Consider the following 72,089-nt stretch of genomic DNA (forward strand, 5'->3'; position numbering starts at 1 on the left):
GTCGATTAGCGGAGGCCTTTCAGCGCGCGTCTCAACATCGTCTTTATTTTTTGTACTTGTGAACACCGGCTGTATAGTTTTTCCAATTTTGTTGCTCGAATCCCCTAGTTGCCTTCTTACAGTGTCGGCTGCTTTGTGATCTTTGAACAGCATTACGACTCTGGTACTGTCAAAACAGCAGTATTTGTCTCTGAGGTCAGAAACTGAAATGGTATTCAAAAATATGTACAGGGTACTGTAGCTTGGGGAAAAGATATTTCAAACGTGCGCTTTCGCTATTTTTGGTGTTGAAAATATTACCTCTGGCATTACTTGTTAAATTTTCATTGAGAATAATAAGAATGTGCGCTCTAATGGGGATAGCGCCAGTAATTTGCTTGCTATTTGATATTGAATGAAATTTCAAGAATCGCCTCAATTGAGTTATGTGCGTGACCGCCAAGTAAATGATTACCCAGATTAGACGTAATTCTCACCTTACGTCTGAACAGCGTCGTCTCGTGGCATAAAACACACTCCGTGACTCAAGCGAATATTTAGCCTCCATCTTCAACAAAGCGTCATTTAAAAATATTATCGTTGAAACAGTTCACACGAGGGATGCTGAGCGCAGATTTTTTAATTATCAAGAGAGCGGCTCTACTAATCATTACGAGTGCTCTCTGCGTTTTATCCACCAAAGGTAAGCTTTGAAATGATCATTTGAAATAATTAATAACACACAAGGTTGATTCATACTTGTTGTACACGATTAAACAGTTATGAAATGCGTAGTTATGTATTAATGCAGGATCAGAAAAAACTAGTCTTTGATTGGTTCGGTTTAATTTTTGGCGTAAACGATCAACAGATACAAATATGAATGATGAAAAAGTTGATGTAAAACGAAGAATTTATCGTAGCTTTTTCAGAGCGATAAATACTAACTCAAAAAAAAAATTTGATTTTCATCTGTCTCAATACTTTTGTGTTTGATTTTTGAAAACATTAAGCCAAATTTATTTATTTCCTTGCTTTAGAAATGAATTTCCCTCAGAACTAAAATCATATCCCTGAATTCGATCACAACCGGAAAAGCGGCAGATAACATCATTATCAAACAAAGACGTTAGTATTCAAAATTGGCGTCGAGTTGGTTTAAGAGATTTGGGTTAATTTTTCTTCAAAGTTTCAAACGAATCTAAGCAACAACCATTGTTAGTAGCATTTCATCAAGTTAAGAAAGTAAAATCGATATCTTGAAAGTAAGATATGGGAGTTGTCTCACGCGCGTTACGTGCATGGATTTCGGACTCCCGCGTTTGAAATGGCCGTGTGATTACGTTTCATTCAGTTATAATTATTCTGATAACGATGGCTTTTTCATAATGGCAAAATATGATTTTTCGTCTCGTCACGAGCATGGGACAAAGAAAAAGTTCTGAACATTCGTGAGGAATTCGGTTTCTCTGCTGCGATGCTCTAACACTGAGCCACAGAGACTATCAGTCATGTCAACAGCGTCGTGTACGACAACGACATGATAACCAGGTGTATTTGTACCCTGTATTTTATATATTATGACAACTCGCTCAATCTCTTCAAAACAATGTAGTCGCTACTGTTGACATAAAAAAACTGTTCAGAGCCTGCAGTATGCATGCAGGACGCATGAGACTCATGAGACTCACCGTCTCTGTGGCTCAGTGGTAGAGCATCAGAGCGTGAAATCCGAAGGTCTAAGGTTCGAATCCTTATGGGAACTAAGAATTTTTTTTTCCCACGCGCGTAACAAGACGAGAAGCATCCTTCTCCTGATACAGAACTTAGTTTTTAACATCTGGAGCCTTCTCCAGACCGAAAATAACGTGAATTAAGCTTTATCCATTGTAATAACAGGTGTAAAATTTACAACTGAACCTCCAAATCCATTCTTTGCTCTGGAGGGAGACGATAGTACCCTTGAATGGAGTTATGCATTTGGAAATGAATCCTTTCGTCAGGTGATGTTTGCAAATGTCAAAACACCCAGAATAGTGGATCGAATTATCTTCTGGTGACGACACACCCTGGATAATAGACTCTTACAAAGGTCGCTTTCAAGCATCAATCTTACATTGTTCCGATTTTTTCCCTTTTTCTTAAATGTATCGTCATTGAAGAGGCACTCTTTTTACCAGCCAGTTCTTGTATCAGATAATTTGCTTCTCTCGGTGGGCCCTAGGACCCCCCTGCTTACAGTAAATAATGAAAAGAAAATCTGTTTGAAGGATGGAACCAACCATTGGAAGAAAAAGTACTAGACAGAGACAAATGGAATTCAATAACCTGGTCTCTATTAAAGGACAGAAAAAATATGGTTGACACATATTTTTCCGAAAGTTTTTGTCGAGTTTTTTCCTATTCTTTTCAGTAATTCATTCAGAGTTGTGATTACTTAATTGGTTCCAGGCCCCCAGATTTCACATAGAATTTCCTGTCCCCTCAAAAAAGGCCTTTTAAGTGTTTACTTTTGATCGTACCTGATTGCACCTACGATCAATTGAGCGCAAAGCGAATGGGTCAGTAAGATAATTTTGTTTGTTTGCCAAATAAAAGAAACCAACCCCTTGACATGGGAAGTATTTTGTTTCTCTAAATTTATGGATAGTGCTAATCTTAAGGAAACTTAACATGCTGGCAATTAGCTAAATTATTGTGGATTGACTAGGAACATGTTAAGAAAAACACACACATCTCTTTTTTTTTTCTTTCACTTTGTTATAGTCTCGACAGAAACATTTTACCTTGCAGACAGACAAATCGCGACGGATGTCTCCGTTCAGTTATTTGTGTCTGTAAATTAGGCTATAATTGGTGGATTTACAAAATTTGCATCTCATTGCAACTAAATTTATCCAAAACGATTGACTGACTACGCTTTTCAAAGCAGACCGGCGAAAGAACAGTGGGACAGTGCGACACTGAAATGGTTGTTAGAATAGCTTTTTTACTTTTTCTTTCTGCGCCACTTACACATCAAGGTTAGTTGTCTAAACTATGCGAATACAATGTAGTTTAATTCATCCTGCGATGTAATCAGTGATGTTGATCCATCCGTATTGCAGTGATATCCATGATTCCTACATTTTAGGTCTTACAGCATATTAAAGGCGCTTTCAATCAAAATATCGTAAATATTGAATTTGTACATCATTTTGATCGGTATTCACGTTTCAGAACAGCGTGCCTAGATAGTTTTTCCTTGATTTATGACAAGAACTTCCGGGAGCTGTATTAGCTTATGTAAGACCCGAAATTAAGTGAGTCTGTTTGATGTGAAGACTTGTGAGATAGGTTCTGTTTGCAGTTCTGTTTTAATCAATTTGCTGTTCATAATTTGAAAGACCATAACTTGCTCTTAAACACTGAGTTAAGCGAAATCGATCAGTTAGTGCGTCCCACAACAGGGAGTCGTCTTAACTGGAGCTTTTGACTTAATTGCATCCATGAATACAACAAACCAATGGTTTGTATTGTTTGTGAAATATGTTGAATCTTCGGATCGTAAGCACAACATGGCATCAACATAGACGATTCTTAACAGGTTAAATGTTATATATTTTATATTTGGTGTAAAGCGAACTTGTTGTTCACGATTGAATGACTGCAAGGAATTTTAATTCAGTACACGTCATGCCTAGAGAGGGATTGAATAATTTATGTCTATCCTTTTGATCTGGTAAACAATTTTCGTTAAAATTATGTTTACACCAGTTTCCTCCTTTTCAAGCTTACCTGGTGTAGATATGGCTTTGATCAACAATCGAAAGTCTTTTTTATTGTTGGGCATGACAATAGGACACTTAAGGTATCTTCAGTCCTAAAGAAAAATGACGTAGACACCACAGTGAGGTACACTATTGTTACAGCAGTTCATTTGTTGTATTTACTTCATGATGTGTGAATGTTTATTTAAAATTACCCTGAAAGCCTTGATCAATGTATAGCGTAAGGCTAATTCTGCCAATTAAACTAGAAACTGTTGGAGGGGATCAAATTTGACGTTTATTTGAAGAGCATTTCCGTACTAGCGGACAAAACTAGAATTATTCCGACAAAACAAAGGTCAAATTTTGTCATGATGAATTTTTGTTTCGTCGGTTGCATTTGCATTAAAAATTTTAAAACCGTCACATTCCGTCAGCGCCAGATCTGTTCATAGGATCGGCCAACATAGTTGCCGAAGGATTTCACCTTTAATTTCCGTAAGTCATTGTAAAACTTTAGAATACCCGAGCGTCGCAGCAGAAGACAATTACTGCCTTTCTAGTAAACTGATTACGGTTCAATAGCTCTTATCGGAGTTGAGCACGCTACCCAAACAATCCAGCGGTATTCTTGTGAGTAAACATCAAAGCGAGGCTATCGGGTCAACATCGATCAGATTTGTGTGAGAAAGTGAGGAAAACTTATAGAGTGTTCCACAAATCTTCCACAAGTGGCCTTTTTTCCGCTGAGGAGAAAGTGCAGTTGATAAGTGGTAATTGCCCACGGCATATTACTAAAGAAAGACTCAAAGAATGGTTGTCATTCCGCAAAGGGACGGCTAAAGATGGTAGTGCACGGTCTGAAGCAACGAAGGCTGAGTTATCTCAAAGGTACACAGATTGCAATATTTTTTGTCCCTTATAATTATTGCCATTGCTTGAAGGGAATATCGAAGCATAAGTTCTATATAGATTTGTTTTACCTGCCGCAGGGTCATCAGTTATATAAAAAATGGTTGGGAGAATAATTTTACGGAGAAGTGGCAACACTTGGCGGCAAGTAAACCACTGGAGCAAACGGCGACCGTCAATTGTGATTTCCCTGGATCTGCACAATGGGTTTTGCTGGTTGACGCGAAGGACGATGTCCCTTCATTTAATATTCAGAATATCGTGTCTTACTTTATTGAAAGAAAAGATAAAGACAATGAATCCAACTATTGTATTTTTTTGTTCAGTTCGCGCTCCTTAGTTTGCCATTTCTCAAGTAAACATGAGATTTCGTCATTCTTTAACTGAAGTTGATGTTCCCAGTTTTCATCTACAATTTGAAATAAACCTTCACTTTCGAGATGTTCAGTTTCCATACCATCTGAAACAGATTTAAAATCGGTGTTTTCAATGTTTATCGGTTCGGGGGCTGAATGCTGCTGCGATTTCTCTATTTTTGTTTTCTTTGTGTTCAACGTTGCTCGATCAGCGGGCTCTTTCCTCTTTGGTTTTTCAACAGTAAATATAAACTTTGTCGGTACGGAATCTGGCTTCAAGCGAATTCTTTGTCCTCCCATTGGTTTTATGAAGCAATTAGCTTAAAAATGCTGACTACAGACATAAGAGTTTTTGTTTACCGGAGTGTTCTCTAGACGCAGTTTCACGAGCCATTGTGCCAGCAAATTCTTGTTTGACAGCGGCAGCGAATGCCATGATAAGTCCTTGCATTCCGCTTTGGAACTTCGGTTTTGACACCCAAAAGCTATGCAATGTTTCACCATGGATAAAGAAACTAAAAACTCGAGAAAATATTAGGTAAATACCAAGCTACTACTAATTTCCCTCTCTGCTTCCTTATACTTTAGAGCGAGCTAGACCCGATAGCCTCGTTTTGGCGTAAGCTCATCTGGAGACCGCTGATTTCGCGTGCTCAACTCCGATAAGAGCTATTACACGCTTGTCTTTGCTTCAACGACAAATGATTGACATGTTTATCGCGGTTTCGTATAATTAGTCGATTTTGCTAAATTATCACGTGGGAAAAACTTTGTCGGCGGTGCGTCTCAGGTTTTGACGGCTACGGCCAGAATTAGTAGAGTCGCGACAAACCATCCGCACTTTTAAAATGTTGGTGATGACAGAAAATATGTCTAAATAAACAATTTTGTCGCTAGTGCGGAAAGGCCCTAATGAAATTGAAAGGCGGAAAGACAATTGCAAATGCAAAAGTAATCAAGCGTAAAGGAAAGGCTGCAAAAGGGCATTGATTTATGTAAATAACCCGTGTGTCCGTTGATGACTCTGTTGCGTGATTTTAACTCATTGTTTTTTGATCAAATATGAGGAAAAAGAAACGAGAAGGCAACTAATTGGAAAGGCTAGCAGCGATGACTAAACCAAACGGCAAAAATTTAACTTCTTGCAGTCTGCTTTCACAGTTTGTTAACGATAGACGGCAAAATTTTCCTATAGTTTCGATTAAAAAATTTAAGGTTGAATGAGCAAAATTGTAGCCCGTTTTTGCCACTATTCGCTGCTATTGACGCAATTTATTAAAAAATTTCAAGTCCCTAAATGCTCTCCTTTTGCACCGTTTTTTAAAAAAATTTCCCCTCTAACTGCTACGCATTTCCTGTAAGTTAATTGCAACAATTTGTTGCTTCGTCAAGATAAAAAATTTTGTCTGAGAATTTTGATGTTCTCATTAGCTGTTTGCCAGATAGTGTGGGGATATTATAGGGAGAAGTTTCATGCTCATAGCTTCTGAGATAAAATATTTAAATAAATACACGTTACTCGATCGTTAAACATGTAATACGTGCTGATATTCATTTTTGTGATTGCGAAGTATTCCCAGAGCCCCGAAGAGGCGAGAAAAAATACAAGCAATACATTAGGTCGTTCAGTGCGGCCATTTCATTGCTCCGTAATTTTGCCCTCCTCTACAGCGTAAGACCGTGGCATATTTTGCGCGTTCTCATGACCTTATTTGGCAAAATGACATAGTAGTGGATTAGAAAAGACGCGTATCACCTATTCTAATACGAATATGCTTAGCAGATTTTTATTGCTTTTCATATAAGTGTATTTAAGGGAGGAAAAGATGCTGTTCATCAGTCAATTATAAATTGAAAGATACCGACAGAAGTCAACAGAAACACGACATTTGCCTTTCATTTTACAGCGAATCAGCATTCAAAGCGCCGGCTCTTTCTTCTTTTCAATCCTTCCGGCTGCCGATCACCACGAGGAAGAAATAACGAAGAGACGTTTTAAATGTTTGATTTTATTTTACTGTGCTATCCCTCGCAGGCTTTCGTTCTCTCGAAAGGACAATTGCTTTAGTAAATGCTAGTTTGACCTAGGAAGATAATTTAGCATCATTAACTGAGTTGATAACGTAAATGACCACCGTGAAGAGTTTCGAAGCCTAGCGTTAGCCCTTCGTCTTCCGCTCCGACGAAGAGCTAACCCTTGAAACTTCAGCTTCAAACCTCGTTACGTTGACCAATTACGTTATCAAGTCAGTTGATCATAATTATAATAAATAAGTCTGTTATACTCTCCCACCGAAGGAGCACCACAGTTTCCTTAGAAACTTACCCCCTTGTCCTAAGAAGAGTTTTATTTGAATTTCAGATGAGCCCGAAGTTGCAATTGATGGTAACCAAGAGCAGTTTATAGCTGAAGGCGAGAGCTTCACGTTGATCTGTCGGTATAACGCTTCACCGCCTGTGTCTGAGGTGCAGTGGATAAAAGATGGAAATGTGATTACCATAAATGCCACTGTGACCAATGGATCAAGAGTTACTAACATCTTTTATAGCGAAAGTCTATCACAGCTTTCAATCACCTCAGCTTCCTCACAGGATTCTGGAGTTTACATCTGCAATGTTACAAATAATGTAACTGATACAACAGATTCGACGTCGATTGTTATTCAAGGTATGTATACGATGTTCATTACTTCCTATACAACATATCTGTGGCATTATTTCTCTCAGTGTTCCTGGTTAAATTTTTTTGTTCGTTTAAAATCTTATTCTGTGGAAGGAAAAGCCAACCCAGCAGTTCTATGTAAACACAATTACACGAATTTATTTTTGCCACAAAAAAATTCTCTCGTCAAAATGAGCATCAAATTTGTTTGATCAGTCAAACAAAATTTGCCTTGATTTACGCGTTCAAAAAATAATTTAATTCCTTATCTCAATTTCTAGACGACAACCATTCCTTCCTCATATACTAATAAAAAATAAAAAAACAAATTTTAAAAAAATAACAAAAAAAAATGTCAATCATAGGAAAGTTTAACTTACTACACTTTAGAAAGCCTCGAAAGAAGACGTAAGAGAAAAACTGTACAATACCTTGGAATACCAAATAACTGACTAAAGTATTTCTGTTCTCTCACAGAGAAGCCCTCCACCAAATTGCAGCCAGAAACTGTTACCGTCAAGGAGGGAGAAAATGACACGTTATTTTGTAACTCTTCTGGAAGCTCTCTAACAATAACGTGGAAGTTCAACGGAATTGATGTAACCACCTCAGGGGATTCAAGGATCAGTTTATCAGATGGCAATCGACATTTGATTATAACGAACGTGAGCAGGGTAAACAAGGGGGAATACAAATGTGTGGCGAGCAACAAGGTTGGAAACGATACATCTAATACTGCCTTTGTACTGGTTGAATGTAAGTACAGAGCAAACGTACCAGGCCGTTTTAACTTATTGGCAGTCTTGAAGTTTCTTTTTTCTTGCTTGGCTTGGCTTGAGTTGATAGCAAAAAGATTGCATTCTTAAGTTGACATTATTATACTATTAAATAACCAAGCATTCACCAAAGTGGAGGTGGCAAGTGGCGGATATTCAGAGGCTTAATAGCCAATCAGGGCGGGTCTTCAACGCTACTATTACACTGATGTAGATTATTGATATTAACAATTTTGTTTTGTTTTTTGTTTATTCAATTCCTTTTAACGTTTGCTGTTTTTTTACAGTTATCAAACGGAGTAACTTTCATTCAAATCAGTGTTGCAGTGTTGTAGTATTTCAGCAAAAATTACCAAACGGCAATTTTTGCTGTATTTTGTGAAATACGTATGGTTTTGCAGTGACTCAGTTTTTCAATTTTTTATCTTCACATTACTAGTTGGACCTGAAATCTCCGAACCTCCGACTAATCGCACAAAAGAGGAAAAACAAACGGTTGATTTCAGTTGCGTAGTCGCAGGATACCCTACACCTGATGTCGTTTGGACAAAAAATGGACTGGAATTGAATGTGACAGGAGATATGCGACTTAGTGTATCTTCCAATGATGGGGACCACCAATTGAACATATCAAATGTTCAACAATCGGATGCAGGGCAGTACAGATGTGTAGCCAATAACAGTTTGGATACCGCGACTTCATCTTCAGCGACCCTAACAGTACAATGTGAGTGCCAAAGTAGTGTATATTTGCATATTTGCAACGTTCTAGTATTGATCACTTTTTTTATTTGAGTTTCCTCCAGCGTTGACCACAAATTCTATAGATCATTATTATTGACAAAACCTCTCTCTTCGGTTGATGTTCTTCTCGTACTGAAAATGGCAAAAGACCAAGTTGAATTAATGCGAAGAGCCAATGATGCTAAAAGTTCCTCAATGGATCAAATACATGTGTCAGACACTGCAGGGAGCTGCGTCCAAATTGTTCTCGACATCTCAGCTTCTCCCTCTCAAATCTTCGATTTGTGGTTTTTGATTAAAGGGTCCTGGGTAAGTTCTCGCTTTACAATAATTGTTCTCCCTTAACTTTAATATGATGTTATCAATGAAGAGCGGTTTCTATGTCGTATCACTGAATTTTAGTTGCACCAGAAGTCACAATCGATGGAGATCAAAAACGGTATTTAGCCAACGGCACTGATTTACTGCTGACATGCCAATTCAACGCCTTGCCTACTGTTTCTGAGGTGCAGTGGGTAAAAGATGGGATTGTTATTGCATCAACCCTTATTACGCCTTTGAATGGGTCACGTGTCACTATTTCACATCATAATGAAAGCCAAACTCAGTTGTCGATCATCGCAGTTTCCTTGGAAGATGCTGGAAATTACACCTGCAATGTCACAAATAATGTTGGTAGTTCCTCCTCAAATTGGACGTCGATTGTCATTCAAGGTATGTTGCGATGTAAATGGACTTAGACTTGAAACAATTTGGTTTGTCAATATATTTCTTGGCCGAAAGTGACCAAAAGCAGAAGTTCGATGTGAAGTCGAGGAACTGTTTTATACCAGGCTCAAATTTTTTAAAAGCTTGTGGCCAAAATTTGACTCGTGAATTGACACACTGAAAGACCATTATGTGCGTGTTCCTCTGAGACCTTACGGTCCCTCCAGAGTCTCAACAGGGTGTTGGCTTTTACGGCTAATGGTTAAAATTTTGGTCAATTTACGGCTAAACTTCATTTTCTATCCACAGTGATCACCAGAAATTTTTCAAAACCTAATCTTTTTCCGACTAACAATTAAAATTTGATAATTTTTACGTCTAAGGGCTAATGCTATCGGCCGTTAACGGTTAATCCATTGGGACCCTCTACTTCTCACATGTGTTGCAAGTAACATGTTTGGCCGAAAAATTTTATTCTCATGTAAATAAGAAAAAAAAAGCTCACTCAACATCATTGGGAGAAAAAACAAAAACAGTTGTGCATGTTTAGACGCCAACGTTCGTTCAGTCAGAGGAGGTATGGGAATTAAGTCATAAAACGCAGTAACCGGCCTAAGTGGAGACCTGCAAGAGAAAATTTGTAACATAGTAATCTGCTTTAAAGCTGACAAGAAGATTTTACGTTTACGTATGAGCTCTTTTCATTTTACAGTGACACCATCTATAGAGCAGGACCCAACAGCCATTACGGTCAAAGAGAGAGAAAACTTGACTCTATTTTGCAACGCTTTTGGGAGCTCTTTGAGGATATCATGGGAAAAAAATGGATCTGGTATAAATCCCAGTGAAGATTCGAGAATCCTTTTGTCAAGAGACAACGTACAGCTGACAATAGTTAATGTGAGCAGGAAAGACAACGGAGCCTATCAGTGTGTGGCAAGCAACGAGATTGGAGTTGCTACCTCCAATGCTGCCATAGTAAATGTTCAATGTGAGTACAAGTGTGGTTTACGAGCTGTTGCGAAATGTCAATTTACTGAAAAGATATGTTTGGCCTGAGAAGCGTGTATAATATAACCTTCAAGGGTAGTTGACCTGTTTTGAAAATCTTTCTTAACTATCACTCTATTGTTGCACAGCAGAGTTCTTCCAGATCGAACAAGCAGCTGATCTTCATGAGGATCATTTACTCTCATTTTGCATGATGCCTAGTTTCCCAGAAGTTGAGGTGCTGTACATGCATTTCAGGGTTATGGATTCGAGTCTTCTTTACGCCCAATTTTTTTGCAACCGCCGGCTTAATCTTAGTAAATGGCAAAGGGTGTTACTTTATCGGAAGGAAATAATCCTTGAAAAGCAGAATTGTAAACTATTTGTTGTTTTGTTTGTTGAGAACAACTCAATTACTGTTGTTGATGATTGCAGACTTGTTTATATAGGCGTTGATATTTTGAGTGTTGAAGTAAAAAAGTTGATTTCTTTTGGTCGCTTAGCTTTTACTCAAATCACAGCTGTTTGGTTATTAAAGGACACAGTCCTTCATTTGAAGCAGCAAGTGGTGCAATATTTTGTGAAATACGTTTGATACTGCTTCGAATGCAATTCTAATGTGTGTTTATTCATTTTTTATGTTTTTTTTTTAATATATCAGTTGGGCCTGAAATCTCCGAACCTCCAATTGATACCACGAAAATAGAAGGACAAACTGTTGTATTAAGTTGCTTGGTGGCTGGACACCCTACGCCTGCTGTTGCTTGGACAAAGAATGACGTCGAATTGAATTTAACAGCAAATTTACGATTGAGTGTCTCTTCCAAGAACGGAAATCACACTTTCAAAATAGCAGATGTTCAAAAATCGGATGCAGGACAATACAGATGTGTCGCTAATAACAGTTTGCAGACCTCTGAGTCATTTCCTTCGACTCTTACAGTGCAATGTGAGTGTAAAAGTTGTTTATCTCCGAAGCATTGCATTACTGAATGCTTAATTGTGTCTTCAGCGTTGTTGTCCTCAAATACCATAGATACAGGTTTTCGTAAAGCCAGTCAACCTTTGGTGGTACATTGCTAAGGATTTTGAAACGGACCAAAATAACTTGACATCTAAGTTTTGGATGGCGATTCTGTAAAGATATGTGCTAAGAATTGAAGGAAACATATTTTTACAGCATCGTCAAATTCATCTTTCAGCTCTCAAATCCTCCTTTCCTCCTCCTCAGTTCATAAGTTTATAAAGGACGTAGCTAGTATACCGTTACTCCGTATTTAACTCTAACTGTAAGAATTAGAGAGAAGTGATTTTATAAAATTGTATTAAATTTCAGTTGCACCAGAGGTGACAATTGACGGAGATCAAATACATTATGTAGCCAACAGCACAGATTTACAGCTCACATGCAGGTTTCACGCCTTGCCTCCCGCGTCTGAAGTGCAGTGGCTAAATAATGGGAATGTGATTGCATCAACCCTCAGCGTTCCCTCAAATGGGTCAAGAGCGACTATTTCACATCATAATGAAAGCCAAGCTCAGTTGTTGATCACCACAGTTTCCTTAGAAGATGCTGGAAATTATACTTGTAATGTCACTAATGTTGTTGGTAGTTCCTCGAATTGGACATTGATTATTGTTCAAGGTATGCTCCGTTATAAATAAACGCAAAAATACAATTTCCCATAGCAATCACTCGGCGTTAGTTATCTCATTTAGGATAAAAAAATCAGCTACCCAAGAGATTTGTATTGTTTATTTATTCGTTTGTTTGTTTGTTTTTGTTGGACTTTGTTTTTGCTTTAGTATTTGTTTTGTTTTGTTGTTGTTTTTTTTAGTTTGTTTGTTTGTTTGTTTGTTTGCCTCCTGGTCGTTAAGGACCGAGACGAGGAGCTCGATTTTGACATTCCTATATTTCAGACCCCAACTAGTTCTTAGTTATGTGCTTAGGAACCAGCTCAAGAACACCTATTTAAACTGTTTGGATACGGAAAAAAACGAATGATAGACAAACTTCATAAGTTTAAAATACTTTCTTGCATTTCTACAGTGACGCCTGCTATCGAGACGCACCCACAAGCTGATCCGGTCAAAGAAGGAGAGAACTTGACTTTCTTTTGCAACGCTACTGGAAGCTCTTTGACAATATCATGGACGAAAAATGGATCTTCTATAAATCCAAATGAAGACGTACGGATCCGTTTGTCAACAGACAAAGAGCATTTGACAATAAGGAATGTGAGCAGGAAAGACAACGGAGCTTACCGATGTGTGGCGAGCAACAAGGTTGGAAATGCTACCTCCAATGCTGCCATAGTGACTGTCCGATGTGAGTTCAACTATGGTTTACGACACGACTAAAAAATATGGATCGATCAAAATATAAATAGTTGTATACTTAAAATTCATTGTTGGTAAAGAATGTTTAGGAAAGTCGGTTTCATTTGCTTTCTTATGTGATACAGCGCTCTAACCACCATATCGCACTACATTTAGTAAATTATGTCTGATTTTGTAGGAAACATAATTTATTTTTCATTATTTATATTGATAGTTGCCCCTGAAATCTCCCAATCTCCAAGGGATACCACGGAAGTGGAAGGACAAACTGCCGAGTTCAATTGCGTAGTAGCAGGGTACCCTAAACCCGATGTTGCTTGGGAAAAAAATGGAGTGGAATTGAATGTGGCTAAACATGCGCGACTTAGAGTCTCTTCCAATGATGGAAACCACCGATTGATCATATCAAATGTTCAACAATCGGATGCAGGACAATACAAATGTGTTGCTAATAACAGTTTGGATACTGTGACTTCATCTTCAGCAACCCTAACAGTACATTGTAAGTCTAACAGTAGTTTTTCTGTGAAACGTGCGAGTGTGGAATATTCTTTTATTTGGTTTGTTGGTTGGTTTTTTTTTTCTATGTGTTGTCCATAAGTAATTCAGGTTATTATTTTTACAAACCCTACAAATCTTTGTGGTTTGCGAATTCGCTCTGGATTTGTCTTTAACTACTCGGTTAATTAATTTAAAAAGTTATTTTGTACTTCGATGGATGAATGTAGATGTTGGCCACTGGCGCCAATACACCAATATTATCCACTGAAATTTTACTCTGTAATTGACATATTTTCTCTCTTTGCTGCTCCATTTCTTGTTCTTGTTCCTTCATAAACCTTTCAGTCCACATGTATATTATTTTCACAAATTCGGCATTATCCAGAAACCTCTTATTAGAATTTGCAGACTCATAACTTCTAGTGTACGATTTTCATATGATACCAATTATGCTCGGAAAGTTATATCATCTATACACATAAGATAAAAAATAAATAAATAAAAGCCCATGATGATGATACAATTACAATCATTAAATCACATTTTAGTTGATCCAGAAGTTACAATTGATGGTGATAAGGAGAAGATTGTGGCTAAGGGCGACGATATCAAGGTAACATGTCGGCACAAGGCCCTACCGCCTGTGACTGAGGTGCAATGGATAAAAGATGGAGAGGTGATTTCAACAAACTCCACGAAAGTGATCAACAACTCCCGATTGAATATTCTGCACTTCAATGAGAGCCTCATACAGTTGTCGATCAGCACAGCTATCGTGGCTGATAGTGGGAATTACACTTGCAAGGTCACAAATATGGTTAACAGTTCATCAGACTCGACATCTATCATTGTCGAAGGTGTGTAAGAGCTGTTGACAAATTCTCATTAACCCGTGTTTTAGGGTAGGACAGCCATAAGCTGGGATTTCGCCACACAGACGTCGAAGAAATGAACACAGTTTTTAAGGTCTAATTAAAAGAAATGTGAGATCACCGGATACCGAGAGCAAGATTTCGCACGAGGCTCCAGGGCTGTCTATAAAGTGCATATTAAAGAGATAGGCAGCTGTGTACGCAGGTGTGCGCAGGAATTCCGAGTTACTTTATTGGTAACGGGGACTTCTTGATGTGTGCTGGGACATCCCAATTTTTAATGAGATAGATGATAAGCTACTCTCAGAGACGGTTACAACCTACTGGAATTACCAATAATCATTGCCTGTAACCGTTTCCGTTGCCCATAAACTTTTAAACATTTTTAAGATGAAGGATGTTTTTTTTCTTCTATTCTGTGTGACAAATTGTAATTTGTCCCAGCACCGGGGCATGGGTGAATATACATAATGTACACCTCAGATAAGTAAAATATTTTACTTTAGGTTTGATCAGAGCAGAAATGTTACTATTTCTTTTAATTTTTCCAGGGTTGCATAATCTTAAAGCACCTTGTGACTTCCTACGAAGTCTATGAGAAATTTCTTCAATGATTAATGTAGCGGAAATGCAGACTGTTTACAACATTGAAAACATAGTGGAGTGCTTCAGACTTAGTTTCTTTTCTGTTTTCCCCAATACAGTAAAGCCTTCCATCCTTACTCAGCCAAAAAGTGCTGCCCCTGAAGAAGGAGACACCGTCAAGTTGTATTGCAACGCTACAGGAAGCCCTATACTGCACATATCCTGGACGTTTGATGGATCTGTCATAACAGCAAACGAGAACTCCAGGATCAGTTTGTCCAACGACTCTCAAGAATTGACAATAACAAATGTGAAAAGAGGAGACAGTGGAGATTACCGATGTTTAGTGAAAAACAGGGTCGGAAATGACACTTCTGACCCCTCTGTGATAAACGTACTTTGTAAGTACGGAATAAGTTTGCTTTTCTAGGTCATGAAATCGTACTATAGTCGAGCTATACCCAATCTCAAAGACCTAACTTTTTTTAGCGTTATCGATAAGGTATAGACCAACTTCAGGTCAAGAGAAATGTAGTTGAACGAAAAAAATTAAATAAATAAACAGAATTGAGTGTAATAGAAATTTCCGGATTGTGTTACAACATTCTAAAATAGGGGTCCAAACAGTCTCTCGTAATCCTAGAGATGGAAAGACAATTACCTGCATTACCTTTTACAAATCAGATACGTTGCCTTTAGAAGCCAGATAGGGCCTGATTCTGTTTGAGTGAACGACAAGCTGTTTCTAGTTTACCCATTAAATAAGATAGATCTCTTAAATAAGATAACTCTCTCAGGAATGAATGAACGAACTGGCAGAAGAAGAGAGTGGGTTTTTCTAGAAATTTTTCGGAATTCTCTTGCTTAAAGGAACGTTTAGCGATTTATTTGTCACAAAAAAAAAGGAATGAAAAAATCATTCGACCGATTGTAGAACTGCTTAAGGTTATGCTTCTGGTTTATTTATCTATTCATTTTCATTATAATTTTTTTTTTTACAGATCAGCCTGAAATTATTACGCATCCTAAGAATGTTACACTAGAAGAAGGACTCACCATGACCTTATTTTGTAACGCGACCGGAAATCCACCACCAACACTATCATGGACCAAAGATGGATCTCCTATAAATAACAATCAAGGGATCCCTTTTTCAGGAGACAACAAGACACTGTTTATAGCGAGTATTAATAGATCGGAAAGCGGAAATTACAGATGTGTTGCCAGGAACGGTCTCGGAAATTATTCCTCAAATCCTGCAAAAGTCGACGTACAGTGTAAGTGCTCCAGTAATTCTTTTCTGTCTTTTTCCTAATTTGGAAGGAGAAATTCTGTACAGTTGATAGGGTTAAAAAGGTATTTGGCACAAATGAATGTGAAGGGGGAAGTAGCGATGGGTTCCTAGGAGTTGAAAACAACGACCTCAGGAATCACCTTTCAAATCTTAAACTGAGTTAATGTCAAGTATAAATCAGACATTTTTTTTTTCACCACAAACGTTTACCTACGAACACTAACACAATTTATGATATCATTGGTGTCGCAACTTGTGCAAAAGAAACGAAATGTTTGGGGCCGAAAGTTGAATGTGCGCCCAGTATTCACAAACAGATATCTGGCTTGTTATTTCAATTCCCTGTTGCGTAATTTTTTCCTTTTCTTCAAGAAATCTCGTTCGGTCCCGTATTTGGGTAATTTTCAGCAGTTTCGTGGTGAGAAGGCAGATTGTTGTGCTATCAATCTTGTCAGCTTCATCTGAATGTCGACAAGCACGCCATAGATGTTAGAACTTTTCGTTAAACATCGCTCATTATCACCGATGACATAGCATTCCTGGATCTTGGCAGAAATAACAAATTATGTTTTCTCATTTATCGTTAGTTAGATGATGAAATATATACAAGATAAGCATAAAAATAAAAATAAGAAGAATTGAAATAATCCTATAGTCTTTCACACTGGTTAAGATTCATGCTTTGACAATCCAAAGAAACAACAAAAAAATGACGAGGACTTTGATATATACAAAGAAATAAGCCGGTAGCTTTTGAAATTCATTTATTTGAGTTAACAGAATGTAACACTTTTCTTTTTAAATTCCAAGTTGCACCTGAAATCGTGGAAAATCCAAAGGATGTCACCATGGTTGAGGGAGAACATGTTGTGTTTAGTTGTATGGTAGATGGAAATCCTTCACCAGGAGTTACTTGGACGAAGAACGAGGAAAAACTGAACATAACAGTAAATCAACGACTAACAGCGTCGTCACTGAACAACAAGCACAATTTGATAATCACAGATGTTCATCGATCGGATTCGGGACAATACAGATGTGTGATTATTAATAGTGTTGGCAACATAACATCATCTCCAGGAGATCTAAATGTACAATGTAAGTAACTCACAAAATTTATTTGACTGTAAGATTATTTTCAATATTTCATAATCTTAGCATAGGTGACAACACAAAGAGATCTCTTTGTGTCTATATTTATCAAATAAATAGCCTCGACTGTGCTATGTGCTTTTGCAAAGCACACAGGAGGCGGTTAGAGCACTAAAGAAGTGTAGGGGGAAACAGGAGACGTAATTGAGTCTTTCCCTTTCCAGAAGAGCCGTAAGTTATGTGCCTTTGAACAGACACACAGACAAGAGAGTAGATTTTCATTGAGAAAACAGATGGGAGTACAGGTTTAAATGTGATGCGTACTTTTGATCAAGCTCAAAGTTAATATGCGATGGGTGGGTTTTTTCGAAAAAGGCAAGGTATGGAATACCGTCTGTAATCTGTTTTGACGGAAAGAAAGAAAAGCGATCTAATATGAATAAGTGAACTGAAACAAGACGAAATGAAGTGAAAATAAAACTTACGAAATGTGTAAGCCTAAAGGGAAAACGTGAGGTACCTGATAAAACTACTTGAACACAAAACCTTCTCTTTCCCACGAGCACATACTACAAACCATACATATCAACTATCGCCGCAGTCGAATAACTGTTGTAATATAGGTACTTTTGAATTCTGCTGTAAATGTAAGTTTTGATCTTAAAGCCATTCTATTTTGATTGTTCTGAGTACTCGTATCGAGATAAGAAACCAGTTTTCACTAGAATTTGATGATTCATTTAACATCAATCGCCGAAAAATTCATATCTTTCTTTTGCTACTCTAAACTACATGGCATCTTTTGTCCTTGTGGGATTTGATTCTTTTTAGGGCGTTCACACTTCCTCCGTAGCACTGGAAAAACGCGAAGTAGCCGTTTTGAAATTAAGCGCTCCTGCTATAATCACCTTGCGCGAGGTCATTTTAGCGAGATATGACGCAATCCTCGACCAATCAGGGCGCGCACATCTCTATAATGGCCGTAGCAATTATACGCTATAAATATGCGTTAGTGACGTAAACTTAACCAATACCGCGCGGGTAGGACAGAAAAAAAAAACTAAATAGGATGTTTTTTACTATACTGAGTGAGATTTGAAATTTTCCCTTTCAAAGCCGTGATGCTTGAAATACTGTTTAAAGAGGATGTGACGGATCAATTTTTTTAAAATTTGTGCTTGAAACGGGATCAGCAACCCTACCCCCCACCCCTCCCTCCTCAAATAGGTGTCCATGTAAGATATGGCTTTACTCAGATGCTCATTTCTAATAAGTACAGGCTACTTTGTGAAAAGTGTTCTTTGTTTGTTTATTTGTTTATATTGCCACTAACTTTACTCCCCTTGTTATTTTTGCTGTTTGTAATTAAACAACTGCACATGGGATCATTTCACTCACACAAATTGGACTGAAAATTCAAGAAAACAAAATGCATGTATGTGTCAGTGGACCCATTATGCATTGCACACTTATACAAGTTCACGACATATACGGAAGGCCACTGAAATACAAACGTGTGATGTGCTCGAAATTCAAGATAGGTTATTAAAATGAGAGTAGGCTAGAAAGCCCTTCAAATTTCTCTTGTTAGTTAAACCATAAACACTGCAGGCCTCTGCAAGAAGGTTATGGATGTATTTGATGTTGCCAGTTGAGTTAAAGACCAAAACAACAATCAGACTAAACTGCCTTTTTTTCTAGTTCCACCTGAATTTATCAGCAGCCCGCAGAATGTGACAGTAATAGAAGAGCAAAATGTTAACTTAACTCTGGACTGCACAGTTTATGGAAATCCTACACCAGATGTGAAATGGACAAAAGATGGAGTTGACATATCAGAAAATCAAAGGATTAGTGTTTCTGATTTTAAGGGAAACACGTCAAATTTGACAATTACCAATATTGTGCGAGGAGATGAAGGCCAATATAGATGTGTGGCAAATAGCAGTGTAAATAGTACCGCCTCAGCTCCAGGAAAACTGACAGTCAACTGTGAGTATTACTTTGAAGACTGCGGTATATGAGATATATACTAGTATTGGTTGGGTGGAACCTGTAGTAAGTCAGCACACCCGGTGCCTAAGACCCTTATACATGTAAGTGTCTGCTGAGAGGACACCCAAAGGAACTCGTAATGTCTGTTTGGTATTGTTTAGAGTGTTTGCTTAATCATTTATCTCCAAGAAGTGATTAACATTTAACTTCTCCTTATAGTATGAATATATTATTCAACAAATAGGTGTAAGAGAATACCAATGCAGGCCCCGGTTGTTCAGTGGTTGGATAACGCTATCCACTCCGTTGGAAAGTGTTATCCACTCTTTGAACGACTGGGCCCAGAAGTTTTTATCTTGATCTAGAACCAAATTCTCGCAAGCACATGTAATTTACAAGGAACTGTGTAAAAGCTAAAGAGAAGAATTTAAAAAAAGAACAGATATTGGGATTTAAAAGTTAATGCACATATACTCAGCAAAGGTTTTAGTACTGTTCTGTCATCTGCCATTAACGTATATTTTGGGTATGTCACTAAACATTTTTAGTATACATGTACCAGTTTGGTAAAACCTGCACAAAGGAAATATTTGCAAATAATGGGCAACATCTCTTGCGAAGAATGCATCCAAGGAGTTGAGAACAAGGATCAAAACTAGAATTCCACTTTGATACGTTTTGGAACCCTCTGTGACCAATTGACGTTTCATGAGCCAATCTGATGCCAGCATTATGCAAGACTGGCGTCAGACCACTTCTCACTTTGCCTTGCTTTTCTTGCATTATATGAGATGCATTTTAAATAAAACATTTGGATGATGTAGGTAGATAACCTAAAGCGTGGTTTGATTTGGTGTTTTTGGATGGGGGCTCATCAACATACATTTGCAAACAACAACTTAAAATTTACAGGGATACTACACACCAAATTGTCTAAAAATATAACACTTAATTCATAGAAATGTTTCAAATACATGAACTGTACACGTTTGTGGTAACTAACTTGAACAATCTTTATGATTACAGTTAGAGCAGATGTCAAAATAAGTGGCACTGAACCAAAGTTTGTTGAAATAAACAAACAGATCCATCTGACTTGCCAGTACAATGCTTCGCCGCCGGTGTCGGAAGTACAATGGGTTAAAGATGGAAATGTGATTGCTCGAAATGGTAGTGGTATTGGTAATGGATCGGTGAATGTAACACAGTTCACTGAAAGTCAATCTCAGCTGCTAATTTCATCAAGTACTACACACGATGAGGGAAATTACACTTGCTTCGTCACAAATACTGTTGGCAATTCCTCAGATACAACGTCAGTCGTTATACAAAGTATGTTTCTCTAAATGATGCACGGTATACTGATATTTTGTACCATTGCTTGATCTCATCAATTTGAGCAATGACCAGTAAGCAGATACTCATCTCTGTAGGGTTGTTGTTTAGAGTTTACTGTAGTTAATGGCATCCTCATTAACTTTGTTAACTTATTTTAAAACTGGTTTAATTTTTTTTTTGGATATTTTTTTATTCTTTGTAAAAATTTTAATTTTCTTCTAGCAACACAGATCCAAGCTCAACTGTTTTTTAACCCTTTACACCCTAACATCAGTTTGCATATTCTCCATACTGTTTACTATAAGTTTTCTCAGGTGCTGAAAATGTTGCACTGATATTAAAATAGTGGCATCGTCATTATTGTTTTATTCTCCGGCGAAAAGATATAGTGCTTTACAATCCTACATTTTGGACTTCAACTAGTGCTTAGTTATGTGGGTAGGAACCGGCTCAAGAACACCAATTTAAACTGTTTGGATACGAAAAATAAAAAATGAGAGAGAAACTGAGGACTTTTTAGGTAGAAAATACTTGTTTGCATTTCTACAGTTACGCCAGCTATCGACACGCACCCACAAGCTGATCCGGTCAAAGAAGGAGAGAACTTGACTCTCTTTTGCAACGCTACTGGAAGCTCTTTGACAATATCATGGACAAAAACTGGATCTTCTATAAATCCAAATGAGGATTTACGGATCCGTTTGTCACCAGACAACGAGCAGCTGACAATAAGGAACGTGAGTAGGACAGACAACGGGGCATACCGGTGTGTGGCGAGCAACAAGGTTGGAAATGCTACCTCCAATGCCACCACAGTGACTGTTCGATGTGAGTTTAACTATGATTTACAACACGACTAAAATATAAATCGTTTTATATTTAAGTGCCACTCTCGCTAAGAGCGGTCCACTCAACTTCCCGTCGGAAAAAAGTTTTCTTTTATTTTTTGCCCATGAAAAAGGTTTAGGACACATGTTTCAAAAATAGTTTAGTTGTTCTCCAATTCTCTTTTTTTGCGTCGCCACAAGGCAAAAATGATTTTTGGCTAGACCACCCCTGTGGACAGCGATCGAAATTAATTTTAAATTTCAAAGATTTTGTCCAGCGCGCAGCGACTGCAACAATATAGCTAATGTATCTTCATGGTAGCAATGTATCTTCTACGTTGAGGATTTTAGGTTTTCACAGGAACTGAATGAAGATTAGATGCCGAGTTGTCCTAAATCGTTGCGTAAACGTGATCGGTCGTAACGCTTGCGCGCTTGCGTTACTTACAAAGTAGACAAAGGTGATCGGGAGGCGCCTTCTCGATAAACGAACGAAGTTTGAACGGTCAAAAGGAGATCTTGGTCAACTCTAAGAATCATGCAAATAATCTTTGACACGAGCGCATTTGAGCAAACACATGGATTTGCGTTGTTTTTAAGAAGTTGGTGGATGGAAGCTAGAGATAAACCCGCCGGTTTGAGGCAATTTGTGACCTCATTGGTGTATAAACTCTGCACTGATATGCTTTTTCAACCCGATTAACGCCTGCATTTTGAGAATTCTTTCGTACAAAGTAGTGAGTTTTTGATATGCAAATTAAGTTCGAAGAGAAGGGTCTCCTCTGATCACGCTGGTGTGAAAAATATTTCAGCTGAAATTTCCATATTTTGTCTGTGAACTAACTGAATACACCTTGTAACTTGTAGCAAGGTAGAATTCCGTTAGCTACATTGTTGCAGTCGCTGCGCGCTGGACAAAATCTTTGAAATTTACACTTTCATTACACTTAACATTTATCTTTGATAAAAAAAAAATGTTTAGGAAAGTCGCTTTCATTTGCTTTCTTTTTTGATACAGCTCTCTAACCAACATGTCACACTACACCTTCTAAATTATGTTTGATTCTGTAGAGACTCATAATTTCTTTTTCGTTATTTATATTGATAGTTGCTCCTGAAATCTCCAAATCTCCAGTTGATGCCACAAAAGTGGAAGGACAAACTGTTGTGTTCAATTGCGTAGTGGCAGGATACCCTACACCTGATGTTGCTTGGACAAAGAATGAAGCGGGATTAAATGTGGCTGCTGATGCACGACTTAGACTCTCTTCCAATGATGGAAACCACCAATTGACAATATCAAATGTTCAACAATCGAATGCAGGACAATACAGATGTGTGGCTAATAACAGTTTGGATACTGTGACTTCATCTTCAGCGACCCTAACAGTGCATTGTGAGTCTAAGAGTAATTCCTCCGTGAAACGTGCGAGTGATGAATATTCTTGAATTTTTTTGTTTTGTTTTGTTTTTTTTTTCGGTGTTTGTATTGTAAATAAAAGCACATGATTAAGATACAATTATAATTATTAAATCATATTCTAGTTGATCCAGAAGTTACAATCGATGATGGTAAACAGAAGATTGTGGCTAAGGGCGACGATATCAAGGTAACATGTCGGCACAAGGCCCTACCGCCTGTGATTGAGGTGCAGTGGATAAAAGATGGAGAGGTGATTTCAACAAACTCCACAAAAGTGATCAACAACTCCAGATTGGATATTGTGCACTTCAATGAGAGCCTCATACAGTTGTCGATCAGCACAGCTATCGTGGCTGATAGTGGGAATTACACTTGCAATGTCACAAATATGGTTAATAGTTCATCAGACTCGACATCTATCATTGTCGAAGGTGTGTAAGAGCTGTTGACAAATTCTTATTCACCCGTGTTTTAGGGTAGGACAGCAATAAGCTAAGATTTCTCTTTACGGACTTCAAAGAATGAATGAACTCAATGTGAAATCTCCGGATCGCGAGAGTAAGAATGCGCATGAAGTTCACGAGTTGTTTATAAAGTGCATATGTAGAAGATGAGCAGCAGCTGCTATGTTTATTTTGTTTATTTATCTTCAAATATTTGCTGTGTACGCATAGTCTTAAAGCAACCCGAGACTTTCCTATGAAGTCCATGAAACATTTCGTTTTACGATTTGTTTAGTGGAAATATAGACTCTCTGATTACAACATTGAAAAAATAATGGAGTGCCCTGGACTTTTTTTCTTCTGTTTCCCCTTATACAGTAAAGCCTTCCATCATTACTCAGCCAAAAAGTACTGCTCCTAAAGAAGGAGACACCGTCAAGTTGTATTGCAACGCTACAGGAAGCCCTCTACTGCATATATCCTGGACGTTTGATGGATCTATTATTAAAGCAAATGAGAACTCCAGGATCAGTTTATCCAACGACTCTCAAGAATTGACGATAACAAATGTGAACAGAGGGGACAGTGGAGATTACCGATGTTTAGTGAAAAACAGGGTTGGAAATGACACTTCTGATCCCTCTGTAATAAACGTGCTATGTAAGTACAGAATAAGTTTGCTTTTCTAAGCCATGAGGGAACGAACTTTTGAGCAGTACCAGTAAAATATGAGTCAACTTAAGACCGAGAGAAATGTAGTTGAACTAAATTTATATGTGTATATATACATATATTTTCCAGGTTGTTTACAATATTCTAATACAAGGGTCCAGACAGTTTATCAGAAATGTGTGGACGAAAAGAGTGGGTTTTTCTAGACATTCTTTGGAATTCTCTTGCTTAAAAGAACGTATAACGATTTATTTGTCACAAAAACAGAAAAGAATTCTTAAGGTTATGTTTCTGGTTTATTTATCTGTTCATATTTTTCTGTTTACAGATCGACCTGAAATTATTACCCATCCTAAGAACGTCACACCAGAAGAAGGACTCCTCATGACCTTATTTTGTAACGCGACCGGAAATCCACCACCAACACTGTCATGGACCAAAGATGGATCTCCTCTTACTAACACCCACGGGATAATTTTCTCTGGAGACAACGATACACTGTCTATAGCGAAAGTGAACAGATCAGAAAATGGAAATTACAGATGTGTTGCCAGGAACAGCCTTGGAGATGATACCTCAAATACTGCAAAAGTCGACGTACAGTGTAAGTGATCCATCAATTATTTTCTGTTTTGCCTAATTTAATAGGAGAAATTCTGGTCACAGTTAAAAGGTGTTAAAAGGTATTTTGTGGGGAGGGGGGAGGTTAGCTATGTCAAATATAAATCAGACATGTTGAACACAATATTTATCTTCATTTTTCGAATTTTCGCAAAAATTGTGCAAACTTTAAAAATGGAAAGGAGGTGTTCAGGACGGAAAGTTGAATGTTCTTGCACAGTATTCACAAAAAAACATCCGGCTTGTTATTTCAGTTTTTGGTCCTGTATTTGGGTAATTTTGGGATATTTCGTCGTGGGAAAGTAGATTATAATGCCATTTATCTTGTCAGCCTCATATGAATGTCGACAAGACCGGAAGAGGAGATGTTAGAATTTTTCGTTAATAATCGCTCATGATCACTGATGACATTGCATTCCTTGGTCTCAGCAGAAAGTACAAATCATTTTTTTTTATGATATATCTTTAGTTAGAAGATGAAATAGACACTCAGCGACGAGCATAAAAACAGAAAGAAAAGGAAGAAGAAGAATTAAAATAACGCAATGGTCTTTCACGTCAGTGAAAATTTATGCTTTCACAAATCTAAAAATCAAAAACAAAAAAATGACGAGATCTTTGAGATATACAAAGGATACATGTACGCCGGTAACTTTTGAAATTCACTGATTTGAGTTGACAGAGCCTAACGCTTCTGTTTTTTTAATTCCAAGTTGCACCTGAAATTGTGGAAAATCCAGAGGATGCCACCACAGTTGAGGGAGAAGATGTTTTGTTTACTTGCACGGTAGATGGAAATCCTTCACCAAGAGTTACTTGGACGAAGAACGAGGAAAAACTGAATATAACAGCAAATCTACGACTAACAGCGTCGTCACTGTACAAAAATCACAGTTTGACAATCACAGATGTTCATCGATCGGATTCGGGACAATACAGATGTGTGATTATTAATAATGTTGGCAACTTAACATCATCTTCAGGGAATCTTAATGTACAATGTAAGTAACTTATAAAAATTTCTTTGACTGTAAAATCATATGAAAATCATGTAAACTGCTAAGCGCATGCTACAAAACATACATAACAATTATCGTCGTGGGCGAATAATTGTTTTGGTATAATTGCTTAGGTGCTTTTGAATTCTGTTGCAAATACCAGTTTTGATGTTAAAGCCATTCTATTTTTCAATCTATAGGTGAGATTTGAAATGTCCCTTTTAAAGCCGTGATGCCTAAAAAACTGTTTAAAGAGGATGTGACGGATCAATTTTTCTAAAATTCCTGCTTGAAACGGGATCAGGAACCCTACTTTACTTTACAGTCAGTTACAGAAATAAAATAGCCATCTTAATCTGCAATGAACTCCAACCTTTGCTGAATAGCATTTTTCTGGTTGGTTTGATTGCTTTTTCACTTAAATCGTTTGAAAATACTGTTACTAACTTTTCTTTCCTTATTATTTTGCTTTTTGTAATTAAGCAACAGCACATGTGATCATTTCATTAACACAAATTGAACTGAAAATTCTAGAAAACAAAATGCATGTATGTGTTAGTCGACTGAACTTCAGGAAACACCCATATCCATTATGCATTGCACACTAATACAAGTTCACTACATACACAGAAAGTCACTGAAAGACAAACGTGTGATGTGCTTGAAATTCAAGAATGATAATAGGCTGGAAAGCACTTCAAATTTTTCTTGCCAAATAAACCATAGATACCGTAAGCCTCTGCCAGAGGGTTATGAATGTATTTGATCTTGCCAGTACAAGTAAAGACCAAAACAACACTAAATTGCCTTTTTTTCTAGTTCCACCTGAATTTATCAGCAGCCCACAGAATGTGACAGTAATAGAAGAGCAGAATGTTAACTTAACTCTGGACTGCACTGTTTATGGAAATCCTACACCAGATGTGAAATGGACAAAAGATGGAGTTGACATATCAGAAAATCAAAGGATTAGTGTTTCTGATTTTAAGGGAAACACGTCAAATTTGACAATTACCAATATTGTGCGAGGAGATGAAGGCCAATATAGATGTGTGGCAAATAGCAGTGTAAATAGTACCGCCTCAGCTCCAGGAAAACTGACAGTCAACTGTGAGTATTACTTTGAAGACTGCGGTATATGAGATATATACTAGTATTGGTTGGGTGGAACCTGTAGTAAGTCAGCACACCCGGTGCCTAAGACCCTTATACATGTAAGAGTCGCCTCAGAAGACACCCAAAGAAACTTGTAGTGTCTCAAGTTGATATTTTTCACGGTGTTTGCTTAGTCCTTTAACTCCCAGAAGTGATTAAAATGTAACCTCTACCTCTAGTATGAATGTGTTCTTCAGCAAATAGGTGTAAGAGAATACCAATACTTATCAGGCAGGCCCCGGTTGTTCAAAGGCTGGATAACGCTATCCACTCGATAAATTTCCATCCAGTGGATGGTGCAGTACGTTTTCTTAGAACTTATCCGATGGATAGTGTTTTATCCGTTGGATAGTGCTATTCATTCTTTGAGCAACTGAACTCAGAAGCTTTTATCTTGATCTAGAACCAAATTTTCGCATTCACATGCAATTTACAAGGAACTGTGTAGCAGCTAAAGAGAAGAATTGAAAAAGACAGATATTGGGATTTAAAGGTTAATGCAGGTTCTAAGTGCACGTATACTCAGCAAAGGCTTCAGTACTGTTCTGTCATCTACATATAAACGTTTATTGTGGGTTTATCATGTGTAAACACTTTTAGTATGCATGTATCAGTTTGGCAAAACTTGCACAAAAGGAAATATTTGCAAATAATGGGCAACATCTTTTGCGAAGTATACATCCAAGGATTTGAGAAAAAGGATCAAAACTAGAATTCCACTTTTATACGTTTTGGAACCCTCTGTGACAAATTGATGTTTCATGAGCCGATCTCATGCCAGTATTATGCAAGAGAAGTTTCAAACCACTTCTCTATTTGCTTTGCATTTCTTGCATTATATGAGATGCATTTTAGACAAAACCTTTAGATGATATAGGTAGATAACCTAAAGCCTGGTTTGATTTGGTGTTTTTCCTTGTGGGTTTATCAATATACATTTACAAACAAGGAAAAATTTACAGGGATACTACACGCCAAATTGTCTAAAAATATAACACATAATTCATAGAAATGTTTGTGGTGACTAACTTGAACAATCCTTATGATTACAGTTAGAGCAGATGTCAAAATAAGTGGCACTGAACCAAAGTTTGTTGAAATAAACAAACAGATCCATCTGACTTGCCAGTACAATGCTTCGCCGCCGGTGTCGGAAGTACAATGGGTTAAAGATGGAAATGTGATTGCTCGAAATGGTAGTGGTATTGGTAATGGATCGGTGAATGTAACACAGTTCACTGAAAGTCAATCCCAGCTGCTAATTTCATCAAGTACTACATACGATGAGGGAAATTACACTTGCTTCGTCACAAATACTGTTGGCAATTCCTCAGATACAACGTCAGTCCTTATACAAGGTATGTTTTTCTGAATGATGCACGGTATATTGATATTTTGTACTATTGTTTGATCTCATCACTTTGAGCAATGTACAGTTAGCAGATGCTCTTCTCTGTTGGGCTGTTTTTTAGAGTCTACTGTAGTTAATGGCTTCCTCATTGACTTTGTTAACTTATTTTAAAACTGTGTTCCATTTTGTAAAAGTTTTAATTTTTTTTAATAAACACCTTTACACCCTAACATCAGTTTGCATATTCTCCATACTGTTCACTGTACGTTTTCTCAGGTGCTGAAAATGTTGCACTGATATTAAAATAGTGGCATCGTCATTATTGGTTTATTCTCCCGCGAGAAGATAGAGTGCTTTACATTCCTACATTTTGGACTTCAACTGGTGCTTAGTTATGTGCGTGGGAGCCTGCTCGAGAACACCTATGTAAACTGTTTGGATACGAAATATAAAGAATAATAGGTAAACTTTTTAAGTAGAAAATACTTGTTTGCATTTCTACAGTGACGCCAGCTATCGACACGCACCCACAAGCTGATCCGGTCAAAGAAGGAGAGAACTTGACTCTCTTTTGCAACGCTACTGGAAGCTCTTTGACAATATCATGGACAAAAACTGGATCTTCTATAAGTCCAAATGAGGATGCACGGATCCGTTTGTCAGCAGACAACGAGCAGCTGACAATAACGAACGTGAGTAGGACAGACAACGGGGCATACCGGTGTGTGGCGAGCAACAAGGTTGGAAATGCTGTCTCCAATGCCACCACAGTCACTGCTCGATGTGAGTTTAACTATGGTTTACGACACGACTAAAATATAAATCGTTGTATATTTAACATTCATCTTTGACAAAAAAAAATGTTAGGAAAGTCGGTGTCATTTGCTTCCTTTTTTGATGTAGTGCTCTAACCAACATGTCGCACTACATCTTGTAAATTATGTTTGATTCTGTAGAGACTCATAATTTCTTTTTCGTTATTTATATTGATAGTTGCCCCTGAAATCTCCAAATCTCCAGTTGATGCCACGAGAGTGGAAGGACAAACTGTTATGTTCAATTGTGTAGTGGCAGGATACCCTACACCTGATGTTGCTTGGACAAAGAATGAAGCGGAATTGAATGTGGCTGCAGATGCGCGACTTAGAGTCTCTTCCAATGATGGAAACCACCAATTGACAATATCAAATGTTCAACAATCGAATGCAGGACAATACAGATGTGTAGCTAATAACAGTTTGGCCACTGTGACTTCATTTTCAGCGACCCTAACAGTGCATTGTGAGTCTAAGAGTAATTCCTCTGTGAAACGTGCGAGTGTTGAATATTCTTGTATTTTTTTTTCTTTTGTTTTCTTTATTTTTTTCGGTGTTTGTATTTTTTTCTCCATAAGTAATTAAGATCATTCGTTTTAGAGACGCTACCAATTTTCAAGATATGCATACGAATTTGCTCTGGATTTGAATGTAACTGCTAAGTAGCTTGATTTAAAATGTTATTTAGTACTTCGATGGATGAATGTATATGTTGGCCACTGGCGCTAATACGTCGATATTATCCATTACAATTTTACTCTACAGTTGATATCTGTTCTCTCTATGCCGCTCCATTTCTTGTTCTTGTTCCTTCATAAACCTTTCAGTCCATATTTAAGTTATTTTCACAAATTCAGCACTATCAGGAACACCTGTCATAAGAGTTTGCAGACTCACAACTTCTAGTCTAGGATTTTGATATGATACCAATTATGCTTGAAAAGTTATATCATTTATACACATAGCATAATAAATAAATAAATAAAAGCACATGATTACGATACAATTATAATTATTAAATCATACTCTAGTTGATCCAGAAGTTACAATCGATGGTGGTAAACAGAAGATTGTGGCTAAGGGCGACGATATCAAGATAACATGTCGGCACAAGGCGCTACCGCCTGTGATTGAGGTGCAGTGGATAAAAGATGGAGAGGTGATTTCAACAAACTCCACAAAAGTGATCAACAACTCCCGATTGGATATTCTGCACTTCAATGAGAGCATCATACAGTTGTCGCTCAGTGCAGCTATCGTGGCTGATAGTGGGAATTACACTTGCAATGTCACAAATATGGTTGATAGTTCATCAGACTCGACATCTATCATTGTGGAAGGTGTGTAAGAGCTGTTGGCAAATTCGTATTTACCCGTATTTTAGGGTGAGACAGCAATAAGCTAAGATTTCTCTTTACAGACTTCAAAGAGTGAATGAGTTAAATGTGAAATCTCCGGATCGCGAAAGCAAGATTTCGCATGAAGTTCACGAGCTGTTTAGAAAGTGCATATGTAGAAGATGAACAGCAGCTGCTCTATTTATTTATCTTTAAATATTTGCTGCATACGCATAGTACTAAAGCAACCCGAGACTTTCCTATGAAGTCTATGAAACATTTCGTTTAACGATTTGTTTAGCGGAAATGTAGACTGATTACAACACTGAAAAAATAATGGGTGCTTTAGACTTTTTTTTTTCTGTTTCTCCCTATACAGTAAAGCCTTTCATCATTACTCAGCCAAAAAGTACTGCCCCTCAAGAAGGAGACACTGTCAAGTTGTATTGCAACGCTACAGGAAGCCCTATACTGCACATATCCTGGACGTTTGATGGATCTGTTATTAAAGTAAATAATAACTCCAGGATAAGTTTATCCAATGACTCTCAAGAATTGACAATAACAAATGTGAACAGAGGAGACAGTGGAGATTACCGATGTTTAGTGAAAAACAGGGTTGGAAATGACACTTCTGACCCCTCTCTAATAAACGTGCTATGTAAGTACAGAATTAGCTTGCTTTTCTAAGTCATGAGAGAACGAACTTTTGAGCAGTATCAGTAAGGTATAAGCCAACTTAAGATCGAGAGAAATGTAGTTGAACTAAATTCTTATCTGTGTATTTGTATATATTTGTACATATATATATATATATATATATATATATATATATAGGAAGTCTGCAAGTCGATTTTCGCGTGGAACAATAATAATAAATATTATGAGAGGAAAAAAGGACGCAACTACATTTCCCGACAAGCCTGTTTCGTGAATCGCTTCACTCTTCAGGAGTTTAAACCCCTGAAGAGTGAAGCGATTCACGAAACAGGCTTGTGGGGAAATGTAGTTGCGTCCTTTTTTCCTCTCATAATATTTATATTTATATATATATATATACACAGTATTGCGCGTAATGGAAATTTCCAGGTTTTTTACAATATTCTAATATATGGGTCCAAACAGTTTTTCATTTATCAGAAGTGTGTGGACGAAAAGAGTGGGTTTTTCTGGACACTCTTTGTTGCTTAAAATAACGTATAATGATTTATTTGTCACAAAAAGAGAAAAGAATAAAAAATTCTTGGATCGATCCTAGAATTGCTTGAGGTTGTGCTTCTGGTTTATTTATCCTTCATATTTTTCTGTTTACAGATCAACCTGAAATTATTACGCATCCTAAGAACGTTACACCAGAAGAAGGACTCCTCATGACCTTATTTTGTAACGCGACCGGAAATCCACCACCAACACTGTCATGGACCAAAGATGGATCTCCTTTAACTAACACTCAAGGGATAATCTTGTCAGGAGACAACGAGACACTGTATATAGCGAAAGTGAACAGATCAGAAAGCGGAAATTACAGATGTGTTGCCAGGAACAGCCTTGGAGATGATATCTCAAATGCTGCAAAAGTCGACGTACAGTGTAAGTGATCCATCAATTATTTTCTGTTTTGCCTAATTTGAAGGAGAAATTCTGGTCACAGTTAAAAGTTGTTAAAAGGTATTTTGTGTGGAGGGGGGGGGGGGTAGCTATGTCAAATATAAATCAGACATGTTGAACACAATATTTATCTTCATGTTTCGAATTTTCACAAAAATTTTGCAAACTTTAAAAATGGGAAAGAGTTGTTCAGGACCGAAAGTTGAATGTTCGTGCACAGTATTCACAAACAAATATCTGGCTTGTTATTTCAGTTCTCTGTCACGTAATTTTTTCCCCCTTCCTTCAAGAAATCTCATTTGGATTGTATTTTGGTAATTTTGGGTTACTTCGTCGTGAGAAGGTAGATTATATTGCCATTTATCTTGTCAGCTTCATCTGATTGTGCACAAGACCGGAAGAAGAGATGTTAGAATTTTTCGTTAAAAATCGCTCATTATCACTGATGACATAGCATTCCTAGGTCTTAGCAGAAATTACAAATCATTTTTTTATGATTAACTTTAGTTAGAAGATGAAATAGACACTCAGCGACGAGCATAAAGACCGAAAAAAAAAGGAAGAAGAAGAATTAAAATAACGCAATAGTCTTTGACATCAGTGAAAATTTATGTTTTGACAAATCTAAAAAGCAAAAAACAATAACAAAAAATGACGAGATCTTTGAGATATGCAAAGGAATAAGCCGGTAGCTTTTAAAATTTACAGATTTGAGTTGACAGAGCCTAACGCTTCTGTTTTTTTAAATTCCAAGTTGCACCTGAAATTGTGGAAAATCCAGAGGATGCCACCATAGTTGAGGGAGAAGATGTTGTGTTTAGTTGCATGGTAGATGGAAATCCTTCACCAAGATTTACTTGGACGAAGAACGAGGAAAACCTGAATATAACAGCAAATCTACGACTAACAACGTGGTCACTGAACAACAATCACAGTTTGACAATCACAGATGTTCATCGATCGGATTCGGGACAATACAGATGTGTGATTATTAATAATGTTGGCAACCTAATATCATCTGCAGGGAATCTTAATGTACAATGTAAGTAACTTATAAAAATTTCTTTGACTGTAAAATGATATGAAAATCATCAAAAACTACTTGAACACAAAACCTCCTTTTTCCCAAGAGCACATGCTACAAATCATACATAATAATTATCGTCGTTGGCGAATAATTGTTTTGTTTCTCAGGTGCTTTCGAATTCTGTTGTAAATATCAGTTTTGATGTTAAAGCCATTCACAAATTGAACTGAAAATTCTAGAAAACAAAATGTATGTATGTGTTAGTCGACTGAACTCCAGAAAACAGCCATTTTTTTTTTGTCTTTAATTTTTTTTTTGGCATTTTACAAAACATTACTCTACTTACAATACACTACAGAACTCAGTTACAATACGTCACTTACAATAATCCACTGAGGACACACCACGAACAAAGTATAGTTTACAATAAACTTGATTACAGTAGATGACTTACCTTCGATTACTTACACTACCTACACAATGCTCTAAATTTACATTATTTTATGACAGAAAACACCCAAACCCATTATGCATTGCACACTAATACGAGTTCACTACATATACAGAAGGTCACCCCTAGATTCTGGAACGATCTTCCGGGCTCTATCAGAAACACCCAATCTTTTTCAATCTATTAAAACTTTTTTATTTGCAAAAGCTTTTTATTTCTTTGTATCTAATTTTATATTTTTGCATCTTCTCAGTGACAATTTTTTTTTTAGTTTTTAGTAACTATCAGGGTTAACTTTTAATTGTAATGCGAATTTGAAAATTCTCATATTTATAATTGCGCGACATGAGTCTATAAATTATTACTAAATTATTATTATAAGGTCACTGAAAGACAAATGTTTGATGTGCTTGAAATTCAAGATAGGTTATTAAAATGATAATAGGCTGGAAAGCACTTCAAATTTTTCTTACTAATTAAACCATAAACAGTTTAGGCCTCTGAAAGAGGGTTATGGATGTATTTGATGTTGCCAGTAAAAGGAAGGCTAAAGACTAAAAAAGACTAAAAAAGACTAAAAAAGTAAGACTAAAGTAAGACTAAAGTAAGACTAAAGTAAGACTAAAAAAACACTCAGACTAAATTGCATTTTTTTCTAGTTCCACCTGAATTTATCAGCAGCCCACAGAATGTGACAGTAATAGAAGAGCAAAATGTTAACTTAACTCTGGACTGTACAGTTTATGGAAATCCTACACCAGATGTGAAATGGACAAAAGATGGAATTGACATATCAGAAAATCCAAGGATTAGTGTTTCTGATTTTAAGGGAAACACGTCAAGTTTGACAATTACCAATATTGTGCGAGGGGATGAAGGCCAATATAGATGTGTGGCAAATAACAGTGTAAATAGTACCGCCTCAGCTCCAGGAAAACTGACAGTCAACTGTGAGTATTACTTTTCAGACTGCAGTATATGAGATATATATATTATTATTATTGGTTGAGTGGAACCTGTAATAAGTCAGCACATCAGGTACTTGAGACCCTTATACATGTAAGAGTCTTCTCAGAAGACACCCAAAGAAACTTGTAGTGTTTGCTTGATATTGTTCACAGTGTCTGCTTAATCCTTTACCTCCCAGAAGTGATTGATATGTACCTTCTTCCTATAGTATGAATATGTTATTCAACAAATAGGTATAAGACAACACCAATACTTATCAGGCAGGCCACGGTTGTTCAAAGGTTGGATAACGTTACCCACTCAATAAATCGCCATCTGGTGGTTGGTACAATACGTTTCCTTGGCAGTTATCCGTTGGATAGTGATTTATCCGTTGGGATAGTGTTCTCCACTCTTTGAACAACTGGGCCCAGAAGTTTTTATCTTGAACTAGAACCAAATTCTCGCAATCGCATGTAATTTACAAGGAACTGTGCTGCAGCTAGAGAGAAGAATTAAAAAATATATATATAAAGGTTAATGCAGGTTCTAAGTGCACATGTACTCAGCAAAGGTTTTCTTGCTGTTCTATCATCAACACATAAACGTTTATTTTGGGTGTGTCGTGAAAACACTTTTAGTATGCATGTACTGTAGAATGTATCCAAGGATTTGAGAACAAAGATCAAAACTAGAATTCCACTTTGATATGTTTTGGAACCCTCTGTGACAAATTGATGTTTCATGAGCCAATCTGATGCTAGCATAATGCAAGACTGGCGTCAAACCACTTCTCTATTTGCTTTGCATTTCTTGCATTATATGAGATGCATTTGAGATAAAACATTTGGATGATATAGGTAGATAAACTAAAGCGTGGTTTGATTTGGTTTTTTTCCTTGGGGGCTCATCAATATACACTTACAAACAACAAGTAAAAATTTACAGGGATACTACACACCAAATTGTCTAAAAATATAACACATAATTCATAGAAATGTTTCAAATAGATGTACTATACACGTTTGTGGTAACTAACTTGAACAATCTTTATGATTACAGTTAGAGCAGATGTCAAAATAAGTGGCAGTGAACCAAAGTTTGTTGAAATAAACAAACAAATTCATCTGACTTGCCAGTACAATGCTTCGCCGCCGGTGTCGGAAGTACAATGGGTTAAAGATGGAAATGTGATTGCTCGAAATGGTAGTGGTATTGGTAATGGATCGGTGAATGTAACACAGTTCACTGAAAGTCAATCTCAGCTGCTAATTTCATCAAGTACTACACATCATGAGGGAAATTACACTTGTTTCGTCACAAATACTGTTGGCAATTCCTCAGACACAACTTCAGTCCTTATACAAGGTATGTTTTTCTGAATGATGCACGGTATATTGATATATTGATATCTCATCACTTTGAGTCAAGTACAGTATGCAGATACTCTTCTCTGTGGGGCTGTTGTTTAGAGTTTACTGGAGTTAATGGATTCTTCATTAACTTTGTTAACTTATATCAAACTGATTCCATTTTTTTTTTTTGGATATTTTTTATCCTTTGTAAAAGTTTTAATTTTCTTTAAGAAACACAGTTCCAGGCTCAACTGTCTTTTACCCTTTACACCCTAACATCTGTTAGCTTACTCTCCATACTGTTCACTATACATTTTCTCAGGTGCTGACAAGAGAATTTGTGTAACAAGCAAGAGCTTCTTCTTTCCTTTATTCGTGATCTTAATGTGTCATTAAGGTGTAACTTTGTTAGGAGGAATTCGATTCTAATCACTCTTACAGGTTAAAGGGATAAAGTCACCATTTGGCAGCTTACACTTCTAAATGTTTCTTCCCCTCCCTCCCTCCCTCCCCCCTTCCCCCCCTCCTTCCCCCCTTCCCCCCCTCCTTCCCCCCTTCCCCCCCTCCCTCCCCCCTTCCCCCCCTCCCCCTCCCTCCCCCTTCCTCCCTTCCCCCTCCCTCCCCCCTTCCCCCCTTCCCCCTTCCCCCGCAAAAAGAGAAAGGTCAATTGTTCCAACAGAAAGAGGAAAACCAAGAATTAACCCAATGTGGAAAGAAACAAAAAATTACGAAAAAAAACAGCTGCACATAAATACACTATATCTATGTGTCTCTCTATTCTATTTTAACCATAATTACACCAAATAATGTAGATCTTCAACTAAGCCACATTTGCTGTCAGTTATTGGTAGTTTTGTTTTTTGTTCATTTTCAATGGTCTGTGGTAATTGAGACTGCAACCGCTTGGATATGGGAAAGATTCTCATAAAACGTGGTCTTGCTTATGTTTTGGGGTTAGAGGAGCCTAAAGACAGAACATGCACAAGATGACGGGAGCAGCAACGCAAATTATATTGATAAAATCATTCCAAAAGCTGAACAGTCGATATACAAAAAAACTCGATCTCCGTAACAATCTTATCGAAATAATTAAGAAGAATGAATTTATTTTCCTGTATCAGTAATGTGGAACTTGACCAATGTAGAACGATTTTAAAACTCTTCATCTATTTGGTGAAATTGCACATTTTAATGAGTAATGAAGTATTGTTTAATTCCACAGTGGTGCCAGACCCACCGCAGACATTGACAGTTGATTCAAAGGGCTCACGGGTGGTGATTATCTCTTGGACAGCTGGTTTTGATGGAAATAGTGCCATTGAGAACTTCACAGTGGAGATCAGTGAAGATAATGAGATCTTTAAGGGTGTTGTTTGTCAGGGATCACTCTCAAGCAGTGCCTGTGTGGTGTCCAGTTCCTCCACAAAAGCCTCTCTTACAAGTCTTCTTCCTTGGACGACATATAATATCAGAATGTTTGCGACAAACACAATTGGCCAAAGTAACAGTAGCCATATTCTGAATGTTACCACAGATGAAGAAGGTACATGTATGCTATTTACTCTCTGCATTTCTTTGCTGTGTACGGAAGGGGCCACACCGATAATAGCTACCGGAGTATTATGAAAGGGGATAAGGGCGTGTAGACTTTTTGGAAATTGTGGTAATTACTTTATGAGGGCTATTGTATGCCATGTGTCACAAATTTGTGGAGAAAACTTGTACAACAATCTAAGTGTGTATTAACTGCGAAAGTTTTGCAAGCAGTAGTGAGCAGGTGCTAGTTTATGTACTTTTGTGCGGAAATCAAGCAAACACAATTTTGCTACAATTTTCATGTGTTATATATTGACATACTAAAAGAGCTGTATGTATATATATATATATATATAGATATATAGTTTTTAATTCACTTTGCAGTGCCAAGGGAAGCTCCGACTTTTTATGTGATTATTGTCAATTCAACTGCAGCGAATGTTTCCTGGCAGGTAATTATCAGACGTTACATTTATCTCCGAATGATTTGTTGTTGTTGTTGTTGTTTTAGTACTGACATGTTTTATTTATTCCCTCCACATTTTACAACAAGGAAGGAGAGTTTCAAACCTAAATTACTAGTTCACACAACTGTTTTGTTAAGTACAGTGTTAAATACGATAATTACAAGTATGCTAAATGATGCGAAAGTACGTATGATAAGACGAAACTTTAAATCTTGAATACTTCGTTAGTTTTCGAATAACCATGCGCGTGTTCGGCTCTCTGCGGGTTTAAATTTGAAATTGCGTAGACGTAGACAAGTAGACGAGACTCTGCTCTTAATTAACTTGGACAGCAGCTTACTTTTACATGTCGGCGATGTCAGCAACGACATTATTTTCAGCTCCCTCCGTTAGATTCCGTGTTGTTGTGTACCATTTAACGTATACATGTCACGGATGACGCGATGTAGCTAGCAAGACCATCGTTTATACCCTTGCCTGTGGCTTCTGTGTCGCGTTTTTAGTTTACAGTTGTAATTTCATTTTAATGATTTTGAGATCCACTTCAGACTAAGCGTAAGGAAACTCCGACTTAATTTTAATTTTAAAAAAATTGAATCAATAAGTACATGAACTGTTCATGATAGTATAGTACAACAACTGGACGCCTTTAAGTATGTGTAAAAAGTATTTTATTCATCAAATAAATGTTTTTTTTTAACTTTACAAAACCAGATGCTAAGTAAGGACAAGGCTAGAGGTGCCATCTTGGGCTATTACGTTTTGCACCGGGTTAAAGACACTCCACCCTGGACAAATGAAAGTGTTGATAGAGCTGAAAAGACATCACTTCTAGTAGGACCACTAAATGAACACACTACATACGAGTTTGCCATGCAGGCGTTTAACAGTAAAGGTGTCAGTAATTTAAGTGCTTTGGTGGAAAAGACTACCGACCAGCATAGTGAGTGTTACTTTATTTTACTCATGTTCATCTTTTGTATATAATTGTTTTTCGAACATGATTTTTATGGTTTGTACAATCTCGGACAATGATTATTTGCTGTATAACTTACAGTGTAGTTCTTCTAGTGAGGTGTTCTTTCATTACTGAACGTATAACGAATCGTAGGAAAGATTAGTCACAATGGTAATTGCATTTGTTGTACACATGTTCTAATGAACCTATTGATAGAGGCGTGCCTCATGGTAATTGGCTATTATCGATTGAGTTGACAACGTAAACTGACCTCCGTGAAGAGTTCCAAAGCCGAGGTTTCGAGCGTTATCCCTTCGTCAGTGCTCTGACAAGGGGCTAACGCCAAAACGTCCAAAACGTCAAAAAAGGTCGAAACGTCAGCTTTGAAAATCTTTACATCGGCCAATTTATGTTATCAACTCAGTTGATAAGGCCAAATTACCCTGTTATACTCTCCCACTGACGCAGCACCACGGTTTCTTTAGAAAGTTATCCCCTTTAGTCGTTCTCTCCTCCGTTTACTGCCCGGAAAAGTACATCTACGAAACCTTATGATACAATTTCTTTGCTTTCAGAGCCTAGTGGGCCACCGCAACAAGTCACACTAAGCGATGTAACGTCTACAAGTATCAATGTATCCTGGGGTCCTGTCCCTGCTAATGATCGAAATGGAATCATCCTAGGATATAAACTAAATTATCGAGCATTACCAAATCATGGCATCGTTACCGAATTCCTTAATATCAGCAATGAACAACAAAATGAAGGAAGAACAAAGATATTACAGACTCTGAATGAATTTACCAACTACAGCGTTAGCGTGTTAGCGTTCACTATAGTGGGAGATGGACCACCAAGCTTTGCCAAGTTTGTGCAAACGTTGGAGGACAGTAAGTTAACCTAATATCTTTTCTATTGTGTTACTCTAAGTTGAATGCGATAAATTTTCCTATGTATAACAATGTCTTAGATCTCAAACTGTCAACTAACCTATGTAATGTAAACGGAATTAGCCACCCTCTTACAAAACTTAAGTCGCGCAAGTCCCCCGGGTCTGATCAGCTTTCAATGCTTGTTCTGAAGGAATGCGCAGTCAAGTGAGCGCCTTCTCTTTCATTATTAAACAATTCCTTCGATATTAGCCAGATGCCGTTGTCGTGGAAGATAACCGTTATTTCCTCTGTCTACCCTTTCTTTTTTTCTTTCTTTCTGTTTTTTTTTTTTTTATTTATTTTTATATATATATATATGAGCGGAGGTGTACTGAGAAGAGGAAATCCTTTTCGATAAAATATTTTTAATAAGGAATCTACGTGCAATAAGCAATGATTTTCTTACTTATCCGAGTTTATCTTCAGTTCTAGCTAAATGCTGTCCCAGCTTATTTTGTTTTCATCCTTTGCGCAGGGTAATTGGGTATTATCAACTGAATTGACAACGTAAATTGACCTCCGTAAAGAGTTTCAAAGCTGATGTTTCGAGCGTTATTCCTTCGTCAGTGCTCTGACAAGGGACTAACGCCGAAACGTCTCAAACGTCAAAAGCGTCGAAACGTTAGCTTTCAAACTCTTTACATTAGCAAATTTACGTTGACCAACTCAGTTGATGATACCAAATTACCCGGTGAAGTGTGAAGTGTGTATAGGAAGGCCTGCGTAAGCTCTATGGCACGTTGTTGTGTAAGAAAAGAATATGATTGGGTTTCTTCAATTCATTTATGGTTTTTTCGGGTTTAATTCGATGTCGGTTCAGGGCCATACCTCTGTATTTCGACTTGTTATCGATTAGAACGTAAAAGGTTCGTCGTAAAACGCTCTCACGTGCACATGTGCATATTATTTTAGTCTGAACATATCTAACCTATTCTTTAGAGAAGAGCCGAAAGGTCAAAATATGCAAAAGAAAAGAAAAAAAAGAAACACAGAACATTAAAATAAAGGTTGACGGGATCTGAGCTCGAACATGTTAATTCCGAATCCTTTGGTTTTTTTTTTGGTTTTTTGTATCATATATCGAAAGTAATGTACAGTTAAGCAGTTTCCGCAAACGTGTAACTTCTTAAGCTGGAACCTGTTTGACCACTCCCTTCGTATACAAAGTCCATTACATATGCCTATGGTTCATTTCAGAACCTTCTGCTGCTCCTTTGAATGTGAGAGGACGTAACACAAGCTCAACCAGCATCTTTGTAATATGGGATGATGTTCCGGCTGCTCATGAAAATGGTATCATTACGAGTTACAACATCACTTATCACTCACTGACAGAGAATCACAGTAACAGTACAACAGTGGATTATCCAGATCGTCAAGTGACTCTGATGGATCTGAGAGAGTTTGTTAACTACAGCATCACAGTGTCTGCTTCCACTGTGAAAGGAAATGGACCTGAAAGCAATCCTGTTATTATCAGTACTGGCCAGGATAGTGAGTAATTTTGCTTTTGGATTAATGCTCCTCGTTGCATTTCAGAAATCAGTTCTAATCTGCTAACACAGTCAGGCCCAGTACCAGACCTAATATAGGTAGTAGCAGCTATTTTTTTTACGGACATAAAAAAAGATTGGTATTGATTATTTCGCTGTTAAAGCAGTTCTTACCTCCTTTATATTAGAACCATCTGCTGCTCCTTTGAATGTGAGAGGGCATAACACAAGCTCAACCAGCATCTTTGTAAAATGGGATGATGTTCCGGCTGCTGATAAAAATGGTATCATAACGAGTTACAACATCACTTATCACTCACTGACGGAGAATCACAGTAACAGTACAACAGTGGATCATCCGGATCGTCAAGTGACTTTGATGGGTCTGAGAGAGTTTGTTAACTACAGTATTACACTTTTTGCTTCCACTGTGAAAGGAAATGGACCTGAAAGCGATCCTGTTATTGTCAGTACTGGCGAGGATAGTGAGTAATTTTGCTTTAAGTTTAATGTTCCTCATTGCATTTCAGAGATCAGATCTTATCTGCTAACACTGTCCAGTCCAGTGCTAGACCTAATATAGGCAATAACTATTTTTTTTCGGGACATAAAAAAAAGGTTGGTATTGATTATTTCCCTGTTTTAAGCAGTTCTTACCTCGTTTTATCAGAACCATCTGCTGCTCCTTTGAATGTGAGAGGACATAACACCAGCTCAACCAGCATCTTTTTAAAATGGGATGATGTTCCGGCTGCTGATAAAAATGGTATCATTACGAGTTACAACATCACCTATCACTCACTGACAAAGAATCACAGTAACAGTACAACAGTGGATCATCCAGATCGTCAAGTGACTCTGATGGGTCTGAGAGAGTTTGTTAACTACAGCATTACAGTGTTTGCTTCCACAGTAGAAGGAAATGGACCTGAAAGTGATCCTGTTCTTATCAGTACTGGCCAGGATAGTGAGTAATTTTGCTTTAAGATTAATGTTCCTCGTTGCATTTCAGAAATCAGTTCTAATCTGCTAACACAATTAGGCCCACCACCAGACCTTACATAGGCAGTAAGTATTTTTTCTTTATGGACATGAGAAAAAAAGTTGGTATAGATTATTTCGCTGTTTAAAACAGTTCTTACCTCGTTTACATCAGAACCATCTGCTGCTCCTTTGAATGTGAGAGGACATAACACAAGCTCAACCAGCATCTTTGTCACTTGGGATGGTGTTCCGGCTGCTGATAAAAATGGTATCATTACGAGTTACAACATCACTTATCACTCACTGACAGAGAATCACAGTAACAGTACAACAGTGGATCATCCAGATCATCAAGTGACTCTGATGGGTCTGAGAGAGTTTGTTAACTACAGCATCACAGTGTTTGCTTCCACGGTGAAAGGAAATGGACCGGAAAGCGATCCTGTTATTATCAGAACTAGCGAGGATAGTGAGTAACTTCGCTTTTGGATTAATGTTACTCGTTACATTTCTGAAATCAGATTTTATCTGCTAACACTGTCCAGTCCGGTGCCAGACCTAATATAGGCAGTAACTATTTTTTTAGGGACATAGAAAAAAGGTTGGTATTGATTATTTTGCTGTTTAAGGCAGTTCTTACCTTGTTTATATTAGAACCATCTGCTGCTCCTTTGAATGTGAGAGGACACAACACAAGCTCAACCAGCATCTTGGTAACATGGGATGGTGTTCCAGCTGCTGATAAAAATGGTATCATTACGAATTACAACATCACTTATCACTCGCTGAAGGAGCATCACCGTAACAGTACAACAGTGGATCATCAGGATCGTCAAGTGACTCTGATGGGTCTGAGAGAGTTTGTTAACTACAGCATCACAGTGTTTGCTTCCACGGTGAAAGGAAATGGACCTGAAAGCGATCCTGTTATTATCAGTACTGGCGAGGATAGTGAGTAATTTTGCTTTTGGATTAATGTTCCCCGTTACATTTCGGAAATGAGTTCTTATGTGCTGACACAGTTAGGCCCAGCACCAGACCTAATATAGGCAGTGACTATTTTTTTCTTTGTGGACATAAGAAAAAAAGGTGGTGTCGATTATATCGCTGTTTATAACAGTTCTTAACTCGTTTATATCAGAACCATCTGCTGCTCCTTTGAATGTGAGAGGACATAACACAAGCTCAACCAGCGTCTTTGTATTATGGGATGATGTTCCGGCTGCTGATAAAAATGGTATCATTACGAGTTACAACATCACTTATCACTCACTGACGGAGAATCACAGTAACAGTACAACAGTGGATCATCCAGATCGCCAAGTGTCTCTGATGGGTCTGAGAGAGTTTGTTAACTACAGCATCACAGTGTTGGCTTCCACGGTGAAAGGAAATGGACCTGAAAGCGATCCTGTTATCATCAGTACTGGCGAGGATAGTGAGTAATTTTGCTTTTGGATTAATGTTCCTCGTTGCATTTCAGAAATCAGTTCTTATGTGCTGACACTGTCCAGTCCAGTGCCAGACCTAATATAGGCTGTAACAGTTTTTTTAGGGACATAAAAAAAGGTTGGTATAGATTATTTCGCTGTTTAAAGCAGTTCTTCCCTCATTTATATCAGAACCATCTGCTGCTCCTTTGAATGTGAGAGGACATAACACAAGCTCAACCAGCATCTTCGTAACATGGGATGATGTTCCGGCTGCTGATAAAAATGGTATCATTACGAGTTACAACATCACTTATCACTCACTGCAAGAGAATCACAGTAACAGTACAACAGTGGATCATCCAGATCATCAAGTGACTCTGATGGGTCTGAGAGAGTTTGTTAACTACAGCATCACAGTGTTTGCTTCCACGGTGAAAGGAAATGGACCTGAAAGCGATCCTGTTATTATCAGTTCTGGGGAAGACAGTGAGTAATTTGCTTTTGAATTAATGTTCTATGTCGCATTTCAGAAATCAGTTCTTAACTACCAACACATACTTCTCCAGTACCAGACCTAATATAGGCAGTAACTATTTTTTTTTTATATTCATTAAAAAAATGGTATTGATTACATCGTTGTTTAAAGCAGTTCTTACCTCATTTATATCAGAGCCATTGACAGATATGAGAGAAACGTCGTTTGAATCGGCGTGCTTCTAACTTAGACAATGCTTCATAGTTAATCAGCTCCGGAGATGAAGCTTATCGCTTCCAAACACATTTTCGGTTATATTGGTATTGAATTTCAAGGCGCTTTTTCGCAATTGAATGTTCAGACGCATGTCAATACTTTTGCGTACGTTTTTGTACATTAAGTGTCCTCTAGGGTCAGCTAAAAACGGAAAGCATGCTTCATGGATTACTCACGGCGTGATAAAGTCACGTAAGAAAAAGAAGGGGCTCAACAAGAAAGCAACAAGATCTGGCCGACAAAAGTCATGGACGCGTACTGCTTCATAAACAACTTATCAAAAATGCTGGCAACTCTTCCCAGAGGGAACACATTAATAAGATCTCTGAAGATCTAAAGATCTCTGGAACCCGAAATCGTTTTAGAGCTGCATCTCATCGGCCAGTAAAGGATCAAACAAGCTAACCTCCCTGAAACTGAATGATGTAACGATGGGAGAGGATTCAGATGTTGCCGAAAACATGAATTTTACATCCGAGGATTATGCAAATATTTTTATGGATAACAATGTCTTGGATCTCAAACTGTCAACTATCCTATGTAAAGTAAACGAAATCAGCCAGCCTTTAAAAAACTAAACCTGCGCAGGTCCTCCAGTCCTGATTAGATTTCACCGTTTGTACTGAAGGAATGCGTAGTCGAGTTAGCGCCTTGTATTTGTTCCTGATTAGTTTTGGCAGTTCCTTCGATACTGGCCAGGTGCCGTTGTCGTGGAAATTAACCGATCTTAACTCATATATTTCAGAACCTTCTGCTGCTCCTATGAATGTGAGCGGACATAACACAAGCTCAACCAGCATCTTTATCATTTGGAATGATATTCCAGCGGCTGAACAGAATGGTATCATCACAAGTTACAACATCACCTATCACTCACTGACAGAGAATCATAGTAACAGTACAACAGTCGATTTTCCAGATCGTCAAGTGACTCTGACAAGTCTGAAAAAGTTTGTTAACTACAGCATCACAGTGTCTGCCTCTACGAAGATAGGACCTGGACCAGCCAGTAAACCCGTTATTGTCAGTACTGGCGAGGATAGTAAGTGATTTTGTTTTTAGTTTGATGTTCGTCGTTGCATGTTAGAAACTTGGAGTTGGTATGAATATGGAACGAGATGATGCGAGGCACCTCTTACATTTGAGTTTTTGTTCATTTTTGTGCTTGCTGTGCCTTCGATCTTAAAAGGCCTGTGTAAGCACTATGATACGGTGTTGTTTAAGCAAAGAATGTGATTGGGTTTCTTTGAATTCATTTATGGTTTTGTCGGGTTTAGTTCAATGTCAGTTGAGGGCCCCACCTCTGTATTTCGACTTGCTATTGATTTGAGCTTCAAAGCTTCGTCGTCAAATGTTCTCACATGTGTATATTATTATTTTACTCTGAACATATCTAACCTATCCTTTAAAGAAGAGGGTAAGCTGAAAGGAAAAAATATGTAAAAGGAAAGACAAAACAAAAAAAGACAAAAATTAAAAAAACGGTTGACCACGCCAAAGCTCAAACCTATTAGTTCCAATTCGAAAGTAATGTACAGTAAAGCGGTTTCCGCAAACGCGTAACTTCTCAGGCTGAGAACTGTTTGACCACTGTGTATGCAAAGTCCGTTAAATGTGCTTATGGTTCACTTCAGCACCTTCTGCTGCTCCTTTGAATGTGAGAGGACATAACACAAGCTCAACCAGCATCTTTGTCACTTGGGATGATGTTCCAGCTGCTGATAAAAATGGTATCATTACAAGTTACAACATCACTTATCACTCATTGACGGAAAATCACAGTAACAGTACAACAGTGAATCATCCAGATCGTCAAGTGACTCTGATAGGTCTGAGAGAGTTTGTCAACTACAGCATCACAGTGTCCGCTTCTACGAACATAGGACCTGGACCAGCCAGTGATGCTATTATTGTCATTACTGGCGAAGACAGTAAGTGATATGCCACTTGAACATAAAACTCATAGAATTTAGATAATATATAACTTATCGCCAACGTGTAATATTCTCTAGATAATGGTCGAAAAATGTCAACTATCCTATGTAATGTACACGAAACTAGCCACCCTCTTAAATCGAGCAAGTCCCCCGAGTCTGATCAGCTTTCATTGCTTTTACTGAGGGAATGTCCAGTCAAGTTAGTGCCCCCTCTTTCATTATTTAACAATTCCTTCGGTACTGTCCAGGTGCCGTTGTCGTGGATAATAACCGATATTGTCTCTGTCAATTTTTTTTTCAAATAAAACCCCTATTCCATGGAACCTCCATTAAACGGTTACTCTATATTTAGGTGGTCACCCCAGCATTCCCTGGGGATGACTGCTTAATTCAGGTTCGACTGTGGTTATGAATGCGAGTCTTCTCTTACTCTCTTTTAGTAAAGGGTGCCGCTATCGCATAAGTTATTTTGAGAAAACAGCAAAACACAATTTTCACCATATCAACATGTCCCATAGACAGTTTAATACTTGAACGAATCTTATCATTTCTTTGTATTGCCTTTAGATCCCGGTGGCCCACCACAAGCTGTCGCAATCTATGCTGTATCTTCTACAAGTGTCTCCGTTTCATGGAATCCTGTTATTGCTGATGATCGAAATGGTATCATCAAAGGATATAAAGTGAATTATCAAGCCTTACCAAATGGCGAAATGGTCGCCAAGTTCAGCAATATCAGCAGTCAGCAACAGAATAAAACACAAACAGTGACTTTAGATAATCTGAATGAGTTTACAAACTACAGCATTAGAGTGTTAGCATTCACTTTAGTTGGAAATGGACCAGCAAGTGTTGCCCAGGTTGTGCAGACACTGGAAGACAGTAAGTTTTAAGTTTTTAAGTCCTTTAAAGTTTTATGCAAGCATCTGTGCTTTTATTTTTGCTGTAACAGCTGTTGTGTTCGTTTCTGCCTCGTACACACCATAGAGATTAATGTATGTGTAAGAGGTGGTGCGAGAAGACTTTACACCGTATGATCACGCGGGAGACAGAGGGAGAATAATAATGTACACCTTGTTTAATGGTTTAACACGTAATACAAGCGGATATTTTGCGAGTTGCGTATTCTTTATGCGCGTGAGGAAGACTTCGAACAATAAACAGGTAATGCGTGCGCTTATAATCAAACTTTTTCTGACAGTTTATTTGCATTTGGAATGAATGCAATGATTTTACATGACACAGACTTTATATCTTCTGTTAAGGCCGTCATGAGCGAAGATCTAATGAGAAGTGGAAATCCTTTTGACATAATATTTGTAATAAGGAGTCCTGGTGCAATTAGCTATAGTTTTCTTAATTGTCTGAGTTTATCTTCAGTTCTAGCAAAAATTGACGCTTTACCAGCTTATTTTATTTTCCATCCTTTGCTTAGGATAGTTGGGTATTATCAAATGAGTTGACAACGTAAATTGACCTCCGTAAAGAGTTTTAAAGCTGACGATTCGAGCGTTATCCCTTCGTCAGTGCTCTGACAAGGGGCTAACGCCGAAACGTCTAAAACGTCAAGACGTCAGCTTTGAAACTCTTTACATCGGCCAATTTACGTTATCAACTCAGTTGATGATACCAAATTACCCTGTTATAATTTCCCACCGAGACAGCACCGCAGTTTCTTCAAAAAGCTATCCCCTTTAGTCGTTCTCTCCTCAGTTTGCTTCCCGTAAAAAGTTCATCTACAAGACCTTGCGATAAATTTTCTTTGCTTTCAGAGCCTAATGGGCCACCACAACTGGTATCAATTAGCGATGTGACATCTACAAGTATCAATGTATCCTGGGGTCCTGTCCCCGCTGATGATCGAAATGGAATCATCCTAGGATATAAACTAAATTACCGAGCTTTACCAAATGGTGGCATCGTTACCGAATTCCTCAATATCAGCAGTAAACAACAGGATGAAGGAGGAACAAAGACGCTCCAGACTCTGAATGAATTTACAAACTACAGCATTGATGTGTTAGCATTCACTATAATAGGAGATGGACCACCAAGCGTTCCCAAGTTTTTGCGAACACAGGAGGACAGTAAGTTGAACTAATATCCTCTCTCTATTGTGTTACTCAAGGTAGAATGTAATACAATGTGATTAAAGCGTAGAATGTACATAGTGTAATTGCGTCTGACTCCCAAAGGATACTCAAAGTACGTATTGTAGATACACTGTGATCTGATGAGGAAAATCTATACTGTAACTTGCAAATGTTAAAATGACTGACCCAATTCATTTTAGACATTTTTGTACTAATGTCTTCCTTCAAATTGATGGATTCGAATGAAATCAGAAAAAAAAGGTTTGAGACAGATATGAGAGAAACGTCGTTTGAATCGGCGTGCTTCTAACTTAGACAATGCTTCATAGTTAATCAGCTCAGGGGATAAAGCTTATCGCTTCCAAACACATTTTCGGTTATTATATTTGTATTGAATCTCAAGGAGCTCTTTCGCTATTGAATGTTCGGACGCATGTTAATACTTTTGCGTAAGTTTTTGTACATTAAGTGTCCTCTAGGGTCAGCTAAAAACGGAAAGCATGCTTCATGGATTAATCACGGCTTGATGAAGTCGTGTAAGTAAAAGAAGGGGCTCAACAAGAAAGCAACAAGATCTGGCCGACAAAAGTCATGGACGCGTACTGCTCCATAAACAACTTACTAAAAATGCTGGCAACTCTTCCTGGAGGGAACACATTAATAAGATCTCTAAGATCTAAAGATCTCTGGGACCCGAAATCGTTTTAGATCTACCTCTCATCGGCCAGTATAGGATCAAACAAGCTAACCTCCCTCAAAGTGAATGATGTAACCATGAGAGAGGATTCAGATGTTCCCGAAAACATGAATTTTACATCCCATGATTAGGTTATCCGTCGTGTTTCCGGAACGGTTTAACATGTTTCTGCCACGTTTCCGTTTACGGATTCTTGCAATTTCGTCCTGTGCTTAGACTACTTCCTTGGAAAACAAAGTATCTTACGTTCTTTCTGTGTAATTCAGAGCCTTCTGCTCCTCCCACGAACGTCGCTGGACAAAGCATCAACTCAACCAGCATCTCAGTCACGTGGGATGAAGTTCCAGCGGCTGAACAGAATGGTATCATCACAAATTACAATATTAGCTATCACTCACTGACAGAGAAACACAGTAGCAGTGCAACAGTGGATTATGTCGCCCGCCAAATGACTCTGACTGGTCTAAGAGAGTTTGTTAACTACAGCATCACGGTGTTTGCATCTACAGTAGTGGGAAACGGACCAGCCAGTAATCCTATTATTGTCAGTACTAGCGAGGACAGTGAGTTATTTTGCTTTTAGTTCGATGTATTAACATAATATTTCAGATGATAACGAGAGAAAGAAATGTAAGTCACATTTTATCCCCTTCCTTCAAAGGGATAAAGGGACAGAGAAAATGATAAAAGCTAAAAGTGAATGAAACAAAATGATAATCTATGATGGTTTGGCAATATCTGGTGGTAAGATAGAGTCAATCATTTATTGTATACAAGATATATACAAACTTTGCTTATTCATTCTAGAGCCTTCTGCTCCTCCTGCCAATATACGAGGACATAACACCAGCTCAACCAGCATCTTAGTAGAGTGGAGAGAGGTTCCCCCAGCAGATCAGAATGGCGTCATTTTAACTTACACCATTAGTTATCAATCACTGACACAGAATGACATCCGTAGTAAAACAGTGGCTTCTACAACAAAAATATTGAATCTAACAGGCTTGAAGAAGTTTGTTTACTACAACATCACATTGTTTGCATCTACGGTGAAAGGAAATGGAAAAGCCAGCGATCCTATTTTAGTTATTACTGACCAGGATAGTGAGTGGTATTTTTTCTCTCTCTCTCTCCTTTTTTTTTTTTTTTCTCGGTTGATCAGTCATTTTCAGATCCGGAAGGGTGTTAACTGAACCCTTCTTTTTGTTATGGCAAGGCTGCGACCATTCTGAATTACCCAAACCTTTATTAAGAGAGGGAAACACCGGAACCCTCTTTAACACTTCTGAAATATTTAGATTCCTGTCTCGTGAACTTTCCTTTCAGAACCTTCTGCTGCTCCTTTAAATGTGAGAGGACATAACACTAGCTCAACCAGCATCCTAGTAGAGTGGGACGATGTTCCAGCTTTTAATCAGAATGGTATCATCACGAGTTACAAAATTACTTACCAGTCACAATCAGAGAATCACAATGGGAGTGCTATAGCTGGCCCCATTGAACGTCAAAAGGAATTAACAGATCTTAGAGAGTACGTCAACTACAATATCACAGTACGTGCCTCGACTTCGAAAGGAGATGGACCAAATAGTAGTCCTGCTATTGTTTTTAGAACAGACCAGGATAGTAAGTAGTGTTCTTGAACAACCCATCTAGTCCACGTTTAAGACTGATGTTTGTGTTTACCTTCCAGTTATAGCTTTTTAAGTCGAAAGGAATGTAAAGTGGGTCTTTAAAGAAAGTAATTGCTGTGTGTTATTACAATGTGGAAGATAAAAATAATATGAATAAGAAGACCCCTTTCCTCAAGCTAAGTTTTTTTTAATTCAAATCTCGGAAAGATCGAAATGAACATTGACTTGTAAGTTATCTTACTTTACCTTTTTTATGGGCGTCTTATTATTCAGCTTTATTTCAAAAGTTAGACAACTTGAGAAATTTGGAAATCTCGCGGTAAATAGGGCGCTATGGCGCTATTGTCGTCCCTTTTCAAGAAACTTAACGCTTCGAAGAGGCTACTCTATAACGTGTTCTTTGTAGTTCCCCTTCAAACAAAGTCCCTAAGTTATGAACAGACGTTTCTTTTTTCTTTAACTTCAAGTTACCACTCAAATATTGAATGCTGTTTCCTAATCTTTCTGCTGAGAACCGTTTGCATCTTCTGATTTGAAGGATTAATTAGGTTAGCCTTAAGTGTTAATGTGACAGTCTGACCGATGACCTTAGAGAAAATCAAGTTCAAAAAAGTTAATTTTTTTGCTGAGAGTCAAAGTAACTAATCCAGTTTTAGTGCGGATTGTAATAGAATCTCTTAATATGTCTCTCTCTCGGGTTAAGAGCCACCTTTGACTGTGATGAACTTTATCTTTTTTTAGCATACCAAAAATTTTGTAAATTTCGTCAGTTCTAATCTTTATCAATCCTCGCAATCTGTTATAATCTTTGTTTTTTTTTTTGGGTTTTTTCTTACCCTTTGGTGTTTTTTTGAAGCAAAACTATCTCTTTCAAAATATCCATTAATTTGCTTTACGAACGCAACTCTATGACCCAGCAAATGGCTTTCATTATCTTAACGAAACGCCGCTAACATGATAAAGATATGAAATGAATTTTTTACCAACGATTTTTAGGACCCAGTGGGGCCCCTTTGAACTTACGTCCAATCAATACGACTTCAACAAGCATATTTGTCATGTGGGATGAGGTTTTGCCTGATGAACAGAATGGTATCATAATTAGTTACAACGTCAGCTATCGGGCGATACCAGAAGCTGGATCTGCTGGGCCCTTTTTTTCGAAATTAGTTACGGCTCCAACAAGGCACGTGAACCTGACCGGCCTAACAAAGGATATGCATTACAACGTCAGTGTGTTGGCCTCTACAATCAAGGGCAAAGGGAGTTACAGTAACCCAGAGACGTTTAGAACAAACGAAGACAGTAAGTCCGTATTTTTCAATAATGTGACCTTTGAAAATAAACTCACGCGATATAGCTTTCTGTTGATAATTACAAGTTGCGACGACATCAAAAAGATCAGGTCGGGTCCACTCTTTTTTCTTATGAATACAGTCACATACTGGTTAAATCCAGCGGGAGATGTACGATTGGGGAGTGATACCATGTATGTGGAAAAATATTTTTGTCAGGCGGGACTTACCTACACCGAAGCCAATAGTAATGGCTTCTTAGCTACGGAACCTTGAGAAAATCTATTTTTCTTGACCCTTCTTACTAAGATCGAACATGCTTTAATGCTATCTCTATCAATCTATCAGAGGCGTGCTATTTCACGCATTTCACCAGATTAAAATCTCTTGTTGAATATCACACAAGTCAATATGATAGCAAGTACGATTTACCTCCTAGCAGCCAGAGAGACAAAATCGCAAGTCAGGTGTTTAATTTTTGACCACCAGATAGTGTTGGACATTAATCACCACTTCGGTGACAAATGTTTTTAATTTTCCACCTCTTGGTCTTTACGTAGGGCCCAGTGCACCTCCTCAGAATGTACAAGGTTATAACACCAGTTCGACTAGCATTAATGTTACATGGAATGAGGTGCTGGAGGAGAAACAGCATGGTGATATAATCCGCTATACTGTCATGTACAAAAAAATGGGAAATGTGACTTACGAGTCAGTTAAAGTTACACCAATATCTGGAAACTTTGTTGAGTTAAGAAGGCTTAATAAGTTCACATTCTACGACATCAAGGTTTCAGCTTCTACCCGTACAGGGAATGGACCAGCAAGTAATCCCATTAAAGTCCAAACAGACGAAGACGGTAAGTAAAAAAGGCATTCGGTAGGTCCCTCAGCGGCCAGAACTGTGGAAAAAAAACTGAATATTCTATAATTTATAAATCTATATTTGCTATGGGTCGAGTTATCATACGAATTGGGGTCAGGAAATTCAGTATCAGTCATTAAATGCGACATTTCTGCAATAATCGATGGTGGAGGTGTCCAGAATACCAAAATAGCCCCATGCCCTTAAAAATTGTGATTTTTCAGGACCTCAAATAGCAATGATGGATTAGTTGTCATTTGTGAGGTGTTTAACAGTCTGTAACAAAGAATGAAGGAAGTGTGGAATTTGCCTTTTGCCTTGCGGTTTTATAAAGAGAGACGCAGTGGCGGTGAACAAGTTTTCGTTATTCGAACCCCCACCGATATTAGTGAAATTAGCTTTTGAGAAAGGGTAGTAACCTGCGATAAGCCCGCATTTCCTCCTCAGAAGAAGCAATACTCCTTGTAGTCTGATGCCGGAGAAATCGGGGTGAGTGCAACAACTTTTGCATTCGCTATGTAGCTTGTGTTGATAAAAGCTCCCCTTTTCTCCTGTTAAGGAATCAATTTATCACTCGTTAGCCTGAAAGCTTTTCCGGTTATTACCCATAATAGATGCGAGAAAAAAAAATAATATTGGATATCTTGTCTTTGTTACAGTGCCTTCTGCGGCTCCTGAATTAGTGTCTGTACAAACACTGAACAGCACTAGCATACAAATTGAATGGTTGGCGGTTCCTGAAGAATCCATATACGGGATTCCGACCAGATACACCATTTACTACGCAAACTCCGATGGCAAGGTGTATACCAAGGTTGTAAGGCCAGTCAATGTTCAGAATACATACCAAGAAGTTGTTTCTGGTCTTAAGGAATCTACTGAGTATTCATTCCAAGTTTCGCTTTCAACTGCAAAGGGGGAAGGTCCCCTAAGTGTGTCCAAATCTTCTGCAACCAAAGGTGGATGTAAGTGGTCCAAAAAGTATTATTTCATAGCATTTGTAATGTTATCAATGACAAAGCATTTTGACTCGTCTCGTTTGAAATTTTAAAGTGCTACTTTTTCACACGGCTTTTAAGCTATCGAAGAAAATTAGAGAGTGTGCTTTTACTCTTATAAAAGTGCTCACTCTAAAACCTTCTGTAAGTGCCACTTAAAGACTCTTTGAAGTCCCCTCTTCCCAAGATTCCGAAGAGTGTGCACTTCAAGACTCGTTTAAGTGAAATGTACTTAAAAGAGTTTGAATGAAAAACTTTCTAAAATGCGCACTATATGATAACTTACAGCGCGCTTTATAGAAGAAAAAAATTGTGGTGCGTACTTTAAAGACATTTTAGAGTACAAACTTCGAGACTCTTAAAAGACATCTTGAACTTCAAAGTGAAGGTTTCTTTTAGGTGTAATGAACCTTAAATCAGGCTCGGGAGCGTTCCGTTTCCTGTAATGAGTGCACTTAAAGACATTTTCAAGTGCGCTATTTTAGGCTTTAAAGAGTGCACACCTCAATGCTCTTTGAGTTGCTCACCCTAAGACACTTAAAAGTGTGTATTTTAAGGCTGCTTAAAGTGCACACTTTAGACATCTGAAGATTCTCGCTTTAAGACTCCTTGTGGTCGTAGATGAGGACACCTTAAAGTGCGAATTCAAGGATTCTTTAATTCCAATTAAACATGTTTTTGATTAACCAGGATCAAGAACGTTTACGGGTTGATATTGTTGTTAAGCATGCTTTGCAGTGTTCTAATGTCGTCTGATTTCTTAACACCTCACTGTCTGCATAACTGGGTTGTAACGAAATTTCCACTGATCTGAGGTAAGTACACTTTTCAAAAATAATACTCCATGTTGCGTGATGTATTTGAGTGCTGAAAAACATTCTTGTTTTCTGTTTACGTTTATTTATGTGGGTGGATTATACCCGCTTAGAAAACATATCACGACGTACTTTTTATTTGCTTGAAAGAATGGTAATGAAATTATGATACTGAACACGCTTTAAGATTGTTAAAATAAACAGAGCTGTTTGGAAGTTGTCTTCAAATGAGCTGATTATTTGACAGTACTTAGCGATCCAGTGCCTACAGCAAAAAAAATCTTTAAGTCCACGCGACAAACCCGAGAGATATTGTCTGTAATTAACAAGTCACGGTTCGTGGACCTCAGGATTTCAAGGAGATCTGAGTAAACATCGCTTTAAGTACGATGCATTACTTTTTTTGGATGAATTTGCATACTTATTTGACTTATTGAATTATTACCGGATAACCATATTTCCTTTCGAGATTGTCGCTTGCACTCCTGTTTTTTCAAACACATGACCTTTCTCGCAACAGCTGTATATGAAATAGTCGTAAATGGTCATACGTGGTCTTAAATGAACCTTATGCACCTAAAGTTGTTTACTTTATTTTCCTTTAGGGAAGAAAGATTTTCAAGGAGCAGTTATGACCGGACAGGTTATCAGATCAGTTTGCCAACCGATTGGGCTTTGATAGAACTTAATAAATTAGATAACATGATCTTTGCGATGTTACAAATGAAACAGAAATGAATTCACATAAAAGCACTTGTCAGCAATACCTCTTTTGTACAATAACTTCGATATTTCAGCCTGACCCGAATCTTATCCGAACAATCCGGGCTGCAAAGTTAGAGGAAAAAACTCAATACATTTTCACCAGTATGGCCTTCAAAAGATGCAAAATCATATAATGGCATGGTAGAGCTCAGTGGATTCAACATCCATACTAGAACTGATACGGACGTCAATAAAGGCCAGGAATCCAAACAGTGAATTTTATAATCACGTGGTATGGTTCGGGCATTGCGTTCCCAAGTGTCCCTATTCACTTCCTTTTTTTCTTTCTTTCTTTCTTTTTTTCCTTATTATTAGGGAAGCTTGTGGATTAACTCTCACAGGAAGAGGTTCTGAGGTAAGTAATCGTTAAAAGTGTTAAGGCAAGATAAGGATGGTGAACAGAAATGAATTAGTGTCTTACTTACATTTATGCCCTACTGACTTTTTTTCTTTGGGGTGTGGTGCGTACACCTCACGCCTCCCTTCCCTCCGCCCTCTTTATACTTATGAACGGGGGGACACATGAGATGGCTAAATGAGTAAAAAAGAAATAAAATTGAAACAAACACAAAACACGCACCACCCAAAAAAACACAAAATACCAAACATGAAATACAAACCAAAACAAAAACAGATGAGAGAATTAAACGAGAGTAACTTTGAACTTTTGCAGAGCCGTCAGGGGCACGAGGAGTGGCGTCCATGTACTGAGCAGTCTTGCACCTATCGTATAGCTTGTTGTGCAACTTGGTACCTGAGAAGCTCGCTGATTGCTCTAACGAGTGATCACTCGGGTGGCAATTGCTTTCTCTCTTGACCTCTAACGCTCCGAATTTAATTTCGTACTTAAGTGATAATTTTTATCCCACTGACTCCTTTTAATTAGTCTTATGATAATTGATCTCGGCACCCGCACGCAAAACACTTCTTTGAGTGTGTACTAAAAAGTTTGAGGTCAATGACTATCGATTTCGAAAAAATATTTGACACTTAAAAAGGCGTTTACAATAAAGGATGAGATTTTACGGCTTCCTGGGCACACGCAGACATGATAACCATTATAAGCACGTGGTGAATGATGGAGGCTACCCACGATAAGCGTAAAGATTTACAATTTTTTGTTTGCGAATTCTCCCGTATTTTTCAATTACTCTGAACGTGAAGTGATATTTAGGCTTGTTTAGGCTCCTTGTCTACTCGTTGCCAGACTGTAAACTGGTTTTTATTCTTATTACGCTCGCTTATTTAGATAAGATCTTTAAAAATTTTGCTGATCTGTATGTAAGCTTGTGATATCGGGAAAATAAAACTGATTTAAAGCATATGTTTTTAATTCTCGTCATACATATACCTAATAAACCAGTTACTACATAGAAAGTGCTTTGTACGGATTTTTATTCACTCTGCAACTCGTCAACTTGGCTATCGATTTGGAAAAAGTGGTGTTTAGAGAAGGGAATTGTCAAGGATCCCGCTTAACACTTTGCTCGAGCGATTCTAAGCCGAAATTTAAAACAAACTGATTAAACCTCGCAAACGACGATTCCACTCCATCGAAAGTGATTCGGACACAGACTGAACAATTGCTTGAACTGTTTAGCCGGACTTTGAACTTTTTTGCGCCATATAGATGTGATAATATCATTGTATATTACTGTTTTGATCGTACGCGGTTGTTTTGACCGAATGCACAGGTTTGAATAAATTATTTTTGCACCTGACGCGCGCGCTTTGCTTCCGCGTAATTATGATAAGCTATCTCATATTTTTTTTTATGCGTATTATTAATACATAATCACAGATTTTTCTCCTGCAGTTTGGAATAAATAAGCACTTGTGAATATTTTAAAAGACCAAAAATTGCACTCGCCCCACGGGCTTGTGCAATTTTGTTAGTTTTTGAAAAAATTTACTGCTTATTTATTCCAAATCGCACTCGAAATCATGAGATTTCCTATGCAAATGATCAAATTTTTATGGTCCTAAAAGCTTTTGATTGACTTTGTCTTCTTGATTCGTATTGTATGTAATAAGGAAACGTTGAAAAACAGCGTATTTTGTCTCGTCGTCAAGCTTGCCATTAAAATACTTTGTGAAGTCTAAACGGAAAAGAAAAAGTATGGCCCAGAACACTAAAATTAAATGTAAGAATTGATAATCAAGTAAAAGAACAGAAGAGCCGAAGAACCCACCTCCAACATTCCTAACAAACCTTAAGATCTTTCTAATAAAAGGGTAATTAGTGTTAGCAACTGAGTTAACGACGTGAATTGGCCACCGTAAAGAGTTTAAAAGCTGACGTGTAGAGCTGACGTGTAGACCTTCGCCATTCACTCTGACGAAGGGCTAACACTTTGAAACCCTTAACGGTGGCCAATTTACGTCTTCAACTCATTTGATAATACTTATTACTCTGTTATATTCTCCCACTGACGCAGCACCATAGTTTCTTTAGAAACTTACTCCCTTCATCTTTTTTCTACCAATAGTTCGACACCAAAATTTGCATATCATTACTCGACTGGCGGTTTTTTCTTCATTTTTTAAATTTTTATTATTTTTTTAATACAATAGCGAGTGAAGGGAGGGGAGGGGAAGTATAATTGTTTGAATAGTTTTGGAAACGTTTTGCAGTAATCGGGGAAATCTCGTGGAAATACTACCAAGACAATTAAGAGGCTTGGGCGGAGCGTACTTTGGTCCACAAAATGAATCCCCTTAAATTTAAAGATCGCCAAAATTTCTTTATCCTTGGGAAACACCTCACAATCGCATGAAAGGGCGAGTGAAGGGAGGGGAGGGGAAGTATAATTGTCTGAAGAGTCTTGGAAAAGTTTTGCAGTAATCGGGGCAATTTTGTGGAAATACTACCAAGACAATTAAGAGGTTTGGGCGGAGCGCACTTGAGTCCCCACAATTAATCCCTTTAAATTTAAAGATCGCCAAAATTTCTTTACCCCTTGGAAACACCTCACGATCGCATGAAATCTATTTAATTTATGTAAAGGACGTTCAATTATCTCACTATAATTATTTTGTGCATCTCCATTTCGATTGTTGTATTCATTACAGGCTGATGCAATCCAACAAGTAGGTAAGAAAATGCATATAACAAAGTAGATAAACGCAGTTAGCTAAACTGTTTTATGAAACTTAAATCTATTATTAATTATAACTTGTAATTCAGCTCTATTGGGAATAATTTATAATTACAGTGACTTATCTTCTCTGTGCTTTCTTCTTGCCATAATATGACTTTTTCTCACGTAGTACTTCTCACCTCAGACAGGAGAGGCTTTTTCTCTGTTCGTTGTTGTTAGAAAATTCAAAATTCAGCGCCAATCTATCTTCATACTTTCTGGTGACTTTAATATATTTCTCATCTGATGATTTCCCAGGCTCTTTCTCTTTTCCTAGTTGTACGACAATGATTGGTAGTAACTGAAATCGATAAAAAATGGTACGTATTTAGCAGTACTGAAAAAAAGTCGAACTTTCAAACGAGCCAATAAGTAAAGTTTTTTAACATGATATCTGCTTAACAAAACCTTAGACGATACAATTGAAAAACGCAATGACCCTATTAAAATTATCATGACTTAGACAAAAAAGGCACATCTCAATAACAGGGTTAAAAATCCTCTCTGGGAAATATCTTTATGTGATAATTATATAATTGGTATGATTTATTGAATTAACGTTAAGATTAGACTTTTGGAATCATTTACAATACAATTTCAAGCTTGGACAACCAACACAAAAATGAAGAATGTATGAAAATTCTAACCAGACTTTTTCTCTATTACTCATTTGTCGCAATGTGGTCACATAGCATTACAACCCTTTTTTTGCATAACTCGACTCACAAACACATGACTTTTTTTGCTTACGTCATATGACGTCTACCAGTATGTCCAGTCCTCTGCCGCGCAAACATCAGACTATTATCATAAATTCCTCTGCACTTCTTAACATAGGGTGCGACCAAATATTTTAAACAGCGACTTCGATGATACTATTCTTCCTAACTATGGACGTATTTTTGCAGGAATTTTTTGCGTTCAGAGAACGTCTCTATCATTGGTTCTTCGTCATTCTGCTGTTAGTGTCTTATTCATCAGCCCAAGAAGGTAAAAGTAATTTTTCACCTTTCGAAGACAAAAGTATTTGTAAGATTTGGAAGCGGAATCATCAACGTTGACTCAACCTATTCTGTATACAAGGTGTTTGCTCCGGCGGCACATTTATTTTTTTTTTTTCACGTTAAATACTAATGTAATGGGATTGAGTTCTGTTGAGTGTGAGAGAAGAAGCTTATTAAGTTAAATTTGTTGAAATGCGAAGCTTCAGTCGGTTTGCTTAAGCACAATATTTCGATATTGTAATGTAATTTTAATGTTTCGTTTTCCTTTGTACTCTATGGCTTCGACATAAATCGGCCTCCGCAAAGTTTAGTCGAATTCGTTGCATTTAATTTCTGACCAAAGATAAAGGTGTGTAACGGAGATACAAAAAGAAATACGCAAGCTTTCAAACATACAAGCTTAATTTACGCACAGGTGCTAGTTAAACACTACTCATGAGTCGCAATAATAATAATAATTTCCTAATGTATATCTTTAAACTATTTATATACTTCCCATTAATATGGGTTATGCTTGTTTTACGAGGTGAAATTTCTGCGATGGTACGTGACTGGTGTCTGTATTTTGAAAATATCAGTTTACATCAAGCGTTAGTGTTTTAAAACAATGACATCTAGCGGCTGGTTTGTTTATAAACGACTTCGGAAAACGCAACGCAAATTGGAACTGTTCCTTATTCACAGTTCCACTGTCAGGTTGAGCAAGTCATCACCTCTAGTCATTCTGTCTTTCTTCCCAAAGCGCCAACTATAGATTGTATAGTAGCACCGCATACATTTCAACTGAAAGATTGAGGAACGATCACTCGGTTTACTGATAGCCTGAGTGTCTGTTTCTGTCATTTACTTGGCAATATACATCATTAGTCGGTAGGTAATGGCTATCAAAACATGGTCAGTAGTCGGTACAAATCAGAAATTTTAAGTTTTTCCACCTCACCAATTATGTTCAGTGGATATGTTTCGACATCATTTTTCTCCTTGTACCTTTCCTTTTCTCCTTACCTTGATGTTAAACACCAAGTAATATAGAACTGAAGCTTTCTCTTCAGGTCCCCCACCCACTTGTCACCAATTGGCCACCTTTGCTTTTCTCACTTGCCATGGTATCTGAAACAGGCACATCACACAATAGCACTGTTATTGTCAAATTTGGACTCTAAATGAGAAGGGATGGTTTCCAGAAATGGCTTGGGGCTCTAAATAAGACTTGTGCCCCTCTCCATCCAGATGACTGCACTTCCAAGGGAAAGAGTCTCTAGTCAAATAATTAAGGAGGATAAACCTTCGTTAGTGCGGCGTTTCTTTACTGTAGAACATTTTATGTATCTGTTCTACGTCTTTTGGTGAAGAAAGATGAACTTTCAACTGAAGTTGTACGAATCTGATACATGTATGTTTCAATATTTACTGATATGGTATTTCCTTTCCCAGTGGTACCTGAAGCCCCAGCGGATGTCAAATTGGTCACAAAAGGCTCAAAGACGGTAGATATATCCTGGATGGCTGGTTTTAAAAGAAACAGTACCATTCAGAACTACACAGTGGAGATAAGAATAGATAAGGAGAACTTTAGCGATGTTGGTTGTCAAGGAACGCTCTAAAATGGTTCCTGTGTACTGTCCAACTCCTCCACAAGTGCTTCTCTCACAGGGCTTTTTCCTTTTACAAAGTACTTTATCAGAGTGTTTGCAACAGATGCAGTTGGCAGCAGTAAAAGCAGTTCTGTTGTGAATGTTACTACAGATGAAGAAGGTACTTTCAGGTTCATTGTTTCCCTATTGGTAATGACACAGACTAAATAATGAAAAGCTCAAACAGTCAGTAAAGGGGGTGTATCTCGATCGTTGTTTTAGGGGACTTATTTTTATTCTTTTGGCTGGAAATTAAATTTTGTCTAGAAGTAATCACTTCCACGCGATATTTTGTGAATGTTACTGGAAATGAACATCACCCACTGGAATATTGTTTTAAACACTCTTGCCTCTCCTTGTCAGTCGCTTTGTTCTGATGTACCTGTGATAAACCTTTGATATACCTTTAAACGGCCGTGTAGTTAGGTAACATTTTTCAACATCGAAGATTGCATGACAACATTGCATTATGGTGTTGCCTTTAGAACCCAGTAGCTCGCCACAAAGTGTTCAAGCTAGCTCCAAAAATTCCACAAGTGTCTCTGTAAGCTGGGCAGCGGTCGGTAAGGACAATCGTAATGGAATCATCAAAGGATACAAAGTAATTTATCAAGCGTTACCGGATGGGAAAAACGCTATAAGGTTCATCAACATCAGCAATAAGCATCAAGATAAAGAGCAAGACATAACTTTGGGCGATCTCGTCAAGTTTACCAACTACAGCGTCAGGGTGTTAGCATTCACTGTTGTCGGAGAAGGACCACTGAGTAAAGTCAAAATTGTTCAAACACAACAGGACAGTAAGTTACACTCCAGTAGACACTGCTATTAATTAATATTTAGGCTTTCCCCCATAAAATGACATTTCCAGTAACTAGTCTAAATTTCACGAAATATTCCTGCCCCCAAAAAAAAATGTCACTTGAACCAATACTATTGTTAATAAATTTTCCAAGCACTTCGCACATGCTTTGACGTTTTCTACCAATCAAATTCGCCTTAATCGACTTCACCCAATCACGTGTCATTTCCTTATATACATCTGTATTTTATCACGTATTCCACACGCAGGGGGCAAAGTCCAGATAAAAGACAGCTCCCCCACCTCCCCCAACGTTGTAATGCCCACGTCAAAGCCTTTGAGAGATGATTATTTCTTCTTCGTTCAATGTATTCCCACCTATTCGAAAAACGTAGAACGCGAAATAACTTTGGCTAAGGTCTCCTGGAGATAAAATAGAGTTTGCTTTCCGCATCAAAAAAACGCTCGTACCGAAGCCCCAAATTATGAGGGCCTACTCGCAAGAGAGCGAAGTCTTATTTGCAACTCTTTGCTTGATCTCGTCACGCTACGCGGGTAAAAGCGCGTAGTAAAGTTGAGTTCGTTGAACACCTTTTTATGCGCAAACTCATAATGACGAACATCATCGCCAATTACATATAGGAAAACAAGCTTTTCTTAGTCATAGTCTGCTATTTATTTACGACATACACAGGGTGTTATTAAAATTATATCTCAGTTTAAATTTCTCGTCAATACTCTGGTTTTTGATTAAAAGGAAAGTTAAAAAAGTAATATAGATGATGCATTCTCGTAACATGTCCTTCAATAACGATATCCACCATTGAAGTCATTCTTAGAAAACGAAATGCAAAAAAATTAGAAGCAAACGAGAAACTAAAATCTGGAATCTTTTTTGTTTTGGAATCCGGAATCTGCACAGGTAGAATCCGTAATCCAGCAACTGGAATCCGGGTTCCACAGCATGGAATCTAGAATCTAATACTGTCCTGGATTACCTTACATGGGGCGAAATGTTTTACACCCAACATCAGTATGCATATTATCCTTACTGTTCCCCTTACGTATACAAAGGTGCTGACAAGGAGAAGTTGTTGCAAAATCAAGAGCCTCTCTGGCTGGAGATCGTTTTCTTTATTCTTGTGACTTCATTGTTTGATTCAGGGGTGAAACTGTAAGGAAAAATCAGATGCTAGTCACTCGTATAGGTTAAAGAATTTAGAATGATGATCACGTTCACCCTCCGGCTGTTTGCTTTTAAAAATGAAAATAATTTAATGTGTGCTCTATAAAACTGCACCTCAAAGGAAATTCTAAGCGTGACTGATGACCCAGAGAAATTCCGGGTCTTTTGATGGCTCTTTACCTAAGTCTAAATTAACAAAATGAAAATTCTGTTAAGTTCACACTCAAAAAAAAAAAAAAAAGGAATTCTCATTCAAAATGTTTCTCCCTCTCTCTCTTAAATAAACCATCTCGCTTTCAAATGGTCAAACTACAGTAATAAAATGAATAACAAAGAAGCCATTGCGTGGAGAAAAATGGACAAATATTATTTCCTACAGTTGTTGAATAATGGCAGGGAGAGGTTTGCACTTATTAAAAACTTATAAAGTGGTAATTGATCTTGGTACTCAATTTCGTTCCGAAATCATCGTTTTGAGTACGTTCAGTTTTTTAATCACGGGTATGACTGAGTCCAAGTTGCATTCCGCTTACTTCAGTTACCAATATTAATTGACCCATTAACAGTCAGGAGTGCACTCTTCTCCGAGTCCTGTAATGGTTTCACTACAAGTCATTTGTTTCAAAAATTACCTCGGAATTAATTTGAGGCCCGTTTTCTGAACTTTCCTTTCAGAACCTTCTGCTGCTCCTTTAAATGTGACAGGACATACCACCAGCTCAACCAGCATCTTAGTAGTGTATGGTGATATTCCAGCTTTTGATCAGAATGGTATCATCACGAGTTACACCATTACTTACCAGTCACTAACAGAGGGTAACAATGGGAGTGCTATAGCTGGTCCCAATGACCGTCAAAAGGAATTAACAAATCTTAGAGAGTATGTCGATTACGAAATCACAGTACTTGCGTCGACTTCGAAAGGATATGGACCACAAAGTAGCCCTATTCTTGTTAGTACAGACGAGGATAGTAAGTACTGTTATTTTCCAAATCTCTTGTCTGTGATAAATGGTTTACATCCAACATCAGTATGCATATTCTCCATACTGTTCCCTTTACATATACAAAGGTGCTGACAAGGAGGGCTTGTTGACCAATCAACAGCCTCTTTAGCTGGAGATCGTTTTCTTTATTGTTGTGACTTTATTGTTTGATTCAGGGGTGAAATTGTAAGGAAAATTGGATGATAGTCACTCTTAGGGGCTAAAGGTCTAGACTGATGTTTACGTTCACCCTTCAGCTGATTGCTTTTAAAGATGAAAATAATTTAAAGTGTGCTCTATAAAACTGCATCTCAAAGGAAAATCTAACTGTCACTGATGACCCAGAGAAATTTTGTGTCTTTTGGAAACTCTTTACCTCAGTCTAAGGTAGCAAAATATAAATTCTGTTAAGTTTACACTCAAAATAAAGGAAAGATTCTCATTGAATTTTTTTTCCTCTCTCTCTCTCTCCCTTAAATAAACCATCTCGCTCTCAAATGGTGAAATGATTAAACTGCAGTAAAATGAATGACAAAGAATCCATTGCGTGGAAAAAAATAAAGACAAATGTTATTTCCTACGGTTGTTGAATAATGGCAGGGAGAGGTTTGCACTTACAAAAAAACTTGTATTTGAGTGGTTGATTTTATGATCTCAAAGGGATGTAATAAAGTGGTAATTGATCTTGATGTTCAATTTAGTCCAGAAATCATTCTTAAAATTTCAATTCGGACTCGTATTTCGAGTCCATTCAATTTTGAAATCACGCGTATGTTTGAGACCAAATTGGAATCAGCTTATTTCAGTTACCATTATTAATTGACCTATTAACAGTCAGGAATACACTCTTATCCGGGTCCTGTAATGGTTTTACTACAAGTCATTTGTTTTAGAAAATACCTCTGAAATAATTATAGGCCCGTTTCTAAAACTTTCCTTTTAGAACCTACTGCTGCTCCTTTAGATGTGAGAGGACATAACACCAGCTCAACCAGCATCTTAGTAGAGTGGGATGATGTTCCAGCTTTTGATCAAAATGGTATCATCACAAATTACACCATTACTTACCGGTCACTAACAGAGGGTCACAATGGGAGTGCTATAGCTGGCCCCAGTGACCTTCAAAAGGAATTAACAGATCTTAAAGAGTATGTAGATTACGACATCACAGTACTTGCGTCGACTTCGAAAGGAGATGGACCACAAAGTAGCCCTATTCTTGTTAGTACAGACCAGGATAGTAAGTACTGCTCTTTTCCAAATCTCTTGTCTGTGATAAATGGTTTACATCCAAAATCACTATGCATATTCTCCATACTGTTCCCTTTACATATGCAAAGGTGCTGACAAGGAGAACTTGTTGAACAATCGACAGCTTCTTTAACTGGCCATCGTTTCCTCTATTCTTGTGACTTAATTGTTTGATTCAGGGGTGAAACTGTAAGGAGAAATTAGATGCTAGTCACTCTTAGAGGTTTAAGGGTTTAGACTAATGTTTACGTTCACCCTCCAGCTGATTGCTTTTAAAGATGGTAATAATTCGAAGTGTGGTTTAAAAAATTGCACCTCAAAGAAATTTAACTGTCACTGATGGCTTGGGGAAATTCCATGTCTTTTGAAAGCTCTTTATCTCAGTCGAAATTAAAAAAATGAAAGTCCTGTTACGTTCAAATTAAAAAAAAAAGATTCTCATTTAATATTTTTTACCTCTCTCTCTTCCTTAAATAAACCATCTCGCTTTCAAATGGTGAAATGGTCAAACTGCAATAAAATTAATCACAAAGCCGAAGCCATTGTGTGGAGAAAAATACGGACAAATATTATTTCCTACAGTCGTTGAATGATGGCAGGGAGAGGTTTGGACTTATTATAAACTAGTAAAGCGGTAATGCATCTTGGTGTTCAATTTTATTCCGAAATCATCGTTTTCAGTACGTTCAATTTTGAAATCACGGGTACGATTGACACCAAATTGCATTTAGCTCACTTCAGTTACCATTATTAATTGACCAATTAACAGTCAGGAGTACACTCTTATCCGAGTCCTGTAATGGTTTTACCACAAGTCATTTGTTTTAAAAATTACCTCTGAAATAATTTAAGGCCTGTTTCTTGAACTTTCCTTTTAGAACCTGCTGCTGCTCCTTTATATGTGAGAGGACATAACACCAGCTCAACCAGCATCTTAGTAGAGTGGGATGATGTTCCAGCTTTTGATCAAAATGGTATCATCACGAATTACACCATTACTTATCGGTCACTAACAGAGGGTCACAATGGGAGTGCTATAGCTGGCCCCTATGATCGTCAAAAGGAATTAACAGGTCTTAGAGAGTACGTCGATTACGACATCACAGTGCTCGCGTCGACTTCGAAAGGAGATGGACCACAAAGTAGCCCTATCCTTGTTAGTACAGACCAAGATGGTAAGTACTGTTCCTGGACAACCTCTCCCGTCCACGTTTAAGACTGCTGTTTGTGTTTACCCTCCATTTATAGCTGGAAGGTATTATAATTTAATTTCTTAGCTGTCTCTCTCGGGCTAAGACCCACCTTTGACTAGGACGAACGTTATTTTTTTTAGCATCCACAAAATTTTTTTTCAGATTTCGTCAGTTCTAATCCGTGTTAATCCTCGCCATCTGTTATTATCTTTGTTTTTCTTTCCGGTTTTTTCTTATCTTCTGATGTTTTTTAAAGTAAAATATCTCTTTCAAAGCATCCGAGAATTTCCTTTACGAATTTAACTCCAAGACTCAGCAAATGGCCTTTCATTATCTTACCGTGACGCCGCCAACATGGTGAAGATATGAAATAACGATTTTCATGCCATCGATTTACAGAACCCAGTGCTGCCCCTCTTAACTTACGTTCAATTAATGCGACTTCAACAAGCATTCTTGTCATGTGGGATGAAGTTTTGCCTGATGAACAGAATGGTATCATTATTCGTTACAACGTCAGCTATCAGGCGATACCAGAAGCTGGATCTGCTGGGCCTATTTATACGATTATAGTAAAGGCCCCTACAAGGCAGGTCAACCTGACCGTCCTAACAAAGGACATGTATTACAACATCAGTGTGTTGGCCTCCACAATCAAGGGCGACGGGATTTACAGCAGCCCAAAGACGTTCAGAACAAAAGAAGACAGTAAGTCCGTATTTTTCAATTACGTAACCTTTGAAAATTAACTCACGCGATATTGATTTCTCTAACCAATTGTAAGATGCGACAACATCATAAGGATCGGGTTGGGTCCGCTTCCGAGTAGAACGGTTTTCGTATGGATACATTAAGATACTGGTTAAATCCAGCGGGAGATGTACAATTGAGGCGTACTATTTCACGCATTTCACTTGATTAAAATCAATTGTTGAATATGACACAAGTCAATATGATAGCAAGTGGGATTTACCTCCGAGTAGTCACAGAGACAAAATTCGAGTCAAAGAGTTTAATTTTTGACCATCATACGGTATATGACAGAAATAACCTAAAATTTTTGTTCGTATGTCGGAGATAGTGTTGAACATCTATCGCCACTTCTATATTTTTCTGTCTTTACATAGGGCCCAGTGCACCTCCTCAGAATGTAATAGGTTATAACACCAGCTCGACCAGCATTAGAGTTACATGGAATGAGGTGCCGGAAGACAAAAAACACGGTGATATCGAATACTATACTATATTGTACAAAAAGATGACAGATATCAGTTATGAGTCAGTACCAATTACACCAATGTCTAGAAGGTTCATTGAGCTAAAGGGACTTAATATGTACACATTTTACGACATCAAGGTCTCAGCTGCTACACATGAAGGGAGTGGACCAGCAAGTGATCCTATCAAGGTCCGCACAGACCAGGATGGTAAGTAAAAGAAGACTTTCGATAAATACCTCAGTGGCTAAAACTCTGGAAAAAAAGAGCAGAAGATTCTGATTTATGACATAATTTTATGTGCGGATTTGCCTTTAGTATAGTTACCATACAAATTGTCATTTGGGGACAGGAAATACGGTTAAGTGTGTTTACTTGCTTTTCTGCAATAACCGTTGGTGGAAGTGTCTGGTAGAAGTATGCCAAAAGAGCTCCATGCTCTAAACATTGTGAGGTGTCATGACCTCAAATGACAATCATGGTTTAGTTATCATTTGTGAGGTGTTTCACAGTCGGTACGAAGTCTGAAAGATATGTGGAATTTGACTTTTGCTTCGTGGTTTAAAGGGAGACACAGGGTGTTAAAAGATTTTTCGTTATTCAAACCCAGCTGAGATTATTAAAATAGATTTTGAGTAGGGGAAGTAAATTCCTCAACTTCCTCCTTCTATGATCAGTATGAAAAGTCATCCCAAATTCTCAGTGATGCTAAACAGTAACGAAGTGCAGCAACTATGCGAAGATCGATATGCTTCCCAAGTTCTGCTTTCGCTATGTAGCCAGTGTTAATAAAAGTCCCCCTTTCTCCTGTTAAGGAATCAATTTATCTCTCATTAGCCTTAAAGCTTTTCCAGTTGTAACTCATAACAGATGCGAGAAAAAAAAATGATAACAAGTAAATGTCCTGTCTTTTTTTTTTTACAGTGCCTTCTACGGCTCCTACATTAGTGTCTGTAAAAACACTGAACAGCACTAGCATAAAAGTTAAATGGTTGGCAGTTCCTGAAGAATCCACACACGGAATTCCAACCAGATACACCATTTACTACGCATACTCCGATGGGAAGGTGGATACTAAGGTTGTAACACCTGTTAAGGATCCCATCACTTATCAAGAAGTTGTGTCTGGTCTTAAGGAATCTACTGAGTATTCATTCCAAGTTTCGCTTTCAACTGCGAAAGGGGAAGGTCCCCTAAGTGTGTCCAAATCCTCTGCAACTGAAGGTGTATGTAAGTGGTCCAAATCATTCTTTCATAGCATTTGTATGTATTATCAGCAACAAAGCATATTGACTCGTCTCGTTTGAAATTTAACTTAATGGAAGACTTTTATATATGTCTACGCTGGTGCTACTTTTCGCACGATTCTTAAGCTATCAAAATAAATTAGAGAGTGTACTTTTACACCCATAAAAGTGCTCACTCTAATACCTTCTTAAGTGCCACTTCAAGACCATTTGAAGTCCAAGATTCCGAAGAGTGCGCACTTCAAGACTCATTTGAGTGAAATGCTCTCAGACGAGTTTGGATGAAAAACTTTCTAAAATGCGCACTATATGACGACTTATAGCGTGCATTATAGAAAAAAAATTATACTGCGTACTTTAAAGACATTTTAGAGTGCAAACTTCGAGACTCTTAAAAGACTCCTCATATCACAAAGTGAAGGTTTCTTTTAAGTATAATGAACCGTAAATCAGGTTCGAGGACGTTCAGGTTCCTTAAAGAGCGCACTTAAAGACGCTTTCAAGTGCGCTCTGTTAGGCTTTAGATAGTGCACACCTCAATGCTCTTTGAGATGCTCACCCTAAGACAATTAAAAGAGCGTATTTTAAGGCTGCTTAAAGTGCGCACTTTAGACATAAGATGATTCTCGCTTTAAGATTCCAAGTTAGTTTGAAGATGAGGACACCTCTAAGTGCGTATTCAAGGACTCTTTAATTTCAGCTAGACCCGTTTTTAATTAATCAGGATCAAGAACGTTTGCCGGTTGTTATTGTTTATAATCTTGCTTTGCAATGTTCTAATGTCTTCTGATTTTTTAACACCACACTGTGTGTATCACCTGGTTTTGACTAATTTTCTGTTGACTTTAGGTCCAGAAATAATATAAAGTGTTGGGTGATGTATTTCAGTGCTGCAGAAAATTTCTCTAGGCGGATTATACCTCAGAAACCATACCACGATGTACTTTTTATTTCCTTGAGTGAATAGTAATGAAATTATGACACTGAACATGCTTTAAGAATGTGAAAAGAAACATAACTGTCTGGAAGTTGTCTTCAAATGAGCTGATTAGTTTACAGTATTTAGTGATCCGCCAGTTGGCTACAGCAGAAAAAGAAGGACATGTACACTAGAAGAGAAGAACCGGAAAGGTTTAGTGAGTAATTTTCAAGTCACGGTTCCTGAACCTCTGGATTTCAGGGAAATGTGAGTAAACGCCACTGTAAGTACGTGACATTGCTTTTTTAATGGATTTATTCACCTATTTGAGTTATTGTCTTTGGTTGATTACCGGACACCCAGACTTCCTATTGAGATTGTCCCTTCCACTTCTGTCCTGTTTTTTCAAACACATGACCTTTCTCGCAACAGCTGTAAATGACATGGTCGTAAATGGTCATAAGTGGTTGTAAATAAACCTTATGCACTTAAAGTTTTTTACTTTATTTGCCTTCAGGGATGGGAGATTCTCAAGGAGCAGCTATGACCGGACAGGTTATCAGTTCAGTTTGCGAACCAACTGGGCTTTGATGGAACTTAATAAATTAAATAACATGATTTGTGCGATCGATGTTATAAATGAAACAGAAATGAATTCACATAATAGCACATGTCAACAATAAGTCTCTTTTACAGTAACTTCAATATTTCAGTCTGACTTCACTCTTATCCGAACAAGCCAGCCTGCATAGTTAGAGGTAAACTTTTCCAGGGCCAGCAATCAAATCTGTGAATTTTTCTAATCACACGGTGTGGTCCGGGTATGGTGCTCCTAAGTGTCTTTATTAAGCTTTCTCTTCTTTTTTTTTTTTTCTTTTTTTTTTAAGGGAATTCGAAGTTTTGGATTAAATCCCTCAGGAAGAGGTTCAGAGGTAAGTTATCTTTAAAAGTCTTGAGACAAGATAAGGGTGGTGAACAGAAATGAATTAGTGCCTTACCTATATTTATGCTTCAGTGACTTTTGTGGGCTACCTGGGTAGTCTTACTTTGAGGGTCTCAATGGGGTGATGGCTTTTACGGCTATCGGTTACAATTTTGGCCAATTTCCGGCTAACGGTTAACACCTTTCCATTGTTTCCACCAGAGATGTTTTTTACGTTTAACTTTTTTTACGACTAACGGTTAAAAGTTGTCAATTTTTACGTCTAACGGCTAAATATTTTGGCCGTTTTACGGCTAACAGTTAACCCCATTGGGACCCTCTACTTTCAAAGACAACCCTTTTTCTTTGGGAGTGTTCCGTACACCTCACGCCTCCCTCCCCTCCGCCCTCGAATTTTGAACGGGGGGACATCTGAGAGGGCTAAATGAGTAAAAGATAAAAGGATAACAAAACAAAATTCACAAAGCACGAAACACACAAACCACAAAATATAAAATACAGAACGCAAAACACAAAACACAAAACACAAAACACGAAACACAAACCAAAGCAAAAAACAACTGAGAGAGTTAAACGAGATTCACTCTGAACTTTTGAATTTATATTATTATAATCGATCTAGGAATCCGCAAATAAAACACTACCTTGAGTGTGTACCACGGAAAAAACTGTGACACTTAAAAAGGCGTTTACGATAAAGGATGAGAATCTATGGTTCCCTGGGTACGTGCAGACATGATGACCGCCATAAGCACGCAGTGAATGATGGAGGGTACCCCACGACAAGCGAAAAGATTCACAATTTTCAATTTACGAATTCTACAATAGTTATCAGTTACTCTGAATGGGAAGTGATATCTAAGTTTGTGTAGGCTCTTTGTTTGTTTGTTGCTAGACTGGAAATTGGATTTTATTCTTATTACGCTCGCTTGTTTGGTGAATCTTGAAATTTTTGCTGGTCTGTAAGCTTATGATATCGGAAATATATGT

The 72,089-nt window shown here is 37.7% G+C and overlaps 2 protein-coding genes and 1 long non-coding RNA gene across 8 annotated transcripts in view; all 3 read left to right on the plus strand.

The window, feature by feature from the left end:
- The first annotated feature begins 536 nt into the window (after positions 1–536).
- Positions 537–56,890, plus strand: LOC131777792 (hemicentin-1-like). Of its 6 annotated transcripts, XM_066159678.1 has the most exons (56): positions 537–682; positions 7,359–7,664; positions 8,136–8,414; positions 8,874–9,161; positions 9,581–9,892; positions 10,599–10,877; positions 11,538–11,825; positions 12,213–12,521; positions 12,927–13,205; positions 13,431–13,718; positions 14,266–14,574; positions 15,294–15,575; positions 16,176–16,451; positions 17,279–17,566; positions 19,262–19,552; positions 20,582–20,887; positions 21,443–21,721; positions 22,829–23,116; positions 23,266–23,574; positions 23,965–24,246; positions 24,587–24,862; positions 25,593–25,880; positions 26,697–26,987; positions 28,085–28,390; positions 28,888–29,166; positions 29,377–29,664; positions 30,230–30,538; positions 30,915–31,196; positions 31,850–32,125; positions 32,898–33,185; positions 34,281–34,571; positions 35,632–35,937; positions 37,147–37,467; positions 37,845–37,912; positions 38,642–38,870; positions 39,461–39,775; positions 41,015–41,311; positions 41,499–41,795; positions 41,981–42,277; positions 42,467–42,763; positions 42,949–43,245; positions 43,436–43,732; positions 43,917–44,213; positions 45,224–45,520; positions 46,113–46,409; positions 46,983–47,297; positions 48,188–48,502; positions 49,472–49,768; positions 50,013–50,309; positions 50,532–50,831; positions 51,836–52,144; positions 52,695–52,994; positions 53,659–53,964; positions 55,418–55,455; positions 55,893–55,932; positions 56,251–56,890. In XM_066159678.1, exons 1-55 carry the CDS (start codon positions 601–603, stop codon positions 55,929–55,931), a joined length of 15,222 nt encoding a protein of 5,073 aa, XP_066015775.1. In that variant the 5' UTR covers positions 537–600; the 3' UTR covers position 55,932; positions 56,251–56,890. The 6 variants fall into 6 exon arrangements, 1 of the variants encoding a protein (XP_066015775.1); XR_010715910.1 differs by having other exon boundaries at positions 53,659–55,455; XR_010715909.1 differs by having other exon boundaries at positions 53,659–55,932.
- A 4,934-nt stretch (positions 56,891–61,824) lies between these two features.
- LOC136277117 (receptor-type tyrosine-protein phosphatase delta-like) lies at positions 61,825–69,297 on the plus strand. Its single transcript, XM_066158800.1, has 7 exons — positions 61,825–62,155; positions 64,019–64,315; positions 65,273–65,569; positions 66,459–66,755; positions 67,173–67,481; positions 67,901–68,200; positions 68,915–69,297. The coding sequence occupies exons 1-7, from the start codon at positions 61,825–61,827 to the stop codon at positions 69,295–69,297; spliced, it is 2,214 nt and encodes a 737-aa protein (XP_066014897.1).
- A 168-nt stretch (positions 69,298–69,465) lies between these two features.
- Positions 69,466–72,089, plus strand: part of LOC136277495 (uncharacterized) — a 6,168-nt gene continuing 3,544 nt past the window's right edge. The window contains exons 1-2 of the long non-coding RNA XR_010715914.1: positions 69,466–71,088; positions 71,722–71,822. This is a non-coding gene — a long non-coding RNA (uncharacterized lncRNA). The remainder of the gene's footprint in view (positions 71,089–71,721; positions 71,823–72,089) is intronic.

This window comes from Pocillopora verrucosa, chromosome 12 (genome assembly GCF_036669915.1).
Source record: "Pocillopora verrucosa isolate sample1 chromosome 12, ASM3666991v2, whole genome shotgun sequence".
NCBI lineage: Eukaryota > Metazoa > Cnidaria > Anthozoa > Scleractinia > Pocilloporidae > Pocillopora > Pocillopora verrucosa.

Excerpts from the sequence above, each read along its gene's own strand:
- LOC131777792 (XM_066159678.1), top strand. The coding sequence starts at position 601 with ATGCTGAGCGCAGATTTTTTAATTATCAAGAGAGCGGCTCTACTAATC. Across the intron at positions 37,468-37,844 it reads TGTTACCACAGATGAAGAAG|TGCCAAGGGAAGCTCCGACT; the intron begins GTACATGTATGC and ends TTCACTTTGCAG. Across the intron at positions 43,246-43,435 it reads TATCAGTACTGGCGAGGATA|AACCATCTGCTGCTCCTTTG; the intron begins GTGAGTAATTTT and ends CGTTTATATCAG.
- LOC136277117 (XM_066158800.1), top strand. The coding sequence starts at position 61,825 with ATGGTGTTGCCTTTAGAACCCAGTAGCTCGCCACAAAGTGTTCAAGCT. Across the intron at positions 64,316-65,272 it reads TGTTAGTACAGACGAGGATA|AACCTACTGCTGCTCCTTTA; the intron begins GTAAGTACTGTT and ends CTTTCCTTTTAG. Across the intron at positions 67,482-67,900 it reads GTTCAGAACAAAAGAAGACA|GGCCCAGTGCACCTCCTCAG; the intron begins GTAAGTCCGTAT and ends GTCTTTACATAG.